Below are 58,932 nucleotides of genomic sequence, written 5' to 3'. Positions count from 1 at the left end.
TTCATTTGAATATTCAAAATACTTGACATGAATTATATTAGTAATGTTTTGATTTCTTTCAGGCAATAACAACACAGTCTATAGCTTATTTCCAATACAGAATTTACAATTACTCAGAGTTCTCACTTACAAAATAAAGCTATAGAAATACCATGTCTCGCATCACCATCTCTCCCCATTGTCTCACAAAATTTTAAGAATCAATGATACCCATTCTCATAAAGTGTGGTATCTTGGAGACTATCATTAAGAAATTGAAGAGAAACATTTAAAAGCTTAGTTTTAAATTTTTAAACTTCTGTTATAGATATTATGGAAATTTTAAAATGTAACAATGGTTTCAATTTTTCTTAAAATTATCATAAAGGATATAGAGAGAACACTTGTACACTATTGGTGGAGATGTAAATTAATCTAGAAATTATGGAGAATAGTGTAGAGGTTCCTTGAAAAATTTAAAAAGAACTAACATAAGATCCAGCAATCCCACTACTGGGTATATATCCAAAGGAAATGATATCGTTATGCCAAAGAGACCTCTATAGTCTCACCTTTCATTGCTAGTATTATTCACACTATCCAAGAAATGGAAACAATCTAATTGTTCATCATCAGCTGGTGAACACATAAGGAAAATGCAGGACATATATTCAGTGGAATACTATTTGACCATAAAAGTAATAAAACCCTGTCATACACAACATATTATTTATTGTTTATTATATTTAATGAAATAAGTTGGGTACAGAAAGGCAAGCACTACATAATCTCATTCATACATGGAACCTAAAATAATTGATCTCATAGAAATTGAGAGTAAAATGGTGTTTACCAGAGGCTGGGGAGGTGGTGTCAATGAGAAGAGTTTGATCAATGGGTATTACAGTTAAATAGCAGTAAGAAGTTCTGGTACGCTACACTGCATAGTAGGGTGATTATAGATCACAATAATGTAGTGTACATTTCAAAAGCCTAGAAGAAAGGATTTTTAAAGATTCCACCATAAAGAAATAACAGGCATATGAGGAGATAGATATGTTTAACCTGATTTAAACATTATAAAATATGCATGTGTATTAAAAATTACATGGTTTCACATTCACAGGTTAAATTTTTATGTTTTTATGTACCAGCTAAGAATGAATTTATAAAAATCACTCTCATGAAAATGAGAATCTATCTATCTATCTCTATCCTGGCAGATATCTAATCAAGTAAGAATGGCCTGCCTCTGTATAAATCTGAGTTGAAGATCTCTTTGACACAACCTTGATCTAGTTTTCCCAATTATCAAATGCAATCACTCTACCACTTTAGTTCTCACAGGATTTATGAGAAAATATCAGAAATGAGGTATGAAAATTCTTACAATTAATGAAAAGAGTGATTTTACAAATTTGAGTTAGTTAAATCGTTTATTGCTTTAAAAAGCATAAGAGTAATAGAACACTTTTATTTTATTTTACCCTCAGGTAATATATTGTCTATAGTAATAAACATTGATGAGAATATTAAGAAACAATATGTATGATCACTCACAGAAGAAGGTACAATGTTATGTCTATGGATTTTTTTTCCACACTGTAGAAGATTGGTTAAGAACAAGGTAGATTCTGGAGGCAGACCACATGAGTTGATTTCTAACTCTATACTATTTAGTTTTGTGAATTTGATCAAATTTTTAAATTTACCTTTCTTAGTTTATCATTTGTAAAATTGTGATAAAAGTACCCATCTGATAGGCTTTTTTAAAGGATTGGAAGGACTCATGGCAGTCACTGTTGGCTGTCAAATCTAAGACTCATTCCCAACCTATTCCACTATAAAAGTTCAAAAAGTGTGATGACTGATTTCCCAACCCCTCTCACTACTTGGGTGCCAGGTAACAATGCCAGCAAAGGAGACCAACACAGACAATTATTGAAGTTTATAAGAAAGGTTTTGTTTACCTGATAAAAGGGGAGAGATGTAGCTGGGACCATCTTTTCTTCCTTTTTCTTATCTTTAACACAAAACGTGACTTGAGATTGAGACATCTTGCAACTACAAGGACAAGGCAAAGAGAATGGAGGAGATGCAGTGAGAAATTATTGTGAACTGAACTAATACAAGCTATCAAACTACTTTGACACAAAAAATAAACCATATAAGTGAATGTTATTGCATATTGTCACTTGCTGCTAAAAGTATTCCTAACTGATACAAGGTTAGTATGTATAAAATGCTTGAAATAGTCTCTAGACATTGTAAATGTTACATGAGTTTTAGCTCTAAGTATTGTAGCTGTACCTTGGTATATAAGGAGAATACATTCCAGGACTTCCTGGATCCAAAATTTGTGTATGCTCAATTCCTTTATAAAAAAGCAATGGTAGACTGTTTGCATAAAACCAATGAGCACCCTCCCATATACTTTGTATCTTCTCTAAATTACTTATAATATTTAGTACAATAACACTACCATATAAATAAGTGCAATATCATATTTTGGGGGGAATAATGACAAGCAGTAAAGACTATAAATATTAAGCACAGAAGCAATTTTTGAAATTTAAAATTTCTATCTTTGATTGGTTGAACCTACAGATAAAGGTGACTGAGATTTAAGGGGGCCCTCATCGCATTGGTTAGTGAGTACATCCTTAAACTTTGCCATTTTGGGGTCTCATTTATCCACCACGGTGCTAGACCTGGGTCTCAACTTTTTCCTGCCTTACAGCCTTGCCGAGACATCTCCACTTTCAGTCAAGCTTTACTCTCCCGTTTTATGACTAACAACTTTTTGTCATTTGGGACCCTGTTCAGGCTTTAAGTACCTTAACTAAACTTACAATAATAATAATAGTTAAGATTTATTTACCTCACATTGAGATGTGCCCTATTTCAAGCCCATTACTTAAATTTAATCCTCACAACTCTTTTTGTTAAACACTATCAGCATCTCCATTTTATAGAAAAGTTAACCGGTACAGAGATAGAAGCTAAGTAAATTGCTGAGGGGCTCACAGCTACAAGTAACGATTCCACGGGAAACAACTTAAGGATTTGATTTCAAAAACTGAGCAACACTAGTTTATTTCCTTTAGGGCCCTTACTATCTGAAAGTCTCATGTATTTGCATACTTTATCTCATTAAAATATGAGTTCCAAAAAAATAAGACTGAATCAAAAACTATTACAATAGGTTAATGTATGATTACACAAATGGTATGCCTCTACTTCATGGACAAACAGAGAAACTAGATGTATCCCATTTGTTTACAATAAAAATAAATTTTAAAAAAATATGAGCTCCATGAGGCAACTTGGTTTGTTTTCAATGTTGTCTTATCAAACCTAGCTGGGCCTAGATATACCTGGAGATCCATAACATGCACTGAATGAATGCATTTAGAAAGACAAAAGTGACCCCAAAATAACTTACTTAAAAGTACTTACCTTTGAAAGTCTCTGAAGTAAATAAGTAACCAAGAATCTTCAAGGAAAAAAATAGAAGAAAAAGTAGGTCCAAATCTTCATCTTGTTGGTCTAGGACCAGACTTCCTTAACAGGACTCCCATAGCACAAGAAATAAAAGCTAGAATCAACCACTGGGATAGATTCAAAATAAAAAGCTTTCTCTCAGCAAAGGAAACTATCAGCAATGCGAAGAAAGAGCCTACAGAGTGGGAGAATATCTTTGCTAATCATACTTCAGATAGAGCACTAATCTCCAGAATCTATAAAGAACTCAAAAAACTCTACTCCAAGAATTCAAACAGTCCAGTCAACAAATGGGCTAAGGAAATGAATAGACACTTCACAGAAGAAGATCTACAAGCAATCAACAAACATATGGAAAAATGTTCAACATCTCTAGTAATAAGAGAAATGCAAATCATAACCACCCTAAGGTTCCATCTCACCCCAATTAGAATGGCGATTATCAAGAATACGAGCAACAACAGGTGTTGGCGAGGATGTGGGGAGAAAGGTACACTCATACACTGCTGGTGGGGCTGCAAATTAGTGCAGCCGCTATGGAAAGCAGTGTGGAGATTCCTTAGAAAACTTGGAATGGAACCACCATTTGACCCAGCTATCCCACTCCTTGGCCTATACCCAAAGGACTTAAAATCTGCATACTACAGAAATACAGCCACATCAATGTTCATAGCTGCTCAATTCACAATAGCCAGACTATGTAACCAACCTAGATGCCCTTCAATTGATGAGTGGATAAAGAAACTGTGGTATATATATACTATGGAATATTACTCAGCCATAAAGAATGATAAAATTATGACATTTGCAGGCAAATGGATGAAATTGGAGAATATCATGCTAAGTGAGATAAGCCAATCTCAAAAAGCCAAAGGACGAATGATATCGCTAATAAGTGGAGGTTGACACATAATGGGGGGGAGGGAAGGGTTAGAGTTAGGGTTAGGGAGGGGGGCAAGTATAGAGGAAGGAACTACTGTATAGAGGGTAAAGAGGGGTGGGAGGGTACTGCTTAGCACTTTTAAAGAACAGTGCATGGCTACTTCCCTTTTAAATAATCTTAGTATATAAATGTGCTCTGTTCTTTGATGAATCAACTTTTCTGTAGTGGCAAATATAAGGTGCTATCAACATTCCATCAAGAAGTCAGACGTTGAAAAGTGTGTTTGACCTTGGGCTGCTTTCTCCTGGGGTTTGAGTCATTTACTTCCTGTCTGGTTGCTTAAATCTGTGCAGTCTTTGTAGCTCCTTGGACCCACTGCTCCCTGCACCCCCAGTTCTTGGCTGAGTTTTTCTCTGGGACATCTATATTTCACAGCAGGCAAGATTCCCGATGGTCTAAAAGTGTCTAACTCTGACATCACCTTGAGTGTAAAGAATTCCTTGAGGGTCCTCCTCCTGGCTCCTCTTGGTTCGCACTGTCTGAGGGCATCCCAAGCATGCGTGGTGCTCCACCAGCGTGAGTACTTTCCCTGGGACACACAGTTAGCAGCAGGACTGGCCACGGGCGATGGAGGGGACAGTGGATGGCCAGGAGAGCCTGGTCTTGTCGGCTCCTGCCAAAACCGGCCATTCCTGCCACAAAAAATAGTTCACCAAATACTGTATAAGGAAGGCGGGAGAGTACATGACAGGAACTAAAAGTTCCGGTCAGCCTGGAGGACAAGCAGGGTTGCCACCCCTCAAGCTCTCCCTTGGGTTGGGAGGAGCCGCGGAGAAGTGGTCAAGCACGGATCCATGCGCCTCCACCGAGGCCTAGGTCCCAGCGTTCCCAGGACGCGCCTTCCCGCGCCACGCTTTTTGCGCAGCCCTGCGCGCATGCGCACAAGCACCACCAACGTGCACTGCGCAGGCGCGGGGAAAGCGGCTGGGTGCACGTGGCAGCGGACACTGCAGTGGGCCCACTCCGGGGGGTGGCGGTGGCTGCCGGAGAAGAGAGTAGCAATAGCGAGGATGACGGCTGGCAGATCGGGTACCTTGACCCGGCCTCCCAGGTAGGACCGGGCTCTGTGTGTACGGTTTTCGAAGGCGAGGCCCCACCCAGAAGCTTCGTACCTCCTTCAGGTGTTTCCCTTTTCACCAGCGTTTCCAAGTTCTGGCGTTTGGACTGAAGCAAACCCCTCGTTTTTCCTTCCGTTCCCCAGATGTGGTTTTCACCGGTGCACTGCTTTGCCTCTCAGGCAGCTCCTCGCTGAGGTTTGGACCTGTCCTTGCCCCTCCTTTTAGGTATGGACACTGCACAAGCTGTGCCTGTGGACCAGACCTGACAGCTGTGTCCTCATCAGATGCCACTGTTTATTGACCTGGGAATGGAAACACGATTAACACGAAGTTAACTTTCTGCCCTTCTTTAGAAATTAAAAAGTCCGTTGCCTACAGAAGAAAAGAATGAAACGTTTAAGAAGGCATTGACCACTGGAGATACTTCCTTAGTGGAGGAGCTCCTGGATTCTGGTGAGTGTTAAGGGGTAATGCCAACTGAACGCAGTCTTCTAAGTTCACAAGCACTCCTTGTTTCAAGAGGCTGGTGCTGCTTTTCTAATGAAAACGCAATCGATGTTGATATATCCGTCGTTCTAAATATCTTAGTTGACTTTGAGTTCTGCCTGCCTTAATTTTTTTGCCTTCACGTTGCGTGCCAAGCTAATTAACTTACATTGGTTCTCACAAATCATTCAAGAGGACTATTCGGACTAATCCTACCCCACCCTGAGTTTTCTTTTTCAGCGTTTACTTTACTGTAGGTTAAATTTCTCAAGAATTGTTTCTAGTTGTATATGTTGTCTTTTTTTTTTTTTTTCTGTCCTGTATTTTTGCTTTTGGTGGGATGAGGCCTGACCTTAGATGTTATTAAATAATGCCTTGAATATTTGTTCCAGCTTTATTGCCTATTCAGTGTAGTTTCTTAGGAAAATTACTTAAACTTTTGGAGCCTCTCTTTGTTTATGTAAAACATCACGATTCTTTCTTGGGTTCCATTTTGATTTTCTGTTTATTAAATATTTTTTAATTACCTTCATTTGCAAATGTAAATTGTTCACTGTAATTGTTGAAATTATGCAACAATATAACAGATATTTACCATCTAGTTATATCTACAAAACATTCACACACAAAATAGATGAGATTGTATATAGCAAAATGATTTTCTTCTGTGTTAGAGATGATATATTGTTTGGTAGAAAGTAAAATCTTTTGGAAACAAATTGGATCAGTCTTTGATTAATAACTCTGCCACTCAATGGCTCTGAAATCTTGACCCTGGTACAAACATTTCTATCCTTCAATTTCCTCCCTTGTAAAATATGGATGCATTTATATAAAAGTGTTGTTGGGGAAAGAATTGAAATGAGAGAATGTGTAAATTAAAGGATGTAGAATATATAAACAATACACAAATGTTTGTTATTATTAGCAAATGAAAAAGACTTTGGACTTGTGGTCAGGTGGTGGAACTTGTGTTTCTACTTGAAGAATGAAATTGAATGAAATTTTAATAAGGAGAAAGAGGCCAGAATAACTAATATGAATGCATGTATAGTGTTAGTAGTGTTAGCTGGGAAAAAATAGGCAGAAATTTGTTTTAGAAAAGAAAATTTGCCCTGGGAATAGTGGGATGAGATTCAATGAAGGTGATGGAGGCTCTTGAAGAATTAGAACTTGATATAATTGATAGCATATATGGGTTTTTGAGTCTTTTGAAAGTCTTTTGTCCTAGTTACTATCTATCCCTATATCACTCTGACACTTTTCCCTACACCTGAGTCCTGATATGTCATCTGTGAAGAAAATTCTAGCTCACTACTTATTATTCATTTTTCTAAGGTACAATCTGATAGTCATTTTTGATTTCTTCTTTTTTTTCACTCCTTGTCAAAGTGATGTTAAATTATGATGATCCTACCTTTGAATGTCCTTTTGTTATACACACCCCTGCCCCACCCTGCTCATGCCCTCTCTCTCTGTGTTCCTCTGCCCCTTCTCTCCCTCCTACCTCACTCCTCCTCTCTCTCCCTCTTCTTATCCCCCCCTTTTTCCCCTGCCCTTAGTTTGATGTTCATAAATTGGTCTCCCTGCATCCTGCCCCATTCTCAGCAGTGATAGATCTGTGTTGCCTTTATAATACAGATAGAATGATGTTAATCCCTGGATCACTAAGTATAGTTTGTATTTCATAACAGGGCTTTCATAATCTAACCTAACCTATCTTTTTAGCTTCATGTTTTATCTGGTCACCCATGGGTAAGTTTTGTGTTGAAGAGAAAGTTAGGATATCTTAGGGAAATATGTGGTATTTGCAATCTTAGATAAGGCCGAAGTGTTATATTCTAATTTAAAAGACATATTCCCTCTCTGAATCCTATTCCAACTCCCCTAAGAGAAAGAAGTGGCATAGAAAATCCTATTATACTATAAATATAAATATTTTATATTTATATTGATAAAGTCAGATCAAGTCTCAGAACATAGGACATATAGTGACAGTTAAGTTAGCAAGTTCATCAGTTACAATATTACTCTTTTTCTAAGACCATTATTACCAAGGAAACCTCTTATAGAATAAACTATATTTTGTATGTCTCTATGCGTATATATGTTACACATACTGCAGTTTTTGATTGTCTTATTTTTGTCTTGTTTTGATGGTGGGACTTTTAAAAGCTTGTTTTTGTGTTGACAGGCATTAGTGTGCATTCCAGCTTTCGATATGGATGGACCCCTCTGATGTATGCTGCTAGCGTTGCCAATGTAGAGATGGTTCGGCTCCTTTTGGACAGAGGTGCTAATGCAAGCTTTGATAAGGGTAAGGTGCTTGAGAAAACTTAACTGGTTATGTCTGCTGTGATTCTTTTAATCCCAAACAGCAATTAGGCAAGGAGGAAAAAGTTAAAGCAGTTTGGAAAATAACCTATTAGTTGAATTGTATAAATAATCTGCACAATAAAATTAGAAGCCTAATTCATAAAACTCCTTGCCCGAAGGTAGATTCTAGATATATTTTCATTATAGCATATAGTTATGTGCTTGTGACTTCTATAATAGATTTGGCAATTTTTAAAGAAAAAATACATTGAAAAAAATCAAAAGACTGAAATTGTAAACTCAACTTTGAATTATATCATGCAAAGTTGTTTCAAAAGTAGTTTATTTAATGTTTACTTCTGTTTTTGTTAGTAAATGATTTCCACTCAATAGTATTTTGAATGTTCTTAAAGAACAAAAGTGTATATTTTCAAATCCAGTTTGTTATATTGATTTAGCAAATCACTGGTTTTTTTTTTTTTGTTTTATTTATTTATTTATTTATTTTTTTTGCAGTCCTGGCAATTAAAGCCAGAGTGCTCTACCACTAAGCTACATTCACGGTCCTTTATATTGTTTTATTTTGTGACAAAGTGTCACCTAGGTTCCAAGGCTGGCCTCAAACTTGAGATCCTCTTGTCTCAACCTGCAAGTCACTGGGATTATACACATGTGTACTTGGTTTAACTTGTTTTTAATAGGGGGTTGAATTCACTTCATGATTAAGGTATAGGTGTTATTTTAGAGTTAACTTTCACATTCTTTTTTTGTATGTGCTTTAGGAACTTGTAAAACCCTCCCTGGTTTTTTTTTTTTTTATATTTTCAAAAATTTCTCTTATTTTCACATTTAAGAAGATTTTTCATTTTGTTGTTTAAGAATGTCATTCAATGAAATCTATATTTAAGAACAGCATTTTTGAAAGGATAGAAAGTATTCTGCTCAAAAACTTCTTGTTCTGCTTCTCCTTGTAATTGGAGGAATACTTACAGTTTTATAACTCTTCATACTTTTCTTAGAATGTACACATTAATGTTTTTATGTGTCTTTGATAGCACAAGTCAGGTAAAGAGGGTAGGTATTAATTTCATACTTACAATTTAGATCTAATGAGATATTAAGACATCACTGAACTCAGTATTTTAGTCACAGCTGGGAGTAGAATTTTATACTCTGTAGTGAACCACTAATATAAACTATGGCTATATTGATCTTTTGAATATCTGGATTCTTAATTGAGAAATTGCTTTTGCTTTTTTTCTGTCTACCCTCTTCCCCATTGATACCATAGGAACTAAGGGAAGAATAGTTTCAGGGAACAGGGTGTGTTTAGAGAGATTAAGTAGAACAGGACTGAAAAGGAAACAATGGATGTGGCCATTGAATCAGTTTTATTAGGGAGGATATAAGATAGATTTCAAGAGCTGTCAAATGGGTGAGAAGTAAAGAAGTGAAAGCAGAGAGTACAGCTCATTTTTCCAATCGCAGGTTGAGCAAAGAAAATTTAATCTACCAAAAACTGTTCATGTTTAGGCAATGTAGCAGAGTCATGTGCTTCACCACTTCATTGTCTTGAGGAAAGGAAATAGGGGAAGTAAGTTAAGAAGTGCATTGTACATATAATATGAAGAGTAAGGGATCCATCCCTGATCTCATGTTTTGGTGACTTAATCTTATGAGTGAGATTTCAGGAGATTTTACAGAATTCTAGAGTGCAAAAAATATGTAGAATATTTTAAAGGTAGGGAAGTCAATTAGATATGTTGGGACTAATACACGTTAACTAACTCAGGATGACTCCTTACTCCCTGGAGAGAGAGCAAGATCAAGGCCTCATACGCGGTTTCAAAAGTCCTGATGATAAATCTGGCCACCATCAGGGATTGGTTAACAACAGTTCTGTGAACATGATCAGCTCATGCGTGCTAGCCTTCACCCTACATAAAAGCTGTGTGACTTCCCCAGTAAATAAGTTCCTGCTGTGACTGGTCTCACTGACAGGTCTGATTGTCCTCCGCCCGGAGGGCTGGGTGCAGGTGGTCAGTCAGCCCTACCTTTCCCGCTTTGGCCTTGTTGGGGAGTACCCCCTTCCCTTGCTGCTGGTCGAGAAGAGCTAGGGGACTAAAGACCCCGACATAGATATACTTTCTAAAGTACGAGGATTTTTTCTTGCTTGGTTATCGTAGATAAGCAGACTGTTTTGATGACTGCATGTTCTGCTTGTGGCTCTGAAGAACAGATCTTGAAGTGTGTAGAGCTGCTGCTTTCAAGAAACGCTGATCCAAATGTAACTTGTAGGTAAGAGCCTTACTGTTGGTTCAACATGTTGAAGATACTTTTATCATCCTGTTAAACACTTCATAATATGAATTTTTAAAAATCATAGACAATGTTTGTTTTCTTGGCCAAATACTTGATGTATGAAATTAGGTCATAAGTTCCTAGTTCCAATTATATATAAGTACCAAGAGAAGTTGACCTTTCAACTTTTAAGAGGAATATTATAGACATTTGGACAGAAAAGGAAAAGAGTACATCAAACAAAGATTTTCTGTGAATACACTCAAAAGAATATGATGATCGAACTACAGAAGTAAAACCTATTAAGTGCTTTCTCTGTGTAACAAGTTTTACACAAATATGAGAACATATTCAAAGGTTTCTATTTGCCTAAGACTTTAGCAATTAATTATACATAGAAAACAAACAACAAATGTATCTTGCATCTGTTGAAATATCTATAATAATAATAATGAATACTTTATATGTCTTTAGATAATTCCCAGATGAGAAAGATTTTGTTCCAACTGGAATGATTTCAAGGGTGGTCTGTTCTGTTGCCCAGGGCCCATTTGGTAACATCTAAAAGGATTTTTGATTGTCACACCTTTAAGACATTATTAGCATTTAGTGGATTAGACCAAAGGGGCTGTTTAATCTTCTATAGTGTGTGGGACAGCCCTCCAAAGAATACGAAACCCAAAATGATGAAGTTGAGAAATCCTGATTCAGTATGAAAAAGGCCAAGACTTATACAGTAGACAATCAATATTTAAACAAATAAAGATTAAAAATAACCAGAAAAAATTCTATCTACATATTGTTAGCACATCAATTAACATTAATTCTGTCATTTATGATATCCCTAATGAGGTGTAACTTTTGAATCCAGTTGCACCTTAAAATCGGGGCATGTATTTCATGACACTAGCTGAAGCACACTTCAAGATGTATTGTGATTTTGATTTATACATTTTGAAGTAGCATAAGATAAGATGTGCCTCTCTGGGTTCAATGGAAATTAGTTTTTATTGATGTACCTCTGTTTTTAAAATTTCTTTTACTACTTCTCCAAGATATTATAGGTAGTCAAGTCTTTACCGTCTCACTCACTTACCATCTTCTAAATTCTGAATGTGAAGTTAAGCAAGCCATTAACATAGGTATTAGACTATTTTTCCTCTCAAGAAGTATATGGCATCTTTCAGATACATAAGGATATATCTGGGAAAAGACTTCATTTGAATTAAAATAACATGATTAGTATCTCATGATAAAATCTATAAGGCAATCATATGTGAGGCAATTTTAAAGCTGAAAACCCAAGAAAAGCTAGTGAATTTGAAGCAGCTCAAGATTTAGACTGGAATGTAATCAAATAAAATACATAATTTTACAGCATAATTTTTTTTATTAAAAATCATAAATTTACATAGGGCAATGTTGTTTGATTTGTTCTGTTATTTTTTTCCCTTCCCCCCACCCCTCCCACCACTCTTTTCCCTCTATACAGTCCTTCCTTCCTCCATTCTTACCAACCTCCTTATCCCTAACCCTAAACCTAACCCTAACCCTAATGCTAAACCCTCCTACCCCCCATTATATTTCCTCATCTGCTTATCAGCGAGATCATTCGTCCTTTAGTTTTTTGAGATCGGCTTATCTCACTTAGCATGATATCCTCCAATTTCATCCATTCGCCTGCAAATGCCATAATTTTATCATTCTTCATGGCAGAGTAATATTCCATTGTGTATATATGTCACAGTTTCTTTATCCATTCATCAACTGAAGGGCATCTAGGTTGGTTCCACAATCTGGCTATTCTGAATTGAGCAGCTATGAACATTGATGTAGCTGCATCTCTGTAGTATGCTGATTTTAAGTCCATTGGGTAAAGGCCAAGGAGTGGGATAGCTGGGTCAAATGGTGGTTCCATTCCAAGCTTTCTGAGGAATCTCCATACTGCTTTCCAGAGTGGCTGCACTAATTTGCAACCCCACCAGCAATGTATGAGTGTACCTTTTTCCCCACATCCTCGCCAACACCTATTGTTGCTTGTGTTCTTGATAATCGCCATTCTAATTGGGGTGAGATGAAATCTTAGGGTAGTTTTGATTTGCATTTCTCTTATTACTAGAGATGTTGAACATTTTTTCATATATCTGTTGATTGCTTGTACATCTTCTGTGAAGTGTCTGTTCATTTCCTTAGCCCATTTGTTTTACAGCATAATTAAAGAAAGCAGTCTATTTAATTAACAGTTATGAGAAATAACTTCAGAAATAAACTTTCAGCTACTTTGTCTTCTTTAATGTTCAAAGCTTGAAACAATACAGTTACTGAATTGTGTTTTCTTCATAGTCCTAAAAAGAAATTACCTCATGGCAAATAGTGATTTTTAACCTGCATATTTTATGAGGATAGCATTAAGTGAATATACAGTGGGGTAGGGATAACATACATCAATGTGAAAGGGGAAAAAAAATCTCAGGGCTCAAGAATACAGTGAAATTGGGGGAATTATATAGACAACTTATATTATTACTAAGTTTCATGTAAAATGTGCCAAAAGATACATTAGGGAACCACTATTCAGATATCAGGGAGAAAAACACAGCTTTAGATGAATTTCCTTTAATTCTGTTGACATTCCCTTCTGTTGAGCAGCTCTTTTGCTGAGAAAAATAACCTTTCAAGAAAAATAGCACAAGTGAAGAGTTGGTCATACAGCTTATAGTTTTCATGAAAGCTGCATGGCCACATACTTACTTGTTGCAAAAGACACTGAACACTAACTTTTTTTTAAACTAAAATGAGACCCATAGTCTTTTCTCATAAAGTGAAAGTAATAGCAATCTTAGTGGTCAATCTCTAAACTAGGGACTGAAGTTTCAGTTCTGTTATGTAAATGTAGCATGGAAGCTACTCATACTTTGAAAAAGTTCAGAAGACATGGTCTTAGTTTGTAGATAAAATGGGAGAAATAAAAGGATTTACTTGTGTTTGGAACAAAAGGACAATTCTAGAGGTTTGTAGATTTTACAGTGAAAATGAATTACTTGATTCAAATCACTTGGTTGCATTTGTACTGAAAACCAGTAAATAGAACAATTAGAAAAATTAATTAAGAGGAAGCTGTTGAATTTCCTATACTTAATTAATTAGAAATCTTTCTGGAATGGTACTGAGAAAATTCTGTAATAGTTTTCAAAATTGTGTATAACTTAAATACATGAAATACATTTTATTCAGTTAGAACAGTTTTGAATAATGCATTTAGGTTGGTAACTCACACCTAATTTGTTATTAAGTTCACCAATTGAATCAATAATTTGAGTTATTTTATTAATTTCTAGAACTTGTTAAAATTTTGGTATCACTTTATAACTCATTATTCTCTGAAAATATTTTTAAGCTTTAGTTTAAAATTTCTTTAGCTAGACTGGGTGGTTCGCATCTGTAATCCCAGCAGCTCAGTAGGCTGAGGCAGGAGGATCACTTCAAAGCCAGCCTCAGCAATGGCAAGGCACTAAGCAACTCAGTGAGACCCTGTCTCTAAATAAAATACAAACTAGGACTGGGATGAGACTCAGCAGTGGAGTTTCCCTTCATTCAATTCCCTAGTAACCCCGCAATTTTCCTTTAATATGATAAACATATCTAGATGGAGCATTTCCAATTTCTGTGAGTTTGTTTCTGTTAGTAATGGGTATGATGCTTCTCATTCATGCCTAAGTGCAAGTCTTTAGGTTAAAAATCTGAATAGAGGACTAATTATGAGTCCTAGGAGGTTCCATTAGAGAAAATTTTATATATTTTAAAAACATACTTCGAGGACTATGGGTCCATGACTCGTGTAATCTTACAATTGGGATTATGGTTCTTGGCCATTTTGGAGTATACAACATGAAGAGCTGGGTTATTTCTGATTTATCCTTACCCTGAAGATATAGCCCTTTGAGGCTCAGCTGAATTTGTCTTAAGTATGGCTTATCAAGCTCTCTACCTTTGTATAGGCCCAGGGCTTTCAGTTTTGTTCTCCATGATATATAGGCCACCAAAATCAGCTGTGGCTCATTTTCCCATCTGAACTGGTACATGCTGTCAGGGAAAAAACAAATGTGAATGCACACTTTACATCTCTGGCTTTTTGCTATCTAGATTTTGCTTCCTTGGTATCTTATTCTATGGTTTTTAAGAAATTGAAATTAGTTTTCATTCAGCTCTTTCATATGCTTTAAAATTTTGGTCTGAATTTTGTTCTAACTTTCTATTACTAGAATAAAATTCAGTATTTTGGATATTTTTGAATTATTTGTTTATAATTTGTCTATTTCAGCTCTGATATTTATTTTCCATGGAGTTTTCTTTTTTCAAATTTTATTTAAAATCTCTTTGGAAATAACATTAATTTAGTATTTCCTGATAGACTTTCTATAATTAGTACATAGGAATCTAGCTTATTCTTTTCATTGTATTTTCTTTTATTATTTTCCTTTTTCCTCCTTTGGGACTAATAGTAAAGAGCTGGCAACTAAAAATCTATTTTTAAGTATAACTCTCTAGGACACAAATCATATCTTTTGTTTCTCTTAGATATTTCTACAGAAGATACTTAGCACAGTATACTGTGTCAAACCAATATGGCAATTTACTGGTTTATTTATTTTGGCTTTAGAATTTTTCCTTGAGGGGTTGTTTTGTTTTTAAATTAAAATTTAGTTGAATACTTTCTGTATAACAAGCACCATGTTAATTGTTTTTAAATATTATCTAAATAATTCTTACAAGTCAGGGGTATAAATTATTCGTACAGAACAGAAACTGTGTGCTCAATATGTAAGTGCCTTTGAATGTAGCAGAAATGTCATAAGGATATTTATAATAATTCAATCCAATAGCATCTGCCAGTAGATAGGGAAGTATTGCACAGAAAAAAGTTTTCACTTAATTTAGCTTAATTATGTTTAGGCCTGAATAGTGGCCTTGATTAAGTTTTTTGGGACTTGGCATTTATGATGTGGTGTGAACTTACTATTTCTTATTTTCTTTTTATATTGATAATGCAATAAAAATGGTGTTATAAGTTAAAATCAAGAAGGCCTGTATTAGATTATTGAATACACAACATAGTGTGAAACACGTCATGAATGGAGTTGGCATTCTTCTTGTTAAGAGTAATAATAAGTCTGGAAATATTGTGTGTAATTAACATTTGGTTTTTGTGAGGATTTTTCTTCTAGCTCACTGAAACCATTTTGTGTCTTAAAAAATAAAAGATTTCTTTACATTTAGAAGGCAGTTTTTCTAGCATGGGAGTTTGTTATTTTCAAATTGTTCAGTCATGAGATAAGGGGTTTATAAAACGTTATGACATTTTAATTTCAATAGCTGTTTTATTATCATTGATAAGATAGCACATATTAACTGATGCCCAAGGTTTTGACCTAATAACTGTTTGATTGTTACCTTGTTGAATGTTATTGCCTGTTTTAAGAAACAGAAGATGCCTTGGGAAAAATGTTGCTTGCTTTCTTATAATATAAATTTGGTTGCAAATGTCACTAGAGCAGCTTGGTTTACAGTATTGACTTTCAATACTAACTTATTTTCTTTTTTTTATTTGGTTGATTCATTGTACACAAATGGGGTTCAACTGTTGTTTCTCTGGTTTACACAAAGTAGAGTCGCACCATTTGTGTAATCATACATGTACATAGGATAATGATGTTTGTTTCAGTCTGTTATTTTTCCTACCCCACACCCCTATTTTTCCTCTGTACAATGTATCCTTCCTCCATTCAAAGAACTCAAAAACCTTTACACCAAGAATACAAATAACCCAATCAATAAAAGGACTAAGGAAATGAGCAGACACTTCACAGAAGATCTCCAAGCAATCAACAGATATATGAAAAAATGTTCAACATCTCTAGTAGTAAGAGAAATGTAAATCAAAACTATCCTAGAAGTCCATCTCACCCCAATGAGATGGCTATTAGAATGGCTATCATCAAGAATACAAGCAACAATAGGTGTTGGTGAGGATGTGGGGAAAAAGGTACACTCATACGTTGCTGGTAGGGTTGCAAATTAGTGTAACCACTCTGGAAAGCAGTGTGGAGATTCCTTAGAAAAATTGGAATGGAACCACCATTTGACCCAGCTGTCCCACTCCTTGACCTATACTCAAAGCAGTAAAATCAGCATACTACAGTGATGCAGCCACATCAGTATTCATAGCTGCTCAATTCACAATAGTTAGATTATGGAACCAACCTAGATGCACTACAGTTGATTAATGAATAAAGAAACTGTGGTATATATACACAATGGAATATTACTCAGCCATAAAGAAGAATAAAATTATGGCATTTGTAGGTAAATGGATGCAGTTGGAGAATATCATGCTAAGTGAGATAAGCCAATCCCAAAAACCAAGCAGATGATGATACTAACTTGTTTACTAATTGTAGGTAAATATGTGACATCTTTTTTCTGAAAATATGGGCAGAAATATTCATTCAGAAAGTTTTTTTAAAATTACTGGAAATCGTCATTTATTTTGTGATTTTATTCCTGTCCTTTTTAAATGTACATAGTCAATACATTTTGTCACAGAATATTAAAATAATATGTAATTCCATTAGTAAAGCATGAGTCTTCCTTAACTAAACAAATTTCTTGAAATCTTTTTTTTTATCTCAGAGATATCTGCTTTAATAAGTTTGGCCAAAGTTTCCATTCTTTTATTTTTTAATTACATGCAAACACACACATGGACAGTTCTTTTCACTCAGAAATGTGTTTGCATCTTTCTTTGTCAGTAGTAATATTTGCATTCTTGTGTCATATGGTAGTTGGAGTGGTGTCTCATGAGTCAGACTGTCAAGGTTTGAATCCCACCTTTCTTATTTACTAGCTCTGTAATTTTAATGAGTTATTCATTTGTTCAGTTTAATTCTTATAATACAGAGATAAAAATATCACTCACTTCATAAAGGTGTTTTGTATTTAAAACAGTACCCAGTAACAGAGTAAGCCTTAAAATATTTTCCTTAACAATGAGGATGATGATATTTTGGAGCATATTCATTTTTTAAGTCTAGTAGAAATTGAAATACTGAAAAATTTTTTACATTTAAAATCTTACAAGTTACATCCAAATAGTCCTCTAAAATTTTTTTCCACTTTATAGTGTAAAACATGTGAGGGAGCATCCATTTTTTGCATCCTCATCAACATATTAAACTGTGGTTTTTATCAATCTGGTAGATAAAAATGAGCAGGTGATGGTATAGGGTTGTTCTTTCTCTGTGGGAGATTTGATGGGGATGAAACCCAGGGCCTCAAGTGCACTAGGCAAGCACTACACCAGTGAGATACATCTGCGTTCTGAGCATTTTCATAGTTTTTATTTTCTGGGGACTGGGTTTTCTGATTTTCAGTTTATTAAAATATCTTTCCTTATATTACCAACTTTTATATGTACTTTTATAAATTGTCTATGCTCATCTTTTTATTTACCTTTATTTTCCTTATATGTGGGAACTGATTTTATCTTTGTTAAGCAATTTTATATATTTGTAGTGACAAATGCCTTAGTGTTACCTTGCATATTTCAAGCATAGCATTAACATGGATATTCACATACTTGGAAATCAACCTGACTCTTTTGGAAGCAAAAAATGAATAGGACAAAATTAAGAAAAACTATAGACAAAAAACTCTTGACAACTACTCCTTCAAAACACATCTGCATCATGTCAGTTTAGGACCTGACTTCCTTAACAAGACTCCTAAAGCACAAGAATTAAAATTAAGAATCAGTAAATGGGATGGATTCAAACTTAAAAACTTCTTCTTAGCAAAGGAAACTGAATAATCTGAAGACAGAACCTACAGAATAGGAAAAAATCTTTACCACATGCACCTCAGAGCACTAATCTCCAGGATATACAAAGAACTCAAAAAACTTAACACCAAAAAAAAAAAAAAAGAAAAGAAACAAAAAACCCAACCAATAAATGGGCTAAGAAACTGAACAGACACGTCATAGAAGAAATACAATCAATCAACAAAAGTATGAAAAAATGTTCATCATCTTCAACAGTAGTGCAAGTCAACACTATTCTAATATTTTATCTCACTCCAGTCCAAAAGGCAATTAACAAGAATACAGGCAATAATAAGTTTTGGCAAGGATGTGGGGAAAAAAGGCAAGAATATGGGGAAAAAAGATACACTCATACTGTGCTGGTAGGACTGCAGATTGGGGTACAAACATTATGGAAAGCAGTATGGAGATAACTCAGAAAACTTGGAATAGAACTACAATTTGACCCAGCTATGCAACTCCTCTGTTTATATCCAAAGGACTTAAAATCAGCATACAACAGTGATGTAGCCACATCAGTGTTTATAACAGCTTTATTTACAATAGGTAAACTATGGAACCAAACTAGGTGTCCTTCAACAGATGAATGGATAAAGGAAATGCTGACATATACACAATGAAATATTACTCCGCCTTGAAAAAGAATGAAATTATGGCATTTGCAGACATCTTATAGAATTTTTTATTGTTATGTGTGTGGAAGATCTGTTTATAATTTGTTTTTTATTTATGCTTTAAAAGAATTTTATGTTATAATTTTTATCCATTTTTTGAAAAAAAATCTTGTAGAGAGCTATTTCCAATGAACATATCAGACTCAGAGATGAGACGTTATCAAGTTACTTCTTTTAAATTTCCAAGGAACAAATTACTCTCTGTCTAAATAGTCCTAGAACATAAAAAACTAGAAGCCTTTCAATTTCTTTTTTTTATAAAGCAAACAACACTGATTCTGAAATATAATTTTATAACTTATCTGCCCCCAAAACTATATACATCAATCTCAGTTATGATCATAGACACAAAAATTATAAATACTTAATGAAGTATCAATATATTTAACGTTATCAGAAAATTAAATTAATAATATACCATGATCAAATAAAATTTATGTCAGCTATGGAAAATTGGTTAAATATTAGGGAAGACATTTTCATGAATAGATCAAGGGATTTAGTAATGTTTGATTACATAAATAGTTCTTTAATTTTATAAACATATATATGAAGTCAGAGCTAGCCATATGCTTAGTGGAAACACACTAGCAGCATTTGCCTTAATGTCAGAACAAGGCAAGGGTACTTATAAGCAGTCTTTGCTTTACTATTGTTTTAGGAAAGACAAAGCATTCTAGAAAGGAAAACAAGATGTAGTTAATAAAAATAATAATGACAGACTCTTTAATTTGTGCCTGGTAGTTTTCTTACTAAAATTATCATTTCATTGTCACAGATTATGGTAGTATCAACAATAATTGTCACATGTAGAAACTGTTGTTTGCACATATGAAGAACCTGAGGTAATGAAACTTAAGAAATGCATCCAGTACTGTTCACCCAGAAAAGACTGAAAGCTAGATTTGAACCAGGCTGACTGATGTCACAGTTCATAGTCTAAAGCCGAGGTTGGCAGACATCTAGGGTTCTATTGGGACAAAGTTGTGCTCATTCATTTGTGTCTTGTCTATGCCAACATTCATGCTAAAACAGCAAAATTGGTTGTGGCATGCAAGTCCCAGTGTGTTCCACCAGCCCTGGAAGATAGACTCCCTTGCCTTTTACAGGAAGATTTTTCTACCCTCCATTTTATGACATTGAACTCTGTTGCCTCAGATTAAGCCATTAGGCCTTTTTTCAATTAGAAAAGATAAGACAAAATTATTATTTTTAAGATCATATTGATTATATACTTGATAAATCCAAGAAAATCAACTCAGAAACTGTTGGAAATCAGTATAAAATGAGGGAGATTTTTTATATTAATCTTCAAATTTCATTTGGTTTTCAAATTACAGATACCAGTCTGGGAATACAATGAGATTATAGATCACATTCTGAAGACCAAAAACATATAAATGTAGATACAAGTGTACAACAAACATGAATGATTCAAATAAAGGAAAAATTTAAAACTCCACTGAGTGAAACAAAAGATTGAATAAGCAGACATGTCATTTCTTGACTCAGCATTAAAGAAGACATTCTTAAAAATCCACATTAATTTTTAAAATTAAACACATTTATTCAGAGTGTTAAAGAAATTGTTTTAACTTGATGAATGGTTTAAAAAGTTCTAGAAGAAAAATTGATGAAAAAAGACCAGATAAATTTTGGAAAATAAATTTGACTTTTTAAGATGTTAAGCAGAGAACAATATGCTGAAGCCTTGCCCTCCCAATGTAAATTTTAGATATAAAAACAAAAAAGACAATTACCTCTGTAATGGAAAAGGAGTAACTGATGAAAGAAACAGATTGGAACTGTGGCAATATATAGAACTACTAATAGGCAAAGTGAAGCCTATGGACTTGAGTCTTCTGTGCTTGGAGGACCTATATAGTAATAGTCTGAAAAGTACATATACAGCAATAAATCACTAAAATCTACATAAGGTAAGCATCATGGAATGAAACAGGGACAATAAACTCTACAAAAAGATTCACTTAGACTGGTGACAATAGAATCTAAAAGAACTTTATTGCTCTGAGTAATAAAAGAGGGATTTGCCTTCACAAAATAACAAACAGGAAGTGCAAAACAAGTACAGTGAATTATGAAAACTAGTGTTGACTACTAAAACTAAGTATAATGTGCAAAATTGCAGATGGGACTCAGCTGAAGAGTGGATTAATGAACTAGAAGCTAGATGTGAAGAAAATCGCCTAGAAAACAACACAAAGAATAATACATGGAAAATATAAAGGAACAGGTAAAAGACATGAAGAATCTTTCCAAGAATTCTAACATCTATCTAATACGAGTGCCAGAAAAAGAAAATGGAAGTTATGCTATATTTGAATCAATAATGGCCAAGAATATTCCCAAACTGAAGACATAAAACCTTAGGGTTAAAAGATTTCCTGTACTCATAGCAAAATTTATACACAAATAGCATATATATTTCGATTAAAAATTAAAATAAGCACACATCACACTGAACTCAAAATATCAAGAATAAAGCAAAATTCCTAAGAGTTGCTTACTGAAAAGACAGATTACCTATAAAGTATTTCTATACAGAAATTTCCATCTAACATATTTCACAATATAGAAGCTATATGTGGAAGAAGGCAAATAGTCTGAGAAATAAACTTGGGATCTGTAATTATGTGTTTATTCATCCTGTCATTCAAGAGTAGGGGCAAAATAAAGACATTTGCATACACTTGGGAATGTGAAACCTTCATCTTGAGCCGAGGCACGACTGACATTTTGAATGAAATTCTCCTATGTGTTGAAGGATACTAAGAGCACAGAAAGTTAATAATGTTTAATAGAAGCATAGAGTCACCAGATTTTCAAAATGTAGTGGAAAGTAAACCAAAAACTGAAAAGAATTTTGTCAAGTGTACCAGTCATTATGCTTAATGGGAATGGAGTGGATTTATCGCCTAAGAAACAGACTGAGATTTGGTCTTAAACACACAAAAAATAGCTAAATCCCATTTATTAGAAATGGTTGAATAAAAAGAGTGTGAACTTCATAACTTTGTAAGTAAATGTAAGCCAAAAGAAAGGGATGTTAGTATCAAACATTACTAGTGTTAAGTGAAGTAAAACAAAGGAAAATTTGTGATAGGATAAAAATGAAAATTAATGAGTATACAATAAGCTAAAAATTGTTTATGTTAGGAGCAAGCAGAACCAAATTGCAGTAGTTTTAAAAGAGAATGAGAATTCTTTACATTGAATCTTAAGAAAAAGATGAAAATTAGTGTTGGCACAAATAGTTACCATGTTACTTGAGTAGATCAGATAATATAATTTTTTTAAACTTTCCTGAGGAGGTAATAAAATTGCAAATTCATTAAACCAACAAGTAGGAAATACTAGAAGAATTTCTCTTTTTCCTTCCAAAAATGTCATGCAACATTATTGATGGTTTCACTTAAATAGTATTAAAAAGTCAATAATTTTAGATAAGCTAGACTGGCATAGGATTTTGCTGTTCACTTGGATAAATTCATCTTTTCTCAGTAGTCAGAAACCAGTGCAACAGTGTTTCCCTGAAAAGGGAACAACTTGGCATTTTCAAAGAGAATTAACTGAAGTGGACAAGAACAAAAGCATGGAAAACAGCTATGAGGCTCTTGCAATAATACAGGTCAGGGAGAGTAGGTATGGTTTGGACTACTGTCCTGGCTGACAAGGTGAGAAGAGGTGCTCAGCTGCAGATATATTGTGAAGGTAGGGCTCTTAGGACCTCCTTATAACTTATTTATGGAGTGATAGGGAAGATCATGAATTAGCCTATGCCTGAGGCTTAGTGAAACAGGAAAGATTTGAGAGGTGCATGTTTGGGCTTTGTGAGGGGAACATGGAATGGAGGAGAGATACCAAGAGGTCTCATTTACATGTAGTAAAGAATTAGAATAAGTAGTTGATTAGTAATTTTTCTGTTGCATATACTTTTTGTTTTCTTAAGTTATCCAGAAAATTCGATGTTCACTTTATAAAAATTGTCTATCTTAATAAAACCACTAGGTAGGAGATATTCAAGATAAAGAAGAGAATTTTTAATGTAGCATATAATTTCAAATAAGGCAATCAAAGTATACTAGGAGATAGGGAAAAAAACAGACAAATGTGTGAATTGTTTTGTGTTTTAGACAGTGGCATGAAGTTATCAGATTCAGAATATACCTAAAACTAATAAGCCTTATTGAGGCACATTTTCATTTATAGGTATTTTAAGTACTATGAATAACCAAGATAAACTCTCTTATATCAACATGCATAGTCTGAACTTATTTAGTTTTTTGTTCTCTTAAGTTATTTGTTTCTAAATCAGATATTGGTGATGATTAATGAAGACTGGTCCCAGAATGTCAAACCCCCTTTAAAAATAGACTGTGTTAAATTCAGCCCAAGTAGAACTGATTGAATAATCTAGTGTCCTTTGGAATAGAATTAAGCTGACTAACACCCAGGAGTAAAGGGTCTGAATCGCTAGTTTTGTGAAATTATAAACTAAAGATAAACTATTGTTCTCTCCCAGAAAGAACTTTCCAAACAATGTTAGAATAAATTATTTGATCTCTTTCTTGATTAGAGTAAACCTTCAAGTCAAAATAAAATTACTATAGTCTTAAATAGAATCATAATGTGACACATTAAGAAATAAGGGAAGATTTTAAACTTTACATTTTTCAGCAATCTACCGAATAAAATGTAATAAGCATTTAGAATTAGCAAATCCAGTGAAGGAGGAGCCTTATTTGCATAATCATCACTATATCCCCTGCATAAGCATAATGCAGTTAACCTGATGATTTCCTAGAGGAATGTATGAATTATTAAAACATTAAAAATCATGGTTTAGTAATTTTTATATATTTCTTAACTAGAGGGTGCTGTGTTCGCATTCAGTGCTTCAAGTGTCATATTTTTGCTGGAAAATTAGACTTAAATCACCTGACTTATTAAATGCTTTTATATCTTTTTTTGCTGTCAAAACAATACTGATAGTATTGTGCATACTTAAATTCATGAAATTGAGCAGTCATTAATGGCAGCCCTCACCCTAATTCTCCTTTCCTCCTCCTCACAGGAGACTGATGACTCCCATTATGCACGCTGCACGGGATGGCCACCCCCAGGTGGTTGCTCGCCTGGTTGCACATGGAGCAGAAGTGAATGCCCAGGACAAGAATGGTTATGCTGTAAGAAATATTTCTACAACATTTTTTTCAATTTTTGCTTTTAACTTTAATATTACCCTTAATCTATGAAAATAGATGTTTGGTTGTTTTTATTACAAAAAGATTTCTAAGAAGTAGTAAGTACAGAAAATCTAGGGTATAATCACTGTTTGGTGAAAAGCAGCAACAAATGAATGAAGACAAAAGTAATCATTTGACTCTTATAGTCGTTATTCATGACAAAAGTTATAATGTGCAAAGAACCTGGACTCTGAATTTACACGAAGATTGCTTTTTTGTAGAAAACATTTCGGTGATTGGCATATAAATCATTTTGTTCCATAACATTGCTTAACTATAAAATATTTGATTTTATAAAACAGTGAACATTGCAGTTCGCTTTGCAATTATAGCATGGGAAGTATGTTACATTACAATATGGGAAATATGTTTATATTGTTAGATGAAGAGGTTGCATCATTCTATAAATTAACCATTTTCTCTTTTTTAATGTGCCATTAATACTGTTGAAGACAATTCCTATCTGTCTCATGTGCACTCTTTCTGTTTAAGCAATCCTCCTTTCTTCCCCAGACAGGCTTTAACATGGGCAGCACATCAAGGTCATAAAAATGTAGTTTGGAAGTTGCTTGAAGTTGGAGCTAATAAAATGCTACAAACCAAAGATGGAAATACACCAAGTGAGATTGCAAAAAGAAAAACATCTTGAGGTATCATCTATATGTTAAACTAATTTTTCTGTGATGTCATATTATCTTATATAGAACTTTTCTTTTATGTTATTTTGTTGGAATTCACAAGTGTAATAATAGTTTTTTTCAGCTATTAAGTGTATAAATATTTTTTCTCCACCTAATATTTTTTGAGTAATTTTTCATCTGCTAAATCAAAGACATTTATAGTGTGATAAGTTATGTAAAAGGATAACAGTCTTATTCTGTTGCCAATAATGAAAATAGAGTACACTATATTATCAACTGGTTTAGATTTTTAAAAATTAATTTATGTATTGAAACAGTAAAGTGTCAACATTTGAAGACGTACTTAAAACATTGGTGTATAATTTTAAGTTTTAGATGTTAGACAATTTAAAAGTTAAATCCTTTAAGCAACATTTATTCCTATGTGTATGACAAGGTGTGTGGTAAAGTGATAACATACTTGGGTATATGATTTGATGTCATTCAGATTTTAAAGCTGAATGATAAATATTTGCCATATATCAAATTATTTTATGAATACAAACTTTTGGTGTGAATACTAAACTTTTAGTCAGTGGCATGTACTTTCTAAGCATGAGTCAAATACAATATCATTATAAAATTATTAAGTACAAGAGTTCATAACACTGAGGTTCTGAATTTTAAAGTTTATGAAATTCCACAAGCTCTATCATACAAGTGTCAGACCATGCCACTTATACTGCATATAAAATAACTCCACTAAATTTTGAGCAATCTAATAAACATGATATCATTTTCCAAATAATATGTACATTTCCAGAATTATTCTAGAATAGAGACTAATCACTAAAGTCTTGTAAAAGTTCAAAAAGAAATCTGGGCGTGGTGGTGCATGTCTATAATCCCAGCAGCTCCAGAGGCTGAGGCAGGAGAATCTCCACTTGAAAGCCAGCCCCAGGAGATTAGCAAGGAACTTAGGAATTCAGAGAGACCTTGTCTCTAAATAAAATATAAAAAAGTACTGGGGATGTGGCTCAGTGGTTAAACACCCAAGGGTTCAATCCCTAGAATAACAAAAAAAATTTTTTTTGCATTATTTCTTCTAACCTTTGAAAATTTGGAAACTAAAAATTAGTTTACTACATTTTTAAATTTTGGGTAGATGACACTGAAAATTTTGAGTAGATGACACTGAATTTGATATAATAAATTTATGATCAAAGGTTATATTGAATCATAAATCATTTCTTATAATGAAATTTGATGTTATATTTTGAATGATTACATGACATAGCCTTGACTTTGTAAGAAGTTAGATTGTAAAACTAACAAATTTTACCATATTGCATTGAGGCATATAGTTGAGATTTGTATACATTTAAGCAAGTGTATTTCTTCCTTCTCTCTTATCAGTGTATTTCAGTATATTTTTACTACCTTAAACTTGATATTTCTGAGTCATTTATCAAAATGGCATCTTAGTTTTGTATCATATATTACTAAAAATGCTACTCTGTTTAATTTTGCTCTTTTGAATTAGTTATACTCTTCTGTTTGTTTTATGTCAAGGAAGAATTTACTTGAGTTTATAAAAGTCATTCTCAGGGTAACAGGTCATGAAAGTTCTGTCCCTTATACCTTGCTAAAATTTTATTTTCCAGTTGAAAAATAATCATGTTATTTTATTTAAATGCACTTAACAGTATATAAAAATATTAACTATATTTGGCTAATTACTGAAACTTTTCAGATCTTCAACTTTCTTTCTTTGACTTTAAATCCATTGGAAGGAAAGCTTCAAGAGCTAACTAAAGAAGAGGCTATTTGTAAACAATTGACAGCAGATTCTGATATAGGAAAAGATCACATATTTGGGTAACATATTTTAGTTCAAAAGAATTCCTGTAAATAAGTTAAAAATGCATGCTTTTACTACTTATTCTAAATATAATTATGTATTTAAGATATATGATATTTTATACTTTGACAAGCATTTTTAAATATCACTTAGAAATGTCTGGGTTTTAGGTGCATTGGTGTCCATACTTTTAGAGAGTTTTACTTATTTGTACCGATATTAATCATAAATTAATGACTTTAAATGTAAACTTAGTAAAATATCAGTAAAATGTATTTTAAGGGATTCAGCATCTGCATTAGTATTCAAACTGTATTATCCCTTGCTTTCTGAGTATTTTAAGCACATTACTCATTGTTTAAGCTAAAACTATTTTTTCTGAACACTATTGTTCAGGATACAATTATAAACCACTGTCTACCCCATATAAAGTTGTTCATTAATTCTTACTTATCACAATTAAAGAGATTTTTTACATGCAGATATTTTACAAGGAATTTATGTTAATGAATATTTTCATTCTTAGAAAAGATGAGCTATACTTTGCCATCATCCATTTCCTCTTATATCATTGCTTAGGAAAGCCTGCTTTGAGTTGAGAGGATCGCTCAGTGGTTTCCTTAGCATTTACAAAGTCCTGGATTCAGTTCCAACCCAGGTGGATGAGAAAAGAATTAACACTTGCTCAATCCTTGATACAGCATCAAATCTGGAATGTACATTTATAAATATATTCTATATGAATTCATTCTTACTATTCTTATTTTTTCTTTGAAATATAAGTATATATTTACTATTTGTACATTGATAGTCTGTCCTGAAATTGACATTTCTATAAATATGTATAGTTCATACACAGCATTTGGAGATCTGGAAATATTTTTACATGGTCTTGGACTGAAACATATGACAGACTTACTAAAGGTGAGATTTGTATATGTTTATTTGTTGGTTAACATAACATTAAATTTTAATTCATAAAGATGCCTATGAATGAATGCTGTACCTTTTCTGCATAATTTGTAATACATCCCCTCTGAAACTTGTGATGAATATCCCCAAATTTTATTATTATATTTACATAAAGTATAAACTATTTGAATTTAACTTTTGCCAACAATCCAGTGCCTCAGTAAATAAAACAATTTTTGTTTATGCAGTTGCTGCTCTTATTGTAGAGAATTGTATATTCTTGTATATAGAATTGTATATGGAATTGTATATTCTTGTATATACAAGTATTGAATTCTTGTATAGAAGCATGATTTTTAAACCAAACAAACATAAGATTCTTCCACTGATTTTTGACCAAAATATGTTACTTAAATGTTTTTATTTCCCTTACAGAAAATAATACCTAATGTAAGGTTGTCTTGAATATTAAATTAGACCCATATGCCAAGCATTACCTAGGTACTTTAAGCATGCATTGTGGATTTGAGTAGACGAGAATTATAAGGATACTGAAGCAATACATTAGTACTTAAAACAGATCCCCCTTAGGAGTATGCACATTTGGTTCAGGTGTTTTAGAGTTGAGTTTTTTGGTGGTGGCACCAGGGATTGAACTCAGGGACACTCAACCACTGAGCTACATCCCCAGCACTATTTTGTATTTTATTTAGACACAGGGTCTCACTGAGTTGCTTATTAGCACCTCACTTTTGCTAAGGTTGGCTTTGAACTCTTCCTGCCTCAGTGTCCTGAGCCGCTGGGATTAGAGGCATATGCCACCATGTCCAACTAGAGTTGGGTTTTGTACAATTTGGAAACTATTTCAAAATTTTGAAACTAATTTCTCTATTTGGAGTAATCAGCATAAATATAATTTCTATTCAATTTTATAGAAATGTTTTCATGTCACGTAAGCAAAATTGTAAAGTAATTTGAAAAAGTAATCATGTTATTTGAATCTGGAAATCTAGCTATATTTATACTTTTTGAGGTGAGTATATATTATCTATCCAGTAGTGTAGTTCTCTATCTACATCTCTATCCCCTCTGGAAAGTTGGAAGTTGTTAAGCAGTTCACTATCTTGCCGTACACTTAACTATTTCCCTTTGTACTATTTATATTGAAAGGTAATAGGTTTTTTTTTTTTTTTTACATTTTTCTACAGGAAAGGGATATAACTTTAAGACACCTTTTGACCATGAAAAAAGATGAATTTGTAAAGGTTAGTATCATTTTCAAACACTCTAGCTGTACTAATTTTTTTAAAATTGTACCTCCTTTTATTTTCTATTTCAGTAATCCTAGGGTTACAAACTGATTGATATTTTATTAGGTTCTTGATTAAATATGATTATGAAAAACTCAAAAATCTGATTATAGTATTAAATTACTTTAAAAGCATTTAAAAATATAAAGTTGTGTTTTTTTTCCTTTAGGTGGTTATGATATCTCAGTTAAAACCAGAACTTCATTTCTAAATCTGAAATAGATTTGCAAAACAGACTTCTTTAGAAATAAGAGGTGTTGTTTTAAATGTATGTGGATATAGGTATGTGTCTTAGAAATAGTACCACTATTGCTATTTTCTCAAAACTATCAAGGTATTATTTTGTTCACATATGAATACACAACTAATGGAATCTAAATCATATAGAACCACAAGGATGGTATCCTAATTAGGATAAGTTATGCTCCATGTATGTACAATATGTCAAAATATAGTCTACTGTCATGTATATCTAAAAAGAAAAAATAAAGTCATGATTTTGACATCTAATATTATTAACAGTTAAAAAGTAGTGTGAGAAATATTAGGGATATTTTGATAAATAGGCTGTGTAAAAAAACAATGAACTTTGTTACCTGAATACATTAGAAATTTGAAATTATTGTAACCACTAATTTTGATTGAAACCTGAAATTATTATTAGAATCACTAATTTTGGTCATTACAAAAATCAAAATAAGCATACTATATCAACTTGTACTCTGTTGTTTTGACTATTATGTATTAAAATCTAGTAATTGGGTTTGAGAGTCTATCACAATTATTATATATTGCAAAAATATTTTGGTAGTGTAAATAGCTTCATCAGTCACACTTATAAGCAAACCATATATTTTATTATATTATTTTCTAATATGTCTGTTTTTAAAGATGCAGATTTCAGCAGAAAATCTCTTTAATGATTTTGAAGATTAAATTATTCCAGTATAATTATCTTAACTACACCTTAAAATTATTTCTACTTAGTTTGAGATTACCAATAAAGATCAGCAGAAAATTCTGGCTGCTGTTAAAGAACTGGAGGTAGAAGAGATAAATTTTGGAGAGTTACCTGAAGTGGCAGAGTTGGAAGTGAGGTAAAGTTAACTTATCAATTTATATTAATATTATGTAGAATCAACTATTCTTGTTTAGTTTAATTTTAATAATGTCTGTCAGTGTCATTTGATTTTATAACATTATTTTCTCAAGGAAAGAGATTTTGAAATATTCTCTGTTCAGAAATCAAATACCCTTTGTAAAGTCAATTTTTATAGTTATTTTACTAAGAAGCAAACCAGTGCACCGTCTTAACTCACGTCGAAACATTAATGCTTTATTTTTTATTGCATTTTGTTAAATCAGACTATATAAGAGAGACCATGCTTTTCCAAGTATAGTTCTTACACTCTTTAAATTATTTTAGATGTCAAACAGAAAAAAAATTAGAGTAGTAATATTTTCTCTTAATAAGAAAGCATTTCTCATATGCTCTTAGCTATATTTTCAGCCTTTATTGTGTGAGATATTTTGTTATCAAGATATAAATTTTATTTCCAGTAATATAAAGTTGTTAAGCACTGATTACTAACAATCCAAAGTCTATTTCATTTTATTAATAACTTATAGAGAAGTGAATTTTTTTAACTTTCTATTTTAAAATACTTGTAGATGCACATGATATTTCAGAGATAAAAAGGGAGGTCCCATGCATCCTTCATGCAGTTTGACCCAGTGTTCTTATCTTACATAACTGTAGTATAATATCCAAACCTGACAATCTACTTGTATTTTACCAGTTATGCATGCATTCATTTGTGTGTATATTTAAGTCTATGTAATTATATCATGTATAGTTTCATGTAACCACTCTCAACACTTTTAATATTTATGTACCACTAGATTCCTCATGCAACCCGATTATAGCCGTACTCATCCCTTTCCCTATTTTAATCCCTAGCAAATGATAATTTGTTCTTCATCTTTATAATATTATTTCATGAATGTTATATAAATAGAATCATGCAGTAAATGTCTCCTAGAAATTGACTTTGCAATCATTGTTAAGTTTAGTCAATGTAGTTGCATGTATCAGTACAATACTTTATTCCTTTTTGTGGATGACTAGTATTCCATGGTATGTTTTAACCACATTGTAATCATTTACCCATTGGCGGACTTTTAAGTAGATTTTAAAATCTGATTATTCCAAATTAAACTGCTGTGAATAAGATTCTTTTCTTTTTTTTATTTCACATTATGTCTTTTTATTTATTTATTTTTTTATTGTAAACAAATGGGATACATGTTGCTTCTCTGTTTGTACATGGCGACAGAATAAGATTCTTTTCTAAAGTAAGTTTTCATTTCTCTTGGTAAAAATGTTCAGGAGAGCATTTTAAAGGTTACATGGGAGCTACACTTTAGTTGTTTTGTTTTTATTAACTAGTCCCCATTTTTCCAAAATGTCAGTATTGTCTTATGTTCACCCAACTATATGTTAGTGATCCAGTTTCTCTGCATACTCATCAGCATTTGGTTTAAGCACTAATTATTTTTAGCCATTTCTACAGGTGCGTAGTGATGGATCATTTTGATTTTATTTGCATTTATCTAAAGGATAAAGTTGTTGAATATCTTTTCGTGTCTTATTTGGTATCTGTGTATCCTTTCTGGTGAAATGTCTCTGTCTCTTGCCCATTTTATTTTGTATGTATTTTTTTCTAACACTGATATTGGGAAGTTGTCTAAATTCAAGTCTTTTGTTGGATTTGTGCTAATTTTTTTTAGTCTGTAATTTTTATTTTCATCTTGATGGGGTCTTGCATAGAGCAAAACTTTTAATCTTCAGGGCTAGCATTTCCCTCTTATAGATCCTACTTCTATTGTCAAGTTTAAAAAAATTAGATTCTTAATGTTTTTTTAAGTCCATGGTACATTTTCAGTTCATTTTTGTGACTGTATGGTACAGGCTGAAGTTCATTTGGGGGCTCTGGATGTCCAATTGTTTTAGCACTGTTTATTAAAAAGGTTATTCCTTCTGCAGAATTGGTTTTCATTATTTGTTAAAACTTAATTGGACATATTTGTGTAGAGTCTTCTGGGTTCTCTATTCCAGGTTCTTCAGGTGTCTGTTTCTCTGTAAGTATACATTGACTATATACCCTTACCTGAAATGCTTGGAATCAGAAATATTACAGATATTTTGAAGTGTTTTTGGATTTAAGAATATTTGCATAGATGCTACCTGTTGAGCTTCCCTAATCTAAAATCCAAAGTGCTCAGAAATTTGATTAAGATTTCAGATTTTCCAGTTAGCAATGTTCAATTTTTACCATACTGTCATGATTATTCTAACTGTATATGGACAGACTTAACATCAGGAAAAATTATCCCTATCATTTTATTCTTTCCCAAAATTGTCTTAGCTATCCTGGATCCTTTTCCTTTTCATATATATTTTAAATTAAGCTATTGTATGTATACAAAAAACTTTTCTGAGATTTTTATAGTAATAGCACTAATCCTATGCAAAATTGACCTCTTAACTATGTTAAGTCTAGTAAATTCATGAACATAGATATTGCTACAAGTTCAAGGTTTTCTTTTAATCATCATTTTGTAATTTTTATTGCATAAATCTAACTATATACAGAATTTAAGCCTTTCATTATCTTTAGAGCATTCTTAGTGGTATTGAGTTTTTTATTGAGTTTCCACATGCAATTTATTTCTATCCTCTGATTGTGAATATTTAAGTTTTGCCAAGTTCACTAGATCTAGGAGGGCTTTTTTCTAGGTTCTTTTAGATTTTCTATAGAAATAGTGTGATCTGCAGAGAAATCTGATAATTTCTTTCTTTCCAATCTTTGTGCCTTTTATTTCTTTTTCTTGCTTTATTACAGTGGACAGAAATTTCAGTATTTTGTTGAATAAGAGAGGTGAATAATGGCATTCTTGTCTTGTTTTCATTCTTAAGGGAAAATCACTCCATTTTTTTTTTTACTACCAACCATGATTTTAGCTATATAGGAATTTTTGTAGAGACTATTATGAGACAGAATATTCAGCTCTGTTCGTATTGTTCTAAAATTTTTATCATGAATATTTGTTGAATTTTATCAATGCTTTTTCTGTCAGTTGACATTGTTACACAGATTCTTCTGTGGTCTGTTGGCATGTTGAAGCAAATTCCTCCAAACTTAATAGGATCGTATTTAGTAGGAATAAATGAAAATTTCAAAATTAATTGTATTACTACAGGATGGGTTAGATATAACTAAATGCACCTGAAGAATCACCAAAGTTTTAGTGGATTGCTAATTTTATCTTCACAGTGTCACATGCCTAACCATGAAAAGCTAGCACTGTTAGAACAAATTAAAAGAAATATGATATCAAGAATAAATAAGGTAATAATTTCATTGTACATAATACATCTGGAGGGTATTTGCTTATAGAAGGATTTAACATAGAATAGAAAATCCATCACGTATGCATATATATATATCACATGATCCTACAATATTTACAATCAGATAAATGAGAAATTATACTTAATTTATGTATGATTTATCAAAATACATAAATGCATTCTACTGTTATGTATAACTAAGTAGAAAAATATTTTAAAAGAAGAAAACCCCTAAGACTTCTTTTGCTTTAGATTATGATTGTATACTTAGTAATTTTTGTAAAAAAATTTTGTATGTAGACATTTCCTATAGTAAAACACCTTGATTTTGGAATCCTGAATTACCCATAAAAATTGTTTTTCTTCTACCAAGTAATTGTGAGCTTCTCCTACTTAGCAATACTACCTGATAATTAAACTATGAGATTTTCTTTTTTATCATATCTTTCTTCACTATTTGGAGTTTTCTTACCAACTATGTTTCCCCTCATTTTCTGCTTCTCATTGTACATGGTAACAGTGTCTTTTAATTATGTATGCGCCTCATAACTCATTTTTTCCTGTTTGTTTTTTTAATAATCAGAAAATTATTATCCCCTTCTCCCTTTGGTTTCATTTGACTCAAAAAGTAACCATTATTATCCTGGTGACCCAGAGGCTAATGCAGGAAGAACACAAATTTGAGGCTAACCTCCTAAAATTTGGTGAGGCACTAAGCAAGTTAGGGAGACCCTGTCTCAAAATAGAAAGGGCTTGGGATGTAGCTCAGTAGTAGAACTACCCTGGATTCAATCTTCAGTACCAAAAAAATAAATAATAACCATTATTACAGACACCAAATTTAGGAATAATGTCTGTGCAGAGGAAAAATACAGATTTTTACCTCTAGAACACTTAAAAGTGTCTGTCAGTAGCTAGGCGTAATTATACAAGTCTGTAAATCCCAGCTGCTGGTAGACTGAGATAGGGGGATAACAGGTTGTGTGCCAGTGTACATAACTTTGTGAGACCATGACCTAAACTAAAATTTTAAAAAACCTGGGGATATACTGTATAACTTCACTGTAGAGTGCTTGCCTAGCTTGTAGAAAGCCCCAAGTTCAATTCCCAGAATCCCCTGTCCATACCACAAACCTACATAAAGCCCTACGAGTTCCCTATAAATAGACCCAAATCTTCACCATGACAGCCTGGATCTGACTTCCTTAACAAGACTCCTAAAGTACAAGAAGCTAAATCAAGAATCAATACGTGGGATGGACTCAAACTAAAAAGATTCTTCTCAGGAAAATAAACAATCAATAAATGTGAAGTGAGAGCCTACAGAGTGGGAGAAAGTCTATCACATGCACTTCAGATAAAGCATTAATCTCCAGGAGGTACAAAGAATTTTTAAAAACTTAACACCAAAAAACCAAATAACCCAATCAATAAATGGGATAAGAAACTGAACAGATACTTCACAGAAGATATCCAGTTGATCAACAGACATATGAAAAAATGTTGAAAATCTCTAGCAGTTAGATAAATGAAAATCAAAACTCCTCTAAGATTTTATTTCACTTAAGTCAGAATGGCATTTATCAAGAATAAGTGCTGAGGATGTGAGGAAAAAGATAACATTCATACATTGCAGTTGAGAATGCAAAATTGTGCAACCACTGTGGAAATCAGTATAGAGATTCCTCAGAAACTTGGAATGGGACCATCATTTGACTCAATTATTCCACTTCTTGGTTTCTACCCAAAGGACTGAAAAATCAACATACTACAGTGACACACTCACATCAGTATTTATAGCATCTCAATTCACCACAGCTAAAGTATGGAAACAACATACATAAAATGGAATATTACTTGGCTTTAAAGAAGAATGAAAATCTGGCATTTGCTGGTAAATGGATGGAGTTAGAGAATATCATGCTAACAAAATAAGCCAAACACAAAAAACCTGAAGGCACAAAATTTTCTCTGATATGCAGATGCTAATTCACAATGTTGGGGGTGATAGGGAAGAATTCAGTTTCTGTATATTATGTAGAAGGTATTGAAGGGAGGGGGAGAGGAAGGGGTATGGAGGTAGGAAGGATAGTAGACTGAAACAGACATTATTACCTCATGTACATATATGACTACATGGCTGATGTGATCCTACAATATGTATAATCAGAAAGATGAGAAATTACACTCCATTTATGTATGAGCTATCTAAATGTAAAATTGTATTCTACTGTCATATACAACTAATTAGAACAAATAATAAATGAGAAACATAATTATTATGACATTTCCTCATCTCTTAAATGTATTTGAAGAATTTCATTTGATTCTTTAAAATAGTACATTTTTCCACTGCCAAGTACTATTTTTTTTATTTCAACATATTCCATTTTTCTTTTCTCCCCAGAAATAATGTTATAAATGAGGATTGTATATTTAAGGTTAAAGTACCAGAAATGTCAGTCGATATGTGGTTTCTACATATGGTATTTGAAAACATATGGGGATTAGTTACCATGATTTACAGTAGTGATTCCATACCTGGTCACATCAGAATGACCAGAAGAACTAGATGTATATGTTAGTTTCATTCTTCATTGCCGGGGATATAACTGTACAGACAAATTTTATTGAATAAATAGCCAGTGAATTGCAGTATTCTATAAAATGTAATACTCAAAAATTTAATAGTATCATCACCAGGGCAGCTTTTCTAAAGCTAACATTGTAACTGTTATAAACAAATGGATTTCCATACCATTTTAAAATTTAGAGAAGTCTTCCAAGGAATAATGTATATTACCAGATTTCTTTAAAACTTTATTATGAAGTTTACCTTATAGGCATTTCCCCTTCTTTTAAATACATTGTGAAGAATATCATTTGAGAAGACTTTAAAATCAATGAACTTTGAATATATTTGTTCATTTTGTTTACATTTTTTATTATTGTTTCTGTGAAGTATGCCAAGTTCTACAAACTGACTTGCAAATTAAATTTTTTGATATTATTTGTATACTGTCAAGGTTGCCAGTATGAAGTTTCTTTGTGGGATTTAATAGACTTTTAGAATGTGCAGAATTCTGAATGGGTCACTTATTAAAACTGCTGAATTAAAAGAAAATAAAACTAGCAGACATATATTCCAGGAATTTGCCCTTGTTATTAAATCAAAGACTTGTTTTTCATGCTGTTATGAAAACGTACTTCCCAGTTGTTCAATGTCATTTTTAAAAAATAAAATTTGTCATTAAGTATAACAGCAGGAAAAGTTGAATTGATTGATGATAATCTCTTGGTAAAGTAACTTCAACAATTTAGCTATTGATTTATTTTAAGATGCTTTTCTTGTATGTGTAAAAATTTTTACAATAATTTCTGTTCCAAGAATATATATGCTTACTTCATTTACTTTTTTTCTACTTTAGTAGATTTGTAGAATAAAAAGGTCAGTTTTTAAAAGTTGACATTCCACAGCAACTTTGAGATATTTTGAACAGAAACAATGAACTATCATTCATGTCTGAAATTTTTATCAATTTCTGCCCAGATAATTTCTCTTAGCTCTGAGCTACCTGAAATCTACTAGAATGTGTCAAGTTTCTCACAGTTAAGATTATGGAGAACAACATTACTGTATGTGGATTTATGATTACACAAATGGTATGCCTTTGCGCCATGTACAAACAGAGAGGCAACATGTATCCCATTTGTTTACAATAAAATAAAAAAAAAGATTATGGAGAAACTGGTCTTTCTCAAAAAAGAAAAATTTATAGATACAAAATGTTGCATGTAATGTATTATTCACCTCTATTGTTTATAAACATTCTAAGGAGTGAAGGGTGGGGAGGTAGTACAGGGTTAGGAAGGATAATAGAATGAATCAGACATTATGACCCTATTTGTATGCATGATTACACATCCAGTATAATTCTACATCATATACAACCAGAAAAATGAGAAGTTATACTCCATTTATGTATGATATGTCAAAATGCATTCTGTCATGTATACTAATTAGAAAAAATAAAAATATTAAAACTAAATATGTAACATCCAATAAAATGGTTGAATTAGATTACATTAGTATAATTTTTTTTTTGTCAAGATTATTTTGAACCTTCGTGTCATGGAAACATGCTCAGAATAAGCATAAAAAGTACAATGTAAAATAACAGGTGAAGTATAATGTCATTTGTGTTCATTCCTAACAAAAATACTGGAATAAAATGTGTATTATAAGAAAATATTACAGTAGAATATTTTCATTATTTTAGTTATTAATAGTAGTTATTTTGGGGTGGTAAAACTGTTGATGCTGGAATTATTTTCAGAAATTCTACAGTGACTTCATAGTATCTAAATATAATGCTTTTATTATAGATTTTAAGTTTTATCTTAATGCTTGACTTCAGTTTTAAATATGGAGTATTATATTAGTCTGCTACATTGTGTTATAATAAATAATTTTTAAATCTCTGTCAGTTCTAATAGTGAAGTTTATTTCTTGGATATTATTGATCAGCTGTGGTAGCTCTCCACATTGTTAGATGAGAACAGGCAAAAGGAACAGTCCCAGTCTGTGATAACTTCTTTTTATGGCAAAGGAAAAAATGAAATACACTAGTCAAGCAGCACAACCAGTAGGCTAGTTGGTGACTTTTTAAGCTTGTGTTCAAAAGTCACACGGTGACTTCCAATCATATTTTATTTGACAAAGCAAGTCACATGACCAAGCCTCATGTTATCAGTACCTAAGGTATAATCCTCTGACAAGGATGGGCCTGGTTATAGTTAGCTTAGTTAAAATACACACACACACACACACACACACAAACACAGCTAATTTGACTAAATAAGCCATACCTTTGTTGTATTTGCTTATTTTGAATAAATAGGTGCAAAATTATTAGGGCTGTCATACAAAGTTCTGTAGGTTACATAATGTGGTTTTGATGGGGAGGCACCATTCACATGTATATGATAAAAATGGTACTCTGAAGAGTTTGTTTTGTATGATTGGACTGTCTGTACTCAGTAGCTCTGAAAATAATGTCGAAAGAAAGGTCTATATTTTCTTTATGTTGATTAAAACTGTGATTTTGCTAATAATATTTGCTTATTTGACTAAGTCCCTTTCTGTTTTTAGAATAAGAGCTGATAAATTAATATTCCACATGTATATCTGTGAATCATCTACTAAAATTACATAAATGATATCATTTGGTATTTCCAGTGGCAATTCTGAATGGATCATAATTTCCTTGAGTTCATGAAATATATTTCACATTAATGAATTATTTGTTGAGTAGTTATTATTTTTAATTGGTAATAAACAAAATTTGCATATTTAAAGAGCACTAATATCTGTTATAAGTATATATATATATATATATATCACATGGAAACAAAAATACAATTAATTGGTGCTATTGCTTGGGTAGCAATAATGTCTTATATTCTTTAAGTTCCGTCCTTTCTATAAAGATCAGAAAGGAAATGGAATAAAAAATTACATGTATTTTGAAAATGCTTTTATAAATACTTTCTTTTCCTAAGTATAATTTTTTATTATCAATTTGCTTATCAAAAGCAACTATAAGATCTTTTTCATTCAGTGACATATATATATGCATATTATGTTCATAAAATTTATATTTTATAAACAATATTTCCAACCTAATTTTTTCAAGCCAACTGATAAGACTTTTCTTAAATTAAAATGTTATATACTTTCTTGAAAGGGGTCTTAAAGTTTCCTATTAATTTTACTTAAGACTGACCTTGCTTGCTTTTGATAACCTATCCTCCTAGAAATGGTGTAAAAGAGACTTTATATGCTCTACAATGAAATAATTCTACATCTAAGAATTTCTGTTTGGATTTAAAAGTATCATTTGGTTCTGTAGTACATTTTGTGTACATTTTTATTTTAGTAGATACTATTCAAGCCTTCTCCACTAAGGTTATTTCATGAACTTGTCAACTCTTGATGTTAATAATCTACTTAATTCTTGTCATTTTGCTAGAATTTTGTATTTCCATATTTATTATCATTTCAGTTTTTGTTTCTTTTTCTCTGAATTAGCTGTTCACATCCTTTGTTTATTTAATTATTGAGTTGTGTTTCTTGGTACTTTTCACTGTAAATTAGTTTGTGTTACTGAAAATAATCTGGTCAATAGCATCTTCTCTTAGCCAAAATTGGTAGTTACCTTATTTAATGTGCTTGACCTTTTTGTCTTGAAATCATCTCCTGTATTGTAATTCATAGCACCTTTTAACTCCTTATTTTCTTCTACTTCTGAAGCTACTTTTCCTTTAATGTCTTTTTTGTTCCACCTTAATCAATTCCCCTCTCTTCACAGCATGCCCTTTTTCTCTGTGATCTTTGTGACCATAATTTTGATTTCTAATGTTGACCAAATCACAGACATTTCTAATTATTCTTGTGATTTGTTATTATGTTCACAAGAAAGGCTGAATTCCAGTTAATGGTTAGTGAAAATAAAAATGTAATTTTTTTTCCCATGGAACTCACTGAACCTCTGAATTGTATGCAAACTCAGGAGTCTGTAGGTCTCAGAATAAATATCTTTGTAAGAACTGCATCATCTACTATTTATTAGTGGTTGCCACCTGCCTCTCATCCTAATTGCAGTCATTACCATGATTAACTCTGCTTGAATGCCAGCTGTTTTGAAGACAAAATGCTTTATATTGCCTCCTGCAGTCTTTCTGAAAGTCCTGTTGTCACCATTCTAGAGATATGGAAACATTTGGCTCAAGATTAGGCTTCTGTGGGATCATAAAGCTAGTAAGTGTGAAAGTGTGGAAGTTGATTCCAAACTGAGCTTGAGTCTTGATGCAAGAGTCTGTGTTCTTAATTATTATGCCATGGTGTTTTCTTTCCATCCCCTATTCTCCTCGCCACCCTTCCCCAAATTCAGTTCTCTGCTTGGCACCACTTTTAATGGGAAGCAAATAACAGAATCATTCCAGATTCTTCCTCTTATTTTGCTTGCAATCTATCATGAGATTTTTGAATATATTATCCTAGAAGTTTCTTAAACTATCACTCAACCGCCTCCTTCCAATGAGACTGTCAGATCCTTAGTTTAAGCTTCATCATCTCTTTGATGCATCTTTCTATTAGTCTCCAGTGATTCTCTCTACTTTTGTTTTTGTGTTCCTCTAAGCCACATCCCTCTCCTAATAAACTTTCTTCTACAAAAGACTGATTTTATACTTTCTTGTTTAAAATCCTTTAATAACTCAGTTATAGATCTCACTTATAAACTAGTATTAACATTAGTGGTTATTGGAAGAAATAATATATATAAAAAACTAGTGGTGTCTTCATATAGGAGATATTCAAATATTGGTTCTTTTATCTTTCTTCATATGTCCCTTCAGGTAACAATGTTATAGTTGTGTGTCCACAGTCATCTTGAAATATGAGATCCTTAAGATTTAAAACTTATTTTTCACCTTTTTTTAATTGGTATAGTTCAAGGCCTAATTCAGTTCCTAATACATATTACCTAATCTATAAACATTTTTAAAGGATCTATTAATTTTATAACTAGATTTTATATTGAACCCAGTAGAAGGAAGTAAATTGATCTTAAGTGATTTCTACTTATTTGTTTCCTTTCTTTAGTGGTGATGGGTTCCTCAACTTTCTTCTGAAATTAAACAGTGTGGCCATTTAATTACAGCTGTACAGAATATCATTACTGAATTACCTGTAAATCCTCATAAGGTATTCTACCAAAATTATTAAGTGAAAAAAGTCTGAATGCAAAGTTGTTTTAGTGAAGGAAGTTTTAGTGAGAAAATAAGTGACCTGCAAAAACAAACTTATTTTTTAGTTATTCACAGTTGTTTTAGCTGTTTGTTGTAATAAAAAATTTTAAATGGATTTGTTTTCCTATGATCTTATGTAATATTAATATGGGAATCATTTATTCATATATTAATTTCCATGTTATATGTACCTAGATTTAGGAAATACATTTAGCAAGCTGATTCAACTATTTATACAAAATTACTGAATTATTTATATACAATTACAATATATATAAAATTATTGACTTATTTTGGTGTCAGGACTTATCCTGAAAAAAAAAAAAAAAAAACTTCTCAATTATATAATTTAGTGTTTAGAAATTTTGTGTGACCATTATGTATATAAAATTGAAAAAAGTTGTTTCCATTATTTAAAATGTGACAAATATTAACAGATAGTCCTGGAATGGGCTTCTCTCCAGAACTTTACTTCAGTTTGTGAAGAACTTGTTAGTAATGTTGAAGATCTGAGTGAAGAAGTTTGCAAACTAAAAGACTTAATTCAGAAGGTATATGTTTAACATTAAAAGGGGGGAGGGTAATTATGCAAAGGTTTCACAACAAAAGATGCTAGACAGTGGAGCAGTTCTGATGAGAGCAGTAGTGGAAAAGAGACAAATGGGAAAGGACAGTGTCCAAAGGAAGGAATTCACACAGCAAACAAGCTTTTCTGGTCATTAAAGAAATTCATACTACAGAAGCACACCCTTTTCATGTTTTTGGTCAGCAAGGGAAAAGGTGTTACCCCAGTGATACTCTTTCTACTTAGAGTTCACCAGGCTAATATTCTCAATGAAACTGGTGGCACACCTTTGAAAAACATTCTTGCAAGATGTGCCAAGGACAAAATAATTTCTGCTTCATTAGTAGCTTATTCCAAAATTGTTTGTACCATAAGTGTCATATACTGGGAAAATAATTTGATAAATTATGGTATACTTGTTTGTTACAATGTGCACAGCCAGGGTCCAAGTAGGTAGCTTAGGGCGGTAGAGTCCATGTACATGCACAAGGCTCTTGGTTCAATCCTCTGCACCAAAAACAGATAAAATGATGTTCAGCCAGTTAAAAAATTAATGAAGGTCAAATTATTAGATTGTTAAAGTTAGGAATTTCTATATATACATTATTTATGTGTAGCTATGTAGTTGTAAAAGGCCAAAATGATATATACCTCTGTTAATACAATTGTGGATGAAATATTCTATTTGCCAGACTCTATATTCATTTGTAATTTAACTTGTGTTTTTTAAAGAGTTTGGTGCTTTTTGGTTCCGCTTTTGTATTCACATAGAAGTGTATATTTTGTTTTATGGACAGTTGATTTAAAGAAAATTGACCATACCAAGATCTAAACTGCTGAAATGGGAACCTTTGTTGAAGGAGAAGATAGTAGAGGAAAACATTTAGAGGCATCTAGGGAACTCACTTCTGAGTTCTTCATGTGTATTTAATGAAAAAAAAATTTATTTCCATAAAGATTTTGTGATGTATATTATGTGAAAATTAGGTTATATATTAAATTTTACAGGTTCATCCTGTAATTCAATGTGTTCACTAATATTTTATCAAAAAAGGCATTTTCCTCAAAATAAACTTTATGCATGTCCCAGGTAATTTGTCATTCTGACTATAACATAATATTTAATCAGAAGGAGTCTTTAAAGTGAGAATAAAAAAGTTGTGAAGCAAATTCTACAAAGTAATAGTGGGGAAATTATATTGTAAATGGGGAAATGAGCAATAAATTTTATAATTCTTTGATAAAGTAACTCCTTGACAGTGAAAGAGGCATCTTAGAAGTTGTGTTCTGACTTTATTCATTCACCTAACATAGGACTGCCTGCTGTATGTCAGGCCTCTCTTCTGCATAAGCTAGATAGAGCCTGAAGTGACTGAGGACAAAAATTATTGCTCCATTTATCTCTAACTTATCTAGAAGAATTTATTTTAACTTGATGTGATATTTTTCAGGGGGATCCAAGGAAAATCTGAAAGGATTTGTGTACAGAAATTTCCTACAAAGCATCAGTTTCGTTTTTTTTTTTCTGCTTTTTAAAAATATTTTTTCAGTTGTAGATGGACACAATACCATTATTTTACTGATTTATTTTTATGTGGTGCTGAGGATCAAACCCAGGACCTCATGTGTGCCAAGTGAGCACTCTGCCACTGAGCCACAACCCCTGCCCAAAGCATCAGCTCTAAATGTAGGGAATTCCCTAAGACATACGTTCCTCAAGGTTGGTTATTAATTTGGTTTCTCCAGTTCAAAGTTACAAAGATGGGATGGATAAGTGGGGAAAGCATATGGAGCCCTTAAGATAAAATTGGGGAGAGAATCAGAGTTTTCTGAAATGAAGTAAATTAAGAAGCATTGATTTAGAGACTCATTGACTTTGAAACATAGATAATGCAATCAGGTATTATAACTTTTATTTTGATAATGTGTATCTGTAAATAGAATTATCATCTTTTTTTGGTACTGGATATTGAGCTCAGGGGCACTGGAGCACTGAACAACATCCCCACCCCTGTTTTGTATTTTATTTAGAGACAGGGTCTCACTGAGTTGCTTATAGCCTCACCATTGCTGAGGCTGGCTTTGAACTCTCGATCCTCTTGCCTCAGCCTCCAAGGTGCTGGAATTAGAGGTGTGCACCACTGCACCTGGCAAGAGAATTTTTATCTTTCTTTAGCTACATAGAAGGCCTTCTTTTTCAGTGACCTTGTGTATCTAGAATTTATAGATTTCTGTGTAAGGACTAGCCTTGAAAACATATTTATTAGTTTATAATATTGTCAGATACAGTTCTTTGGGCAGGAAAATCTTAATTTTTGAGCAAGCTATTGAAATTTTTTTTCTTTTGATTAGTTTTCAAGTAGTAATTATAATGGGATTTAACTTAGGAATTGTTATGGCTTCCAGGTTTGGAATATATTATTATGCTTGTTAAATTTATAATATTTCAAAGTTTGCCAATAATAACTGAAGAAGATTTAAAGAAAAAAGAAACATAAGTTATCACAGTAAATCTGTGGAGGTAACAGAGAGGGTGGGGGAGGTCAAGGCTAGACTTTAACACCACATCACTCTCTTTAAAACCAGCACAGTGACAGCTGTCAGAAAGGGTCATTCTAAGTAATTGGATAAAAAAAAGGAATAACTGTCTCAGGATTCAGTAAATGGAGCATCAGTGTCAAAAAGGAATCTTGCTGAGTGAAGCCTTTTAGAAGTTACACCAAGATGACAGTCTTGATGAGATTGGCATTGCAGTCTGTTTTTCTGCTATAAGTTTAAAATTAATTTTGCAGGCTTTTTAAGTTAAATATTTACACTGTAGAATTTAGAAGTTATTACTTCTGGTGATTTGAAAGTAGTTATATCACCACTTCCACACAGGATGTTCCTAATAAATATTGCTTTTTAAATCTGCCTGATTCTTTTTGTCTCCAGGATCTTTTGGTTTCTGCTTATTCTCTTCCTGCTGACCCACACAGCAGCCATTTCTCCTTTCCTTTCTCTCTCCTTTCTGCCCTCATTTCTCTCTGCCTCCCTCCCTGTCTCCCTATTTTCCCACCTCCACACTGAATGAGGCTTCTTTCACACATTATTTTTAAAATGACCACTTCAGTTTTTGTTGACGTGTTTCTGCAATTATATTTAAATAAAGAATTTCATTTCTAGCATAAGCATCTTTTCTTCCAATTTTTTGTTCAGTTTCATCTATGGCTCACTCTTTTTTAAGACATTAGTTGATATTTAATATGAAAAGAAATAGTTATTAGTTGTTACTCCTTACAGGTAAAATACAAAATTTATGTTATAATTAAAGAAACTTAATCTCAGGACTTAAAAACATAGTTTAAAATGTGATAATCTATGAAAGTATTTATTTTTAATGTGAAACTAATAATTTACATTAATGGGATGATGAAGAACTGTATATCAAGATGTGTTCACTTTAAATCTTCATTAGAGTCTTGAGTTGCCTCCCTCTGTATCAAGTTAATTAATATGGCCGTATTTTTAAGATCTTAAAAGATGTCTTATATTCAGTTTTTTGTATATTAACTCTTTTTTTTTCATTCTAAATATTAGCTGCAAAATGAACGGGCAAAGGATCCAACTCATATACCATTAATGGAAGAAGTATCTACATGGAAGAGTAGAATTTTGAAGAGGAAAGCTATTACAATATGTGGATTTGGGCTGATTCTTTTCATCTGCAAGCTAACATTTCAGAGAAAATTACCCTAATATTTGTTTTAAAATTATGTACATTTTATTCAAATTATCCCCTTATTGGGCTGGGGAGATAGCTCAGCTGGTAGAGTGCTTACCTTGCAAGTACAAGGCACTGAGTTCGATCCCCAGTACCGCAAAAATAAATAAATAAATAAATTATCCCCTTATTGCTTTTAATAACCATCAGTGGTACAACATCACTTCATTCTTTGCCTATACTCCATAGGAGAATTATGAAAATTACAAAGGAGAGAATTTTTCTTTAGAAAGTGATTTTTCAATTTGAGTTGTAAATAGTTTATTTTATTCTGTTAATTTTGATCAAGCAGTAAATTATACCTAATCATTTAGTTTGAACACACACAAGTAAATCACAATCAAAATAAAAGTTTTATCTAATATTATTTTACAGTGTGTTCAATTGTCATAGATAATCTTAGAGACTTTGTAAAGAGTTCATAAGTCAATAGCATTACTTTAGTCCTTATTTACCCCTTCTATTACTACAAAATAAGGACTTTCTTGCTGCATTTTTTAAGTTATAATTTTAGGATATATTGATTTTGAAAACATTTCAGAAAATGCAAAGGTTGAAGGTAGGAAGTAAAAGTTTTTAATTGTGGTTTAAGTCCATAGGAAAAATATTCCAAATGTAAAGTACAAAAGCAGTAAATCAGAAGAGTGTGAAAAGCACAAAGTACATTAGTATTTTCCATGTAAAGTATTTCTGAAATACAACCGAAAATAGGTATAACATTCTGAAAGTGTAATTTCACATATATTTTCTCACATCTAAAATAAGGTTTATTTTATCATAATCAAATTATTGATATTCAGATTAAAAAAAGAAGTGAATGAAAGAACAGTCCCAATTTAGCAGGCAAAATGGTATTTAAATCTTGCATACTTAAAGCAGATGCAGTTATCTAAAATTGCTTGAGAAGTAAACATCAAGCAAAGAGAAAGAATTCTTGAAAAAATTCATGATGATTTTAAACTCTTTTTTTCTGTAACTTTGAAAATGTGGAATGTGTACTTCTCAAAAGTAAACTGATCATATTGTAAAAAACTATTGGGTTTTTCTTGGGAAAGGGATAGATGGACAGGTCAATATCTGAATGTCTGTGATAAGCCCTTCATAAACATTTTATTTACATTATAGGATAGTGTCATGAGGAATAAATTCTATTTTATAGAAATTGAGTCTTAGAGACACTGTTGAAGTAAATTGTTGAAATTCACATCACTAAAAATACCAGCTGGGAGTTTGTTCAATTTATATGGTTTAAATTCAAATACCATGCTCTTTCCAGCATTCATTCCCTCATTCATTCAAGTACTGACCACTTCCCATGTGCCCCCATTTTACGAAATCAATGATCCCTGCCCTTAATGTAGAACTTACATTTTAATACAAATAAAATACAAAGCATAAGATACCATAAATACTTTTTACAAAAATTATACAAGGTGAAACAGGAAAGTGCAGGATGAAGGTAGTATTTTAAAGAGCAGTGAGGAATGACCTCACAAACTTCAGGTCTTTTGTGAGAAACAAAAGATTACAGAGCAAGGGCTGGGGTTGTAGCTCAGTGGCAGAGTGCTTGCCTGACGTGTGAGGCACTGGGTTTGATTCTCAGCACCACAGATAAGTAAGTCAGTATATAAATAAATAAAATAAATAAAGGAACATTGACAAATAAAAAGATTACAGGGCAAACCATGCAGACAGCTGGATAAATCCATTCAAGAACACAAACAGGCAAAAATAACACTATAATGCTGAAATGCTCCAGAAACTGCAAGGAACCCCAAAGGGTTACAATCAGTGAGTGACTAAAGCAAATACTAACTCAGCAACAAGAGGAACCTCTTAGTTTTTTATATTAAGTGAACTTAAAAGCCATTGGTACATTTTCGAGTAGAGAACAGATCTGATGTATATTTTAAAAACACCTCTCTGACTGCTACTTTAAAACAGGCTAGGCATACAGTGTGGAAGCTGTGGGACTCTCAGAGGCTGCTACAGTGAGTTAGCAATGCAAACAGTGGAATCAGCTGTGCCCAATACAGGCTTTTAAAGAACTGATGGGATTTACTTACAAGCAAAAACCAATAGCCTAAGAAAACTTTTTTGGCTTAAATAACCAGAAGGATAAAATTGCCACGTACTAAGATAAGGAAGTCTCTGAGACAAAGGCAGAGCAATTACAAGGTTGGAGAAGGAAAAGTTCTGAATAAATAGTAAATATATTAGAAATGTAGGAGAGAGCAGAATATAAAAATTAGAAATTTATAACTTCAAAAATACATCTGAATTAGATACCAAGGAAGTGATGTAGGCCAAGAACTGAGTTTGAGGGCACCGACATTCATAGGATGGGAGACATGGAGAACTGAGGGAGACTGAAGAGTGGGCAAATGATATTAGAAAAAGGCCAACAACCTCAAACTTATGGGCCTAATTCAGTCCAACAGGTGGTTGGCAGCATTAATCACAGAGAAAAGTAAAACTCAAGGAGATAAAGTAGTATAGCTATAGAATAAAACTCACACATTGATAGTTAAACTGTAAATTAGTGAAAGCTACCTTGGAAAACTGGTGGTATCCACTAAGTTTTACACATTTTCCTGATGACCCAGCAGTACTACTCCTAAATATATGCCTAGAAAAATGAGTTGCACACACCCAAAAAAACATGAACAAGAGTGTTCATAGTAAGCTTATCAGTAGCCCAAAACTTCTAATCACAAAAACATTCTTCAGCAATAGACTGATTAAATAACAACCTATATGAAATGGAATACTGCATAGAGATAAAAAAGAGCAAACTCTACATATAAAAACTGGTGAATCTTATGATATATTTTAAAAGCCAAAGAAAATTTTGTACTATATGAATACTCCATCTATATAGGGTCAAAATATGTCAATCTTATTCATGGAGGTAGACATCAAAATACAGATGTCTTTAAGGTAGACTTTAACTAGGATAGAAAGCAAGAATGCCAGAAATATCCTACATCTCAGTTTTGCTAGAAGTTACTTTGGTATTTGCATAAAAATTCAGCAATACATAAAATATCTAAAATTCTAAGATAAAGGGTTTTTTAAAAAACTGGGTGTGTTAACAAAATGAGTTATGGAGCTCTGTAGAGTAGAAAAAGAGGAATAGGGAGGAGGGAGGAGAAAAGGGTCACTAAGGTCTTAAGTAGAGTAAATGAAATTCCTACATGTATGACCATGTAAAAATAATCCAAACTATTAGGTGCAACTATAATGCACCAATAAAAGCAGAAAATGAAGTAGGAAAAAAATAAAGCTTAAAATAGCTGCACAACAACCTAAATTTGAAAACAAGTTTTGAAATGTCTTATTTTTCTTTTTTATCATTTTATTATAGATGCAATATTGAGGTTCATTTCTATACAATCATACAAGCATAGAATATAATTTGCTCCAGGTTACTTTCCCTTTCCCACCCCTCTCCCTTCCTTTCCTTAATATTTACTTATCTTTCCCCTATTATTATTTTTTAATTATTCTAATATGAATTATGTAAATTTGAAATTTACTATGGTATACTCATACATGTGTATGGAATAGTTTGATCATTCTCAAATATAGATATTATTGAAAAGAAAATACAAAATATGTTTTAAAGAGGAATGTAAAACAATTTAAGATTTATTAGCAAGGATAATTTCCCTAGGTATTTTGCTTAGGATACTAAATATATAATTAGAATAGAATTGATATGAGCAAGCTCATAACATTTTTGATACACAGCAAATGCAAGTTATAAAATATGAATAAGTAATGCATTATAAGAACTTATGAATTTTAATGTTAAAAATAGCAAATTCTATAAAACTGGTCATATACATGTTCGAGTCTCTTTAGATATACATGACAGTAGAGTGTATTTTGATATATTGTACATACATGGAGTATAACTTATTCTATTTAGGATTCTATTCTTGTAGTTGTACATGTTGTGGAGTTACCCTGGTCATGTATTCATATGCAAGGATAAGAAAGTTATGTCTGATTAATTCTACTGTCTTTCCTTCCCTTTATTCCACTTTGTCTAATCCAATGTACTTCTGTTCTTTTCCTCCCCACCCTCCCTTGTTGTGGGTTAGCATCCACAAAGCAGAGAGAACATTTAAGCCTTTGTTTTATTGGGATTGGATTATTTCATTTAACATGATATTCTCCAGTTCCTTCCATTTACCAGCAACTACCATAATTTCATCCTTCTTTATGACTAATATTCCATTGTGTGTCTATATAACACATTTCCTTTATCCATTCATCTGTTGATGGGCACCAGGGTTACTTCCATAACTTGACTATTGTGAATTGAGCTGCTGTAAACATTGATGTGACTGCATCACTGTTATATACTGATTTTAAGTCCTTTGGGTATAAACTGAATAGTGGAATAACTGGTTCAAATGTTGGTTCCATTCTGTTTTCTAAGAAATCCCCACACTGCTTTCCATAGTGGTTGCACCAATTTGCAGTCCCACCAGCAACATGTGAATGAATCTTTTTTCCCATATCCTTGTCAACATGTATTGTTACTTATATTCTTGATAATTGCCATTCTGACAGGAGGTATTTTATATTGCTAATTAATTTTTTCTAAATAGCTTTCCTGAGATTTTTCACCCAATTAGAGGGCAAAATTTATGACTCTTGATATATTTGTTTTCTAGCTATAACCAAAACCAATTTTAGGATGTTTTTATTACTGCAAAAATAAGCACCTCACCACTTACCTCTCACCCCCAAATCTACCACTCCATGCCACCCAGCCCTGGAGAACCACTAGTCCACTTTCTTTCTGTACAGGTTTGCCTATTCTGTGCATTTCACATCAATGAAATCATTGATATGTGATCTTACGTCTTTTGGATGTTCTTTAAATTCTCACAGCATTCTATAGTTTTCAGAGTATACAGTTTGCTCTTCTTTTGTTAGGTGTATTCCCAAGCATATCTTTATGTGTTAATTTTTAATTTCATTCTCAGTTGGTTGATTGCTACTCTATCAAAATACAATCTCTTTTTCATATAAATGTTGGCTCCTGCGACCCTGCTGAGTTTATTCTTTTCAATAGAGTTTTGGCAGATGTCTTAGGATTTCCCATGTGGAAGCTCATATTCTCTACAAGTAGATATACAATTTTACTTCTCCTTTTCCAAACTTCATGGCTCTCATTCTATTTTCTTATCCAATTGTCCTGGCCTAGAACCTCCAGTACAATACTGCATACAAGTAGCAAGAGCAGACATTCTTATCTTGTCCCTGATCTTAGAGGGAAAGCATTCAATCTTTCACCATCAAGTGTGATGCTAACTGTGGATTTTTCATAAATGTGTTTAATAAGGTTGAGGAAGTTCCCTCTCTTTCTGGTCTGTTGAATCTTTTTAACAGAAATGTGTGTTGAATTTTGCCATATGCTGTTCTGTATCTGTTCACACCATGTAATTTTGTCCTGTTTTCTCTTGATATAGTGTGTTACTGGTCTTGGATTCCTGGAATAGCTTCACTTGTCATGTGTTTAATCCATCTGGATATTATTTCTGGATATGATTTCTGGATATCCATCTGGATAATATTTATGGATATGATTTGAAAGCACCTCATACCAGCATCCCAGTCAATAACTGACTGCATGCATTGACAATGCTCCCATAAGACTATACTGCTTCATAATGCCTTGACAGTCTTAGTTTGTGTAAATATACTCTATGTTTTTACAGTGACAAAATTGCCCAACTGCTCATCTCTTAGAAATTTTCCCTATCATTAAGCAATGCATAACTATTTTGTTGAGGATTTTTTCCATTGATATTCATAACAATATTGGTCTGTAGCTTTCGTGATGTCTTTATCTAGCATTGTACCTGGGAAATACCTCATAGAATACATTGAGACATGTTCCTTCCTGTTTTGTGGGAAAGTTTGTGAAGGATAGAAATTAGTTCGTTTAAATATTTGGAAGACTTTGCCAGTTAGACATCTGGGTTTGGGCTTTCCTTTTGACATTTATGGTTACTGATCATTGTCATTGCTTTTTATGTCTTTTCAACGCTTGAGTTCTTCTTAAATCAGTTTCCGTAATTTGTGTCTTTCTAGGAGTTTTTCTATTTCAACTATGAAAGACTAAAGAAGTGAACATTTTAGGAAGACACTGGAGATCTTCAAAGGAGCAAGGAGAGGTGCTGATGGACGGTAAGAGTAGTTTGATTCCTTTCTAAGCTCATTCTGAGCACTTTAGCCTGGGACATTGCTGACATAGCATCAAAGACTAATTTATCAGACTGACCATTTTTCAATAAAATGACCATTTCTGTTTTCATGGGTGTGTAAATATTATTTATTGCTCAGGCACTTTGTCACATTGTCTCTCAGCTGCCACATATATATATATTTTTTTTTTGGAAGTCACAGCTGTAAAAATTTTATAATCATATAAAATAATGAAAATAGAAGACATTCTCCTTATTTGATTGCATCAAAATACACCTATGGCAGCTTGGGTTTATACAAAAAGTACCTTTCTAAACATTTCACAACTAATAGAGAAATTCTGAGTAGGGATGATTATGTAATATTTTGTTCAAGTCTCTTTTCAAAAAGTGCATTATGAAGTACTCACTTAACTACCATGCAAAAGTGCCAGCTCAATAGAGAAGGAAATGCAGTTCTTTCTTTTTACTACATATTTCATTATATCCTGGTGATTTATGTTGTTTGCAGAAGAAAGCTAGTTAAAGAGATAGGTGTTTGTGTGAGCTTGGAAGGAGTGAGGAAGAAGAGGAACTCAATTCACTTCTTTAATCATTACTCTTCTGATTGCCTCATGGCCCACATATGTTTTTGTTTTACTTGTAGTAAAGAGGATATGAGGTATATAAAGTATATGATTTGTAGTATAAGGTATATAAACTTATAGTAAGAGGTAAGACTGAAGATATATGTTGAGGACAGTCCAAGAAAGGAAGAGAAGACAGGATTGGATTTAATGTGGTAATTGAAGAAGAATATTTATGATGAACATAATTGGAGATTCACTTTATAGGGATTAATCTGCCATAATTGCACAAGGTGAATTAGAAATAGAAAATAAAATTGAAGGGCTATTTTAAAAATAACTTACACAGCACATATTTATTAGGGAAATACTAATTGATAAGAGACAAATCCCTCTCTTGAACTGCCATAAAAATTACCATAGACTAGGTGGTTTAAACAACAGAAATTTATTTTCACACTCTTCTCGAGATTGGAAGTCCAAGATCAAGGTACATGGATGATGTGATTTCTGGTGAAGGGGGTCTCTTCCTGGATTGTAGATGGCTGCCTTCTCTGTGCTATCACATTGCAAAGAGAGAAAACAAGTGAGCAAAAACACAAGCACTTGCAAGGGCACATGTGCATGCAAAGGAGTGCTCCCTGTTGTCCCCTCTTAAAAGGACAGTAATCCCATCATTAAAACTTGATCTTCTTGATTTCATCTTACACACATTACTTTTCAAATATTTCATCTCAAATTTCATCACATTGTAGTTAGGGTTTCAACATATAACATTTGGAGGAACATAGATATTAAATCCATAGCAATCGCAAATCTCCATGGTTAAACCTAAAAAATGTATTGAAGGCCAAAACAAGAGTTCCTAATTAGCAGGAACTTTTGGTTTTATCATTCTACCTTTAAGAGAACCTTAGAGTTCTCTGTGTTCATTCAGTAACTGGGTAAAAAGAAAGAAAGATCATACATGGGAGGTTTTATAGGCTATGTCTGAAAGTAATTCATTCACAATAATTCATTCACAAATCCAAAGCTAATTCCAAGGGAGACTGGAATATTTATTTTGGTCATAGTAGTCAAGATAAGCTAGGTTATGTTATGGTAAAAATCAACACCAAAATTTTCATTGCCATCACAAACTTAAGTTTATTCTCATTTACAGAACATTTCCAAACCAGGTCATCAGGGAACCTCTAATTATCATATAGTCACTGCTCCACATTCAGATGGTTATCTTATTTCCAAAACCACTTTCTGGGTTGCTTCATTATCATCTCAAGAAAAGTGATCGCCTCCTAATTTGTGTGTACCTATTGAATTAACTTGAAATTTGAGTCCAGTTCCTGGGTTATGCATAATGGTTTATACAAATACAGAGAGTGATATGTTATAATTTCTAATTAGAGGGCTAGGTATGTAGCTTAGTGGTAGAGCACTTGCCTTGCATGGTAGAGGTCTTGGGTTTGATCCATGGTACTGTAAAACAAACAAACAAAAAAACAGAATTTAAATTAGGTCTCAGTTCAGCTTCTTTTGATCCAAAGACTTAAAAATTATAGGACAATCTGTCTACATCTCACATACTCAATACACATAATGATAGAACAGGGACAAGATAAACCAAATAAATGCTAACATTCAGAAAGAGGAAGAATGGAAACACATAGTCATCTCTGGATCATAAAATCTTTCCATGTTATAAAATTTCCCCTCTTTAGGGATAGAAAACCTTCTGTGGTTAGGTCAATTAAAGTAATTAGTTATATGCAAACACTGCAGCAGTGGAAGGAAATTTGACTCCTAAAGAATCTATCCAATCTGCCACTCCCCTTTATCTTATTAGCCAATGGAAGTCAAATGGCCGTGCCTAAAGTCAAAATGAGAAGAGCAACAAACCATATGTCTGCAAGCAATAAGGTGAGCTATTTAGTGAATACCACAAATGATAACTATTGCTAACACTAGCCATGTGTCCAGGATGGAGATAAAATGGTTTGACAAGCCATGCATTAGACCATAGTAAAATAAATTGCAGTGGCTTAAGATACTAAAACATAAAAAATGAACAAATAAAATCAGTATGAAAATCATAAAAGTGAATGGTTAGGAGATCCAGAAAATAAATCAGATCCAAAGGAAAACAGAATCTATTTTCAAACTATCACCTTAGCAACAAACGCCTTCTTGGTTCTAGTTAGTGTAGATATGTGGGTGTGTGGAGGTAGTCACAAGTAAGATCAGAGAGTGCAATTCTGAACAACATAAAGATAATGAATGCAAATTAGTTACCCATAGAAATTACTTTCTCCAAACTCAGCAAATTTGGAAATGATCTTTAAGAATTTTTAAGTCTGTCAATTACTAGGGTGTGGTCTCCAAATAGCATTCATTCATTGATTCATTGATTCACTGGTACAGTCATTGATGGTAGGTAATTGTGCTCTTCACTTTGACTTCCTGCCTACTAAACAAGCTTCTTACCTACAAATCAGTGTTCTAAAGTGACTTGATATCCAGAGACAATGGGAGGAAATAGGGGGAAAGGAAGAAGCAGAAAGGATTTTTGATAGAAAGTGGTAGCAGAAGGGTTGCAGATTTCAAATCCAAAGAATTACTTTGGAGATAAAAAGGCTTTTGTTTTTTTGTTTCTGTTTTTTCCCCTCTAAGAGGCAAGTAAATGAAAATAATATGTACCAGACTCAGCAAAATTTGTAGTAATTGACAGTAAGATACCTTAGGAGGTCCAGGAGATAGTATGTTGTTCTAAGCTTAAAAAGTGTATAATTTCTGGAAGTTCTGCTTAAGTTTTGTAAAGAGGCAGTAAAATTAAAAGGAGGATACCAGTTTCAAAGAATTAGAAGTAGTTGTGATAAGGAATAGGAGCAAATTTGTTAATTCCAATCTTAAATTTTGATAAAATCCCTTTTTTCTCTTTTTTATCACATAAAAATTACAAGGTCATATTTATTTGGTCAGTGGATCATCTGACTCTAATTTCTTTGTATACTAGTACAAAGAAATATTTTATAGGATAACATAATTTTCTTAAAGCAAGAATTAAAACCCAAATTTGTTAATTTATCTTATCTATTACAGATCAGTGGGGCATGGTGGCACATGCCTATAATCCCAGCAACTCGGGAAGATGAGGCAGGAGGATCACAAGTTCAGAGCCAGTCCCAGAAATTTAGCAAGACCCTGTCTTAAAATAAAAACCAAAAAGGACTGTGATGTAGTTCACTGGTAAAGTGCAGCTGGGTTCAATCCCCAGTACGAAACAAAACAAAAGGAAAAACAATCTATTACAGAGCAGTCGTCTGTGCATTCACATCAGTTTTCTTAAATAAACTTCGATCCTTATCTTAGTAATAGTCACTGTAGTTTTTAGACAGCTTCACTGAGATTTGCTTCCCATGTCATGCAATTCATCCACTTGGGTAGGACTCAATGGTGTTTTTTGTATTTATAGATATTGTTATGGGGCACAACTTAAGAATAGACTGATCACCACTGAGAAGTCCAAATTTGAGTGTCTTTATTAAGCCAGCCAACTGACTGTCTCACACAATGCCCCAAAAAATGGCTATTGGGAGAACAGTCCTGACCATAGGTTTGTAGGGGTTTTTATACCAAAAATCACATCAATCATAAGTGTCTGTTGCTATGATTCAAAATTACAAACTAAAGTTATGAGATCATCAACAGAGGGAGAAGTGGGTCAAAATGACCCTTACCTAGGCACAAACTAAAGAATGGTTACTAAACATCTGCACAGTCACTATTCGCATGGTACATTGTTTAGGAGCAATAGGAATCAAAAGAGAACAATTTTTCTTTACATAGGAATTGTCATTTTGTATTGTTAAACATGTCACACTAAGTAACTAATGATGGGTACAGAGGTGGGGTGTTCCCATGGGAGAAGCTTATTCATACATAGCATGGAGTCTCAGAGCAAAATGGAGTCTGTTTAGTCATTTCCCTTATAGTGCAGCCTATAACATTCTCATGGAGTCAGATCTATCAGTCCATCACAATATGTTCAGTCATCACCATAGTCAACTTTAAAATGTTATTAGTGCCTCAAAAAAAAAAATCTGTACCCTCTGTACCCTGTACCTCTCAATAATGCTCTCCTTAACTCTGTAGCCCTTAGCAACCACTGACTTACTTTCTGTACCTATAGATTTGCCTATACTGATCTTTTGCATGGATGAAATCATATTAATACATAAATTTGTTATCAACTCTTTTTATCTACTATATTTTTGAGATTGATCTAAACTGTATCATGTGGTAGTACTTTATTTCTGTTTCTGTCCAACTAATATTTCAGTGTATGAGTGTATCCTATTTTGCTATGCATTGATCCATTGATGGACATTTGTATTGTTTCCATTCTTTGGCTACATATTTTTGTGTTGGTATACATTTTCACTTCCCTTAGTATGTATCTAGAAGTAGAACTGCTGGGTCATAAAGTAACTTTATATTTAAACTTTGGATGAATTGTCAAACTATTTTCAAAGGTGGCTCTACCATTTTACATTCCTACCAGCACTGAGAGTACAGTTGGCTTTCTATGTCTGTGTGTTTCGGATATGTTTAGATTCAACCAAGTACTGGAAAAAGGTATTTGGAAAAAAAAAATTGTACTGTGGTGAACATATACAGACATTTTTCCTTTTCGTCATTCCCTGAACAATACAATAAGACAACTATGTAGAATTTACATTGAAGAAGGTATTCTGAGTAATCTAGAGATGATTTAAAGTACACAAGAGGATGTGCATAGATTATGTGGAAATACTTCATCATTTTGTATTTGTATTTGTAAGGCAGCTGTGCATTCACAGATGTTGGTTATTCCTGGGTGTTCCAGATACTAAGGGACAATTGCTTTCGGATTTCTGTAGTTTTTTGTTCATGTGTATATCTTCCTTAGAGAAATGTCTCTTCAGATCATCTCTTCATTTTTGATTGGGTTGTCTTTTCATTTTTAGTTTCTGAGAAATTTTTGTGTATTTTCAATGTAAGTTGTTATGGTTTGGCTGTGAGGTGTCCCCCAAGAGATCACATGTGAGACAATGCAAGAAGGTTCATAGGAGAGAGTCTTTACCCAATCAATGAATTAATCCCTGATTGGATTAACTGAGTGGTAACTGGAGGCAGGTGGGGTGTGGCTGTAGGAAATGATTCTTTGGGGCGTGTCTCTGGGTTATATATTTTGTATCTGAAGAGTGGAGTCTCTCTCTGCTTCCTTATCACCATATGAGCTGCTTCCCTCAGTCATGCTCTTCCACCTTGATGTTCTGCCTCATCTCGAGCTCTGAAGAATGGAGCCAGCTTTCTATGGACTAAGACCTCTGCTCCTATCTTATAAATGTTTATAAGAGAAAACATCAGCTTGAAAAAGGAGATATGTTGAATAAGAAGGGAGAATCCTTCTGTAAAGCAGAATTAGCCCTGATAATGAGTTGGTATGAAGTGGGAGGTATCCAAATGATGTATCACTTACATCCCTAGACAGTAAATTCATTTGAGAGAGTAGTTTTATCCCCTGAATATTTCTAGACATAGGTAGGTGTGTACTGTTCTGTACTTTGAGGTGACTTGCATCAGAAAATGATATGTGAACTTGGAAAAATGCAAGTGGGCTTTCCTGTCTAGGGTTTCTGAGTGAGGACAATATGGGCAGGCATCACTCCTTGTCCTCTACCCAACCTTACTCATAGCTGATGTGTAGCATATGTGAGAAATAGACCACTGTTGCTCTAAGACACTGCATAGTTATTACCAAAGCATAATTGAGTATTTCCTATAAAATTATTACCAAAGTATGGCTGTCATAATATAGAAATCTAAACTGTGTGGTATTGATGGAGAAACTTGATGATAGCCTGGGAAAATGCTTATTGGAGTTTGGAAGTATAACAATCTGTGTATTGTTGTGGTAAAATTTTGAGAAATCTTGCATGCAGAGATTGCAGTGATTTAGAACATAATCATGAACCAAATGAATTTGTAACTCTTAGGGAAGAGGTTTTAAGCAAAGTATTAGAGATGTAAGATAGCTTCTATTGATTGCATTTGACAAGGTATTACATGATAGAGGCATACTCAGAAAAGAGTTGGTCTACTTAAAAGAAGGAATTAAAAGGAATAGAGTAAGTCCAGAAATGCAGAAACCTGTAGGATTGGACAAGATGACTGATTCACAATCTCAACTAGTAAATACAAAATGACAAGCCCATTAAAATTCAACCACAGGATAAGTATGGTAAGTATTTGCTCATTATAGTCATTGCAAAAACTTGTGAATTCCTTAAGGGAAGATTGAGAAAATCCTTTAAATCGAACAGTGTGGATCAGGAAAAAGACTACAGTGGTTATCTACTTATATTGATCAGCTCATAGATACATGATTATATTGGAGAAGGTGTGGCATTGTGCCATGAAAGCAAAACAGAGAAAA

The 58,932-nt window shown here is 32.9% G+C and overlaps 1 protein-coding gene across 1 annotated transcript; it reads left to right on the top strand.

Moving 5' to 3' along the window:
• Positions 1-4,922: 4,922 nt before the first annotated feature.
• On the top strand, positions 4,923-30,211 carry LOC306652544 (ankyrin repeat, SAM and basic leucine zipper domain-containing protein 1-like; the record flags this gene model as incomplete). Its single annotated transcript, XM_079125378.1, has 7 exons — positions 4,923-4,942; positions 5,243-5,477; positions 5,838-5,937; positions 8,165-8,287; positions 10,473-10,584; positions 24,236-24,347; positions 30,098-30,211. 7 exons carry the CDS (start codon positions 4,923-4,925, stop codon positions 30,209-30,211), a joined length of 816 nt encoding a protein of 271 aa, XP_078981504.1.
• Positions 30,212-58,932: the final 28,721 nt, after the last annotated feature.

The sequence above is a fragment of the Sciurus vulgaris genome, assembly GCF_902686455.1.
Source record: "Sciurus vulgaris genome assembly, contig: HiC_scaffold_272_arrow_ctg1, whole genome shotgun sequence".
Lineage (NCBI taxonomy): Eukaryota > Metazoa > Chordata > Mammalia > Rodentia > Sciuridae > Sciurus > Sciurus vulgaris.
The sequence above is the reverse complement of the archived record's forward strand: the minus strand, read 5'-3'. Positions and strand labels throughout refer to the sequence as shown.